This window comes from Choloepus didactylus, chromosome 8, assembly GCF_015220235.1.
Source record: "Choloepus didactylus isolate mChoDid1 chromosome 8, mChoDid1.pri, whole genome shotgun sequence".
NCBI classification, from domain to species: Eukaryota; Metazoa; Chordata; class Mammalia; order Pilosa; family Megalonychidae; genus Choloepus; species Choloepus didactylus.
Window position 1 is genome coordinate 77,448,913 of NC_051314.1, and position 72,089 is coordinate 77,521,001.

A 72,089-nucleotide genomic window follows, 5' to 3' on the forward strand; every position below is an offset into this window, starting at 1 on the left:
GCTGTGACACTCTGCTCAGACCCTTTCCCCTATGGCTTCTATACAACAAAACTAAATCTTCAAGGAAGGACCACAAAAATGTAGTAGAGGGCAGCTGTTCTGGGAAATGAATGGCAGCTACCTATGAAACTATGCCCAGACCCATCTCCCTTATCTCTATTATGCAACAAAAGCCTCAGGCTTAAGGGAGAAGAACTACAAAATTATAACCTAAGGCTCCTGGCAGAAATCCACGCAGCTGTGGGAGAGGAATAAGGGGGAGAAGAAACTGTACCCTAGAGTAGTGCTGGGAACACTTGTGAAGGCCACAAGCCAGAGACCCAAGTTCAAATTACCTGCCTAAGACCAGCTTCATTAGAAGATCAGAAAACACCTCTTTCTCCTCTCCCCACCCCTCAAAACCATGCTCACAAGTGTGGAGTAAACATAATGGTGGAATACGCTATGCAGAGCTTCAAAAGACAGATTCTCTCTGGGACCAGTGCAAACACGAGGGGCAAAGACAAGCAGGAAGATTCAAGCCATGGGGTGGGGTGTTCGGAAAAACCCTCTGGCTAATAAGCCCACAAAATAAAAACAAGGATCACTAAAGAAATCTGAAATCCTTGATGACTGAGGGTAACCAGGTAACCACAGAAGCAACAAACTTTAAATATAGTCCGACACCTGGCTAGATTACTGCGAATGTCCACACCGCAGGTCCACCACAGCAAGGGTGTGTTCAACCACGAGCACAATAAAAACTATATCACCTCAGTTTCAATTGTCTTAAACAATATGAAATTCTTTCAACAAAAAGGAATGAGACATACTAGAAGTGGAGATATACTAGTCCACATAAAGCAAGAAATCATCAGAACTGGAATCTCAGATGACAGAGATATTGAAAGTAGCACACAGTGAAAATAGAATTGAAATCGTGATTAAAATATAAAAGACTAATGGAAGAGGTAGATAGCATACATTGTTTTATAATTATAATTTCAGCAGAAAGAGGAAAACTATAATAAAGAATAAAATGGAAATGTTAGAAGTAAAAAAGACAAAAACTCACAGTAACAGTGATGAAGAGTGACATCCACAGGGCATGTTAATAAACTGACACAACCAAGGAAGAACCAGTGAGCTCGAAACTAGGTCAATAGATGTCTCCAACTCTAATCCAGTAGCACCTAGTTCATTAGAGCTTTCTCCATTTTTTAATCTCTAACCTCCAACTCTAGCAGTGAGAAATCAGGCTCCCACCATACAACAAGCATTTTTTTTAATTTTTTCAACTCCATTGTAGGGTGGTTTTAGAATTGCTACTCTATAACCCTTTGTGAATCAACTTTGCCACGTAGAGTATAGTACTTAGATAATGTTCTTTTTAACCTTATTCTTACAATCTATAATTATCTCCAGAATTACTTAGGTCAGTGACTTTTTACCCCCCCTTTCCAATTAGGTTATACCATAGAACGGTATTATATTTAGATTATTTTGTAACAGTATGAATTCCATTCTGATGTCCCCATGTCTTAGAAATGATTTTCAGAATTTGCAGATATTAAAGTTCATTCTTTGTATTGTAACATTCTATGAATTTTGGCAAATACATAATGTCATGTATCCACCACTACAGCATCACAAAATAGTTTCACCAACCAAAACCCCATTTTTTCCTATACAATTATTCCTCCTCTCCAAACTACTGACAACCACTAATATGTTTAATGTCTTTATAATTTCGCCCTTTTCAGGATTTCAGTGTATGTAGACTTTTCAGTCATCCTTCTTTTACTTAGAAATACGCATATAATATTCCTCCACATTATTGATGAATTGAGAGCTCTTTTTTCTTTTATCAGTGAACAGTATTCCATTGATGCCCTACAGTTGTTTGTTTGTTTGAATCCATTCAACTATTGAAGGGTGCTATAGTTTCTTTCAGTTTTTCATGATTGTAAATAAAGCTGATATAGAAAATTACATGCAGGTTTTAGTTGGACAGAAAAAAATATGACCTTATAATTTAAAATTTCAGCAAAATTATCTATAATGACTAGGGTCATTTTATGAAATATAAACTTGATATTGTTGATACCTTGTATTCACTCCTGTCTGTGAACAAAGTATTTTTTTATTGAAAAAAGGTACCTGGTAAGTTCAGGGGAAATTGGAGGATATTTCAGTATTTCAACTCTATTTATTTTCTACTGAAATTTGTATATAATTTAATACAATAAGTAATAACTTTTGTAGAAGGCCCTAATGATTATTCATCAGCCTTTATCTGTGATGTTCGTATGCCACACAACAAATGGTAAATGTCAACAAATATTTTTGTCAACATATATATGTCAACATTATTTGCAAGTTATTCATTCACCATAAACTTTCATTAGAATTGGAGACCCATTGTTTAAATTAAATATGTGATTTACTTTTGCTCATTGTAAAATTTTATATCCTTCAACCTATTTTTGTATCAAGATTTTACATCAAAAACGCATTCTCTTAATTTTATTAATTTTCTAAATTTAGATGCCACAAAATTACAAGACTTTAAATTTTATTCCATTTTGATAAAGAATGTCAATTTATATAATTAAACTAAATTCTTCATCAAATTATTCTGTTAACTGATTTTCTTTTGATACATCTGATGACTGATGCTAAGCTAACATCACTAAAAATTCTTCTGCTAATGGGTAAAATACTTTAACAATTATTCCTTCACAGTTGCTTTCATACATACACAGATCAACTTGAAATTAAGAGCCAGGAGAACTTGTTTAGACATACAAGTATTTGACCTCAGTGAAAAGTCATGCTTTACAGAGCGATATGTGAATACATCTTCAGCAGGCTTTCACGATTAAATCTTAATCTTCACGGTGATTCTTTTGAAAATAACCAGTAATTCCGGAAAAGATACTATGGACTACTCAGCAGTTTTGCATCTTCAAGTGATCAATGTTATCAATAATTCTTGTGATCAATGATTTTGCTATGTCCCCACATGAAAGATGATAAATGTCTTTAAAAATTGGGCAAGTTACACATTGCCATGAATTTTTGTGCAAAATAAAAATTCATTGCTTGATTTTTCATTAAACATGAACTTTCTTTTCATTCATTGCTGCTCTAAAGCTTACTTCAAAATAATAAGTAATATATCAAAACACTATAGATGATATTGGGGATTGAATGATGTCCCCCACAAAAGTATTGTTCAGGTTCCAACCCCTGGTCCTGTGGGTGTGAACCCATTTGTCATAGGATCTTTGAAGATGTTATTAGATAAGGTGTGTCCACACTGAATGCGGATGGGCTTTAATCCAATATTGTTGAAGTCCTTATAGGCAAAGTAAATTGGATACGGAAAGAGGAAGCCATGGGAAGCTGCCAGAATATGGAAGACAATGGAACCTGAAGGAGAAAGGAAAAGTTGTCACCATGTGCATTGCATGTGTTCCAGTTTGCTAATGCTGCCCTTTTGCAAATACCCAGAAATGGATTGGCTTTTATAAAGGGGGCTTATTTGTTTACAAAGTTATAGTCTTAAGGCCATAAAGTGTCCAAGGTAAGGGGGTACCTTCCATCCAGAAAACCTCTGTTAGCTGTGAAGGCACGTGGCTGACATCTGCTCCTGAGTTCTGGTTTCAAAATGGCTTTATCCCAGGATGTTCCTCTCTAGGCTTCAGCCCCTCAAAAATGTCACTCTTAGTTGCTCTTGGGGCATTTGTCCTCTCTTAGATTCTCCAGAGTAAAAGTCTGTGTCAAAGGCCATCTCCAAAGTGACTCTAGGCTACAGCTCCTCTCGCAGCTTCTGTGCGTTCTTCAAAGTGACTCTCTTGGCAGTAGCAAGCTTGCTCCTTCTGTCTGAGCTTATATAGTGCTCTAGTAAACCAATCAAGGCCCATGCTGAATGGGTGGGGCCACACCTCCATGGAAATTATCTAATCAGAGTTATCACCTACATTTCGTTGGGTCGCATCTCCATGGAAACACTCAATCAAAGAATTACAATCTAATCAACACTAATATGTCTGCCCACACAAGATTGCATCAAAGATAATTGTGTTTTGGGGGACATAATACATTCAAACACCATGTGACAGAAAAACCAAGGAATCCCAATGATTGCCGGTCAACAGGAAGATGCTGATGCTGGGAGGAAGCAAGTCTTCTAGCCTCTGAAATCATGAACTGATAATTCTTGTTTTTAAGCCAACCCATAGTATGGTATTTATTTAGCCAGTCATCATACATGCATATAATAAATGGCAAAATGGAAAAAAAATCAACCACACTGTACCAAGAACATTTAGACTACTCTCACCCTGTATTTCCTGAACTGTTAACACTTACAACCAACTTCTAATTTCAGAGTTTTCCACTGACCCAGCCATTAGTCCAGCTGGAGATTTAATGTATTTTGCAGGCCATTGCAGGGGATGGCAGAACTGACTGGTACATAATATGACCAGTGGCTGGCACATCGTCTGATACTTCTCCTACTGGTATCAGACTTCCAAGTCTGAAAGAAGTTAGTGCTTTCAAGTCACTTCTGTCATCATGCAATTACATCTGAAAAGAAGCAGGAGAATAGTGATTGCTGTTGATTGTCTTTCAGATATAACCACGTGTTTAATTGATAATAATAGTCATTATATATGGATCACACATATTTCTGGACAATATCATGACAGAAGCTGGAAGTAAAATAGAAAGTGTTGGACTACCAAACCAGGGCCTAGTAAGTTTAAAACATAATATTTTTAAATTAAAAATGAAGGAAATTCTAAACTTCAGGATTTGCCAAGGGAACAGGTGTAAACATAAATTATAAAAGAAAAACAGTACTTAATGGCCACTATGATTTATATATCAATGTGTGAATGAAAATAATAATTCCATTTGGAAAGGTAGAATAGAGATTATGGAAACCAAATTAATGTGATAAGAAAAAATCCAGGAAAATAAGTCAAAAGACAAAGCAGGTACAACTTTTTTCTGGTTCTGAAGCTTAATATTGAAATAAATAACTTAGTTGTGGAAAGTGGATTCATAAAATTTTCATGACTGTCTTGATAATTCTCAAATGTAGGCTTGATTTAAAACAATAGCTAAGGGATCCTGTTTTTTGAACTTTCTCTTTATTATTTTAATTATGCAAACCACCATAGTCTCAAATCAAATGGACAAGGCATGGTTTTACTACGGTTGTTCTTGAAAACTAAATTCTTAAAAAGCTTCTTAGGTTACCGTGTGTATGAAAAATGTGACCAGTTGTTATCCAGATGTCTTTAAAAGATGATGTACAGATTGGGAAAAAATGTGGGATAATCAACAAGAACTTTGCTGGACTAATAATTCATAAATAATATATAATCTCTCAGTCTAAGAGACATTTGATCAGATCCTCCTTTATTTACCTTAAAATGCTAACATCTAACAATGATTAGGATTGAGGTACTCAAAGGTAGTTGTTTACCACTTGGTATAGAAATATTACAGTAAATAAAAAGGGACCCAGTGCATTGGCCATAGTAGAGTGCTTATTTCACATTTATGTTACACATTCAGAATGTGGAACTTCAGTCATGTAGAAAATATTCTATCAGTATGGTTAACTGATTGAATGTTGAATGCATTAATAACAAACGTGCAAGTACAAATTTATAATCTAATGTGACTACCATAATTTCAGTAACTTTATTAGTATATCACAGAATACTGGCTTAACTTCTGTCTGCTGGGCTGTAATGCTTAAAGAGTGTCTGAGATTTCACCTGTGTTTACAATTAAGATTGCAACCTAGTTAAAGAGGCAAAATACGCATATGTTTGGTGACTCATCAATTTTGTTGCTACTCAGACTGCTGTATATAAAGTGTGAAAGCAATATGCAATGAAGGAGTTAAGTGGCAATCATGAAGTTTGAGTAAGAGTGCTTTACCTAATCTGTAATCCCTATAGATTAAGAAAAAAATTAATTAGAACAGGAAAAGAGATTAAAGTTAATCTATTCCAATTTTCACAGAACTTGATTTTATGGAATACCCAAGAGATTGTCATCCATTTTCTTCTTAAACATTACCAGCCTACAACTAAAGAATGATTACTTAATTCAGTCCATTTTCATTTTATGAGTTCTGATTCTCATATGTTTTCTTCATACTTGGAGTTCTAGTAACCTACTATTTGTCCATAGACTATGAAGACAGACTCTCCACATTCAAATCCTGATAAGAACACTCACTGATTGTTTGACATTGAAAAAGTTATTTAAATGCCATGTGTTTAGGTTTTCCATTTTTTTAAAGAAGAGCTGGATAAATAATTTTATGTAACACAAAGAGCTGAGAGGATTTTTAATAGTAAAATTGCATTGATTTTTTATATAATGGATAAATCTTATTGCTCATTGGAAGTATTTTCATGTATATCACACAAATGAAATGTAATTTATTTTTCATGAGATTCAAGTATTTAAAGGAAGTTGTTGTTTCCAATCCTCCCCTCAACATGAATGTATCACTTTTAGGCTATACAGTATTCTTTCTTCATATGCCTTTATATGCCTTCTAGACACATTTCTGTGAGCACATCAATACTACTTAGCCTATATTTTGTAATTATTTTGAAGGTGAAGATCATCAATGTGAAGCTGAAAAGTATCCTTCATGAAAGGAAATATTTTTCCCTTATGTGCTTTATTTCTATCCCTGCAGTGAATGATAGCAATTACCAGCATGTTAGTCACATACTGTAGCTGCATCATATTTAGTCAGTAGACAATTAAAATAACATGAGATTTGAAAGTTATGCACACTATAATTAGGCAGCAAACAGTAAGTAATGGAATACAAAGTTACAGAATATTTTTAGCAATGTTATAAATTACACAGTCAGGGGTAAACGGGTATGTGTTTTTTTTTTAATGGAAATACTTTAGGGCAATAGACTAGCCAGCCTAAAAGGTAGGTTGGAAAATAGTGGGGAAAAAAATGAACTGATTCTAGATTTAAGAGAATTTGAAAACCTGGTAGAGAATTTTAATGAAAAAGTCAGGGGTTACCGCATTTTAAAAAGAACATAATATGTCACATGAGAAGAGTGGAATTCTGGAAATATTTGTGAGGGAGATGGTTTCAAGTAGAGGGAAACTAAAAGCAAAAGGGTAATTTGAAGTGCAGCTATAACTATATTAATCTCATGGGAAGAAGAAATGTATTGGAGTTGTTAATATCAAATAGAAGACAGTACATTAGGACTTTGTCACAGAATTTTACCCTGTCAGTCTTGCCTAATATCTGGGTTCATGGCATTTAAAATCTGAGGATCCAAGTTTGTTTTGCAAACTGTGAAATCGTGGACAAGTTAACTTTGGAATCTCAATTTGGACATACGTAAAATAAAAATGTTAAATTTACTTTTTGGTTTGTTGTGAGTTCCAAATGTGGTGTGAAAAGTAGTGAATTCTGAAAGTTTATAGTGATTTTATTATATTTTCTTTTTTGTTTCCTAGTCTTAGGAATAAGTTTTTGGAATTCTAACAGAATGGCAAAAAGCTGTCACCCCAGAAAAGCAACTGACTTCAACTCTATTGTGCATTATGGAGACCTTTACAGGTGTGTACTTTAGGTTCCACCCAGAAAAAGAAAAATATTCATGGATTACAGGAGACTATTGCCCATTTGAAGGCAAAATCAGTGCTTACTGATGAAGAGTTGTGGGCTCATTTATCAATTGAACCTAAGATCTATAATTGGTGATTCTCTACATCTAGTTTAAAATAAATTTCACAGAATCCCAGAACAATTATCACCTTTTTCAGCATATAGCTTATTTTATCTGTGTCTAGGAAAGAAAGATATCTTATCCTGTGTATGTATGTTTGTTCCTTGATGTCTTTACCTAAAGGCCAAATACCTTATTTGTGATGTTTCAGTAGCAGACCAGCAATCACAAATAAACCATTACCACAGTAGTCCAAGAAATTTGGAAAGAGGCAGCAACCCAGAAAATTCAGAAGCTGCAAAGTCCCTTGTTTATGAAAAAAGAAATGTGCCATGAAAAACATCAAGCAGTTTCATAGTCTGTCTCCTGCTCTCCTTTCCCAATTCAATGAAATAAACATACAAAGGGAATTATAAGATACCATAGACTCACAAAAAGGTCTTAATATTCTAAATATTGAATATACTGACTTAATTCAATAAGAACTTTTTGGATATCCTTTTGCATTTGTATCCAAGCTCATGGCTCAAGATAAACAAAGTGACATCAAGATGAAACAACTGTAGATTAATATTGAAAAATCTCTGCTAAGATAGTATGGACCATTTTTACTGACAAAATGTAAATGTATCATACAGGAGTCAATGTTACATCTAATAGCAGAAAGCTGCAAGACTAAGCATATGCTCTGGAATCCAATTATATTTATAGGAGTAAAGGTTTTACCTCACTGCTTGTGTGACTTTGGATGCATTTCTTAATTCTCTCTCAACCTTGGCTACCTCAACTATAAAATGGAGTAGATAAAAGAATCTACTCTATGGGAAATTTATGATGGTTAAAGGAGAAACTCTATTGTGAAATGCTAAATTCCATGAAGTCAATTCACATTAATTAAGAATATACTGAATATTCTATTTATTGGGGTGAAGTAGAAGGATAAGAAGAAATTCTAGATAATTAATTTTATTTTTCTAAATTAGGAAGACATGCCCAAAATAGAGACATTTACATTTTTTTGAAATTTTGAAAAGGAAGATTAATTATAGACTGGAAATTATGAGGAGACAGAAGATGGCTCAATCAAGGGAATTCTAGGTCTACAAGAACCTCCTGAAAGGTTAGACTTCAGGAGTATGTTATGCAAAAATTGGTAATAGCCTTAGTCACCCCTGGGTAGACAGAATAAAATAAGAAGTAAAATTAAGATGATTTGGGTATTATAGATAAATGTATCTGTTCAACTTTTCTTTCATTTTTTTTTTTTCAGACAGAATTTACTTGGGAAGAAAGAAAACATCTTTCTTACATTGTCTCTGAAGGCTTGTTTGACTTGCTTGTTTCTCAGAGTGTAAATGAAAGGGTTTAAGAGGGGGGCAACTGAAGTATTGAGCACGGCTACACCTTTATTTAAAGCCACCCTTTCTTGTGCATTAGGCTTAATGTACATGAAGATACAGCTTCCATACGAAATGCAGAGGACAATCATGTGAGAAGAACAGGTGGAAAATGCCTTTTTTCTTTTCTGTGCAGATGGAATCTTTAAAATTGTCCTTATGATAAGTGTGTAGGAGATAATCACTAGCATTAAGGTGACAAGAAGTGTCACTATGGATAAAGTAAAACAGAAGATTTCTAAGTAACTGGTATCTGTGCAAGAGAGCTGAAGGACAGGGCCGTAGTCACATAGAAAATGATCAATGATGATTTCAGCACAGAAGTCCAGCTGGAGACCCATCATGAGACCCGGGAAGACTTCTAGAAAGGCAGCCAACCAAGAACTAAAGACCAGCTTGGTGCAGATGGTGTTGCTCATGATGGTTGTATAATGCAGGGGTTTGCAGATGGCCACATAGCGGTCATAGGACATGGCTGCTAGTAAGAAGAACTCTGATGCTCCAAATAAAATGACCAGAAATAACTGGATTGCACAAGCATTATAGGTAATTGTTTTGTCTTTTGATGCTAGGCTGACCAAGAATTTAGGAATACAAGTTGACGTCATTGAAATTTCTAAAAGGGAAAAGTTCCTTAGAAAAAAATACATGGGTGTTTTAAGGTGGGAATCAAGGAGAGTTAGGGTGATGATTGTCAGGTTTCCTAAGATACTAAAAATATAGGTTATAAATAGAAAAAGAAATAACATGATTTGCCAGTTTGAACTATCCGTCAACCCCAGCAGAATGAACACTGTTGGCTTTGTATGGTTTATCATGGCATTCACCTAATTTTTGCAAGGTCTAAAAAGAAAATATAAAGAAAAGTCACCCCAAACCAGAAGTTTCTAAAAGGCTATTTTGAAAGTGTTTTGAAGGACCAAATGAGCCAGTAGAAAATTGCTTTAAAATAATATTCATAGTGTAAAAAGTGTACTAGGTTTATCACTATACATCTTTTCTCTTTATTTTCAATCCACATGTTCATTTACTACATTCTTGAAACTATAATTCTCAGCAGTTATTATATAGAAAGTTGAATCCTTTTAGATATCCATTTATCTCATATTTTCCAGGAGTCTCAATTTGAAATATTCTGAAGTATTGTCTCACAATGTTTGCATTGGATGGTCCAAAACCACTGTTGATTCAGAAAAATGTGTTCTATTTTTATTCCTGTTTCTCCACATTCGATGTTGTTTTTAGCATACTGTTAGCCTGGAACAAAGCAAAAATCACCTACACTTAATTTGGATACAGTTGTGCAATAGGTTTAAGGGTGATATCAATTTGAAAATGTATTTATCAAACATATAGGATTTTTGCTAAGCTTTTGTTAAACTCTATTTAAAAGCATACACTATATCTTATGTTGTAAACAGAAGTCCTAATACACACATTTCTTTTATATTATCAGCATACAGCTATTGCCTCTTATTCTGCAAATGAAAATTACTTTTGAGAGGTAATACATATTCTAGTTTTCACTGGTACTCAATTAAGTTAATATATTATTTCTTTAGTGGAAAAATCATTTTCAACTGACTTTTTAGATTTTATGCAATTGCTCTTCAGTATTTTACTTCACCCTTTTCCAGCTCATGGAAAATGATGAGTACATTTTGATGGATTCTTAATTTACTTTGGTCTCTTGTGATTTTGGCAAATGTGCTAGTTCAAAGAATTATACATATTCACATCAAAGCAACAGATAAAACTGTCTAACTATTTTAAGAACTAAATTAATGCTAAAATATTTTCAGTCTATAAGAAAAAATGTTAGGTGTTTCATTTATGACTATGCTCCACTATTAGGCAAATATGAATTGTATTATTAAAATTTGTACTCAAGATTTACTTGCCACAATTCTGTAATAATTGCCTGTTAATGAACTTGAAAAATATGGCTAAAATTATAAATCATACAGACAGATGATCCACCCATACATTATTTTTATTGTTTCATTGATTTTGATTTAAAAAAAAATCCATTAACAGAGTGAATCATATACATACTTACTTTTATATTTAATGCAAATCATAAAAATTTATGGAAGATTAAATTACCATTTCTCCTTGGTGTGCTTCATGAGAAAAGCTTGGCGATTTCTTTGCTTTTATTATTATGGATGCCTCTTTGACCTAAATTTATTTATACTCCAAGTTCTTATTTATATACTTGCTATCAGAAATGTCCTTGCTTTAGAGATTTCAAATCATGCCTGGTTTTCTGCCTCCATGGTCCTTCATTCATTGCCACTGATAGTGTGAATCTTCCATAGGAAATCAATATTCCTAAGCTTTAAAGGCACTCACACTTGAAATCCAGAAATCTTATTTCACATAAAGTGAACAAATGTATGCTATATATGAAAGAATGGTATCTAAAAATCTTATTTACCCCTAAGTCAAATCAATCTCACCAGAGAGAAATATGCCTTTGCTAATACTACAAAAATTATAGACTTTATTTTTTTCCATATCCAAGAGCTGTGCTGATATATGTTTGAAGAGTAATGAAAAAGATCTTTGGGGAATACCTCACAGAATGGTGCTAATTAAATATTGTTGTACAGGGTGTAGTCTAGGAGAATCAGCCTATTTATATGTTTACTAATACAAAGAGTAAAACACACAAAATAAAACACTGATAAATCATAATACCCAATGAGCAACCAGACACAAAGATAAATTCTATTAAAAATGTATTTTCTTACTCTATAATTTTCTACAAATGTTACTTGTTTAAAACATTGGGATTTTATGCTACTTAAAGTAATGGACCCTGCTTTTTTAGTTCCCATTATATCATAAGCATTTTCATGCTATTATATAAACATTAAAACTATTGATTATTACATTGTATTCCATTTCATAATTATTTCCATCTTTCCTCACCATTGGGCATTTGGATTGTTTAGTAACATCAGTGCCAGGTAGTGGTCAAATATTATCAGATCTGAAGCATACCTTCCTGCACAGAATCTAAGATCTATCTTTCCTTAGCTGTGTGACCTTGATCAACTTTTTAATCTTCCTGGGATTTACTTTTTTTCTTCATAATAGGAATAAAATCATGCTCCATTTGGTTAATATGAGCAGTAAATAAGTCATACAAAACACTTATCCATGTGCTCAGAATTTAAGACATGCTTGCAAATATTGATTTTAATTGTTATAAACAATATAAAACAGATTTTACTTTCGTTGTAAACAAAATAAGCATTTCTGTGAATGTTTCTCTGCATCTCTTATTTTTTATTAATTAAACCAAATGAAATTGAATATATGTGTTGAATTTACAAAACTACATATGAGTTTACAGATGTCAAACTTTGATCTTTTGCCTCCAATTTACAATAATATCATATGGTTGTTTTGAGGATTAAAACATTTAATAAAATGTAAAGAACATACATGAACAACTTGTATGGATTAAAGCATCAGTAAAAATTCACTATTATCTTTATCAGTAGTGGTAGTCTTATCACTTTATAATTGTTCCCTCCTGTTACAAATTTGCTATTAATTTTACCATAAATTGTTATTGTATTTCATCACATCCTGTTATTTAAATGTATTGTAATTCTGTCACAGATATTCTCCTTAAGACTTTTAATGTGGGAATGGCATTTTTAATTTTTAAAATCATATTGCATCTTTACATTGTGGAGATATTATTTACTTGGGAATGGTTAGGTCTAAAAATGTCTATATAGTGCCAATTTTCATTAGGAAATCATTTAATCATTTTGTATGTTATAAAAGATACAATAGATTCATAAAGTGAGCTTGAAATTTTTTATATTTTACAAAAATGTTTACAAGACAAAAAGTTTGATGTTGTTGTTGTGTTGTTCTTTGAAGTTGTAGCAAAATTGTCCCTAAATTAATCTAACCATGGTGATATTTTGTGTTTATATTTATAGCTGCATAATTACATAAATAATTATATTTATTCTCTTTACTCTGTGTTTATTTGGAGCAATTATACTTTCTTAGAAAATCTTAATTTAATTTGAATTTTCAAACATATTAACAAAAAATTGTTTCAAGTAATATTCTAATATTTTAATTCTTCCTTAGTGCTTTGCCTACATTTTTAAAATGTAATTCCTTTACTATGTTCCTCCTTCATGATCTATATTGACAGAATTTCCTCTATTGTCTTAGTCTTTTCAAAGCATTAGTTCTTATTCATATTAAATTTCTCTGTTTTAATTATGGATTTAGATTTTATGCATTGACTTTATACTATGTTTGATGTGGATTTGATTTATTATTATTACCCCAAACTTATTTTACCCCCTTGCCTCTAGAGATACATCATTATTCCTAATTATTCCTAACTCCCTTAACTGTTAAGCTAAGTGTAATTAACATAACAGTTTTGGTTATGTTATGTTTCATTCATATGTTTGTTTCATTCATATTTTAATATATTTCCTTGTTTATATATTGGTTTTGTTTCTTTCATAAAAAATAAAACCCATAAGGGAAGGAACATTCCTTTTTACTGATTTATTTGGAGTGACTAGAATGGTACCTAAATTAGGAAGTCCATTAGAAAGAACCCAATAAATTATTTCTACATAAGCCAATAAATAATTAAATAATGATAGAAAGGGAAAATGAAAACATTCAATCCAAAGTATAGTGAAACTAACATGTCCTTTTAATATGCAGTCAATGGAGTGGAAAAAGCAGAATCATTTCATTTTCCCTTAAAACGCACAACATCCTAAAGTTAGGAATGAAGGATAAAAAGTGAAAAAAAAGAAAAATTACAGAATACTGCCTGGCTCTGTAGTGAAAATCATTTATATTACCATAATAAGGTAATACAAAATTATAAGATAGCAATCTTATACCGTTACTTTTCAAGATAAGGATATTAATGTATATGCTTTATACTAATACCTGCCCTCTCTTCTTCTTTTCCCCTATTTCACACAGTGAGATACAAAAACTTGCATTGTCAAGGCTGTTACAATACACATTCTAGCTTAAATCATATTTCAGACTCCCATATGACGTACCAATAAATCATTTTTACATTATCAGAACAAAATATGTATTTTTCACTTTTTTAATTTCTCAATATTATAACAGTTTAAATCTAATGATGTGGAAATTGATTCTTTCCTATGCATGTAAAGAGAAAGACAGAAAGAAAGAGAGAGTGAAAGAGGAGAGAGAGGAAGAGAGAGAGAGAGATAGCAGTTTATTAAATATTTGTAATTTAAATTCTTTGCTGTTTTGTTATGATTATTACCCTTTCTCCCCAAATCTTTATTTTGTTTTTCTGTTGGTAAATACTTTAGAGTGAAATTCCTGGCATGTAACATATAAATATCTTCAGTAGATATGTTCAAATTGTTTCACAACGTTTTTGTAGCAATTTACAATTCATTCAGCAGTATGTGAGATATCTCTTTATTTCATGTTCATTCAAATACTTAGTTATTGTCACAGTGTTAAAATACTAGTCATTCTTGTGGATTTGAGGAAAGAAAAGGAATAATTAATTAGTAAAGGAATATATAAATTTAAAATCTTGTGTAAAAATTAGATCATGTTGTCATGGAAGTTATTTTCATCTCTAACATGGTGATTAAGGACCTGACAGATGTTTAGCATATCTATATTTTTCTCTATTGTTATTAAGAGAGGCCATTGTTCAGTAGAATTTAGGTTCCATTTGAATTGTGGTTATAAGGACACATGATACAAGAGGACGAGTGTGTTGCTTTGCATATATTATGTCCCTCCAAAAACCATGTTTCTTAATGCTATCTTGCGGAGGCATTTATTAATATGTTGATTAGGGTGGAAATGTTTCATTAACTTATTTCCATGGAGATATGGATCCTGCCCTTACAGGGTGGGTCTTCATTGCATCCCTGGAGTCCTGTAAGAGAGCCCACAGACAGAAGGAGCTCAGAGCAGCTGAGAGAGACTTTTAGAAGATGCTTGGGACCTGACAGAGAAGCTCACAGATGCTTGGAGTTGCAGGCAGAAGGATGTTTGGAGATGCTAAGCTAAGGATGCACAGGAGCTGAGAGAGGAGCTGAAATGCAACTCGGAACAAACAATGCCAGCCATGTGCCTTCCCAGCTGACAGAAGTGTTCTGGACACCAGGGGCCTTTCTTCATTGAAGGTATCCTCTTGTTGAGGCTTTAGTTTGGACACTTTTATGGCCATAGAACTGTAAATTTGTAGCCAATAGATCCCCTTTATAAAATCCAATCCATTTCTGGTATTTTGCATAATGGCGGCATTAGCAAACCAGAACAATGAGTAAACTCCAAACTGAATGAACCCAAAGAAATCCATGCCAAGACAATAATATTTAAACTTGAAAACTAAGGACAAAGAAAAAATGTTGAAAGTTGCAATTTTTCTATAAGGGAATATCAATTTGAATAACAGTAGATTTCTCCTCTGAAAACAGAGTCCAGATTAAATTGCATAACACTTTTCAAGTGCTTAAAGACAACACTGTCAGCCACAAATTTTTTATCTGGCAAAGATATCCTTCATTAAACAAGAAGAAATAAAGACAATATCAGATAAAGGAAAAACAATTCATCACTTTGTTGTCATATTCTTAATGATTGATTAATCAAAGACTTCAAACACAAAATAAAATGATAAAAGGACTCTTTGAGAATCAGGTCAGTGGAAGAATAACAAAATGTGCAGAAAGATGGGTAGATGCAATACAGTATTCTCATGAATTTTATGACATCTTTGATAAATGAAACAAAAATTAGTACAAAATCTTAAATTGAAGACAACAATATTAAAAGGGGAGAAAGTAAATGGCTTTAAATGAAAGTGAGGTTTCCACACCCCTTCGAAGTGTTAAAAGGTTGATACCAGTACACTGTTATAAGTCATATATGTATGTTGTAATATCCAAAGCAAATACTATAAAAAGTATACTGAAAAACTGCACAAATCTATACATGTATTCAGAAAGTATCCTAAAAAAATATTCAAGTACCCCACAGTGTGGCCAGAAAGAGAAACAGAGGAACAAAGAAGAAACAAACAGAAAAATATAAAGGTGTCAATTTGATTGCTAACATATCAATAATTGCCTTAAATATAAATGGCATAAATATGCAAATAAACAGGCAGAGACTGTCCTAGTGGATAAATACACAACCTAACTATTTATTGCTTTATCAGAAACTCACTTTTATTTAATAGCATAGTTAGGTTGAAAATCAAAGGATGGGAAAATTATATACACCATGCAGATATTTATTAATACAGAGTGGTTATATTAATATCTGACATGGTAGACATCAGAGCAAAAATAATGACTAGTGAGAAAGAGGGACACAATGATAGAAGAATAGAAGGACCATTCTGGGAGATATAATGATCCTAAGTGAGTGTACATCAAACAACAGAGCCCCAAAGTACATGAAGCAAAACTGAGAGTGCTGAAGGGAAAAATAGACAAAACAATTACAAATGGGCATATCAGCAACTGAAAAACTACTAGGTAAACTCAGCAAGGATATGGAAGAGTTTCACAATCAATCAACAGGATCTTATTGAGGTAAGTAAAATACTGTACTCAACAGTTTTTTTTCCTAAATATGCTTTTTTTTTTGCCAAAATTCTCATGAAACAGTCACCATGATAGACCATATTCCTATTCCTGTGAATGAAACACACCATATCAAATTTAAAAGAATGGATATCCTAAAGAGTGAATATTTGACAATAGAATAAAACTAGAAAATAAAACATAAATATAATAGTAAAATAAAATAGTAAAATATAACAGTAAAATAGTTAAATAAAATAAATATTTACTTTTATATTGTAAAAATATAATAGTAAAATAAATAAGTCATGGGTCAAATTTGAAATGTCAAATGAAATTAAATAATACTTGGAACTAAACGGAAATGAAAATATGGCATTTCAAAATGTGTGGTATGCAATTAAAGTAAGGCTGAGAGGGAAACTTATAACAGCAATAAATGTTTAGTATGAGGAATGTTCTCAAATAAAAAATCTAAGTTCCTCCCTAATAAAGTAGGAAAAAGAGAGCACAATAAAAATAAACACTAGCAGGAAGAAAATAATAAAGATTTGTCTTACCTTATTCTAAGGCACACAATAGAGAAAATAAAAGAAATAAAATCTAGTGATAAAAATCAGTAAGATTGATAACTTTCTAACAATATTGACACTTTATTTAAAGTGGAGGGAAGTCAAATTTATCATATCCATTGGGAACTCATTCAACATTAGTTCCATAGATTTATGCTTAAAGTGAGATTTTAAGGAAATAGCTGATGGTAGAAGCCACTAAATGCCAAGTAATCTTCGAGGAGACAGTTGTTGATGTTTTCTCTCTAGGATATTTGTACTCTCAGGGTCACATGATTTTGAGATAAATTTTTGGGATAGAAATTACCTAATTAAGCCATAATTAATTAGATATTGTCTATTTACCTTATACAAATGCTGATAGAAAGAAGGAATTTGACAAAAAGAAAAACACCATTTCAGAAGACTGTACCTTCTCCAATCACTTACATTATTTGAATCAAATGCATTGATTATCTCATTAGAAGATATTGGACTATTTCCCCCCAAGTACACTTATTTTGACAGCATGGTATAGTGAGGTGGGCCCTGCAGAGGAGGTAGGGGTCAGGGACTGAAATTCAAGAAGGGACTAATAAATTGGGGATGTGAGTGAGGCAGTGAGGAGGAAAGTAAATCAGTCTGCTGATGACCATTTTTGGAGATTTCACTGGTACTTCTCGAGCTCTGACTTTGTTCTCTTCAGTCCATATGCTTATCATGGCCATTGGGAATGAGAGAGGAAGAGAATCTGGCCTCTCCATCCTCACTTATGCCTTTCTTATCCCAAGCATTCCTTCACTGACTTCAGTTATTCAACTCATCAGTTTCTCATTTTCACATATTCCTGAAAGCACTTATTTTCTCCTCTAACATCACTTACATCATCTTAGTAAAATGCCTCACTCATGAAATTCAAATTGTTCTCCTCTCTTTTCCATGTGGCTTCCCTGCATTGGCCAGGAAATTTGAAGATGTCCTCTTCAGAATATTGTCTAAATCACTAGCCCAGTTGCGTACTTATAATTGACATAGCCATTCAAGTGCACCTACCCAGTGCCAGTATATATAGGATATTAAAATGAATTGAACACTTCCAAAGCCCAAAATAAATTCATGATAACATTTTCAGCAAATTATGAATAGGTTGAAAATTCCTAATCCTGATAAAGAGCGTCTACAAAAAGCCTACAGCTAAAATCACTTTTATGGTGGAAGACTAAGTGCTTCCCCCTAAAATTGGAAAAGAACAAGGATGTCTATTCCCACTACTCCTCTGTGTTATCATACTTTAAGTCCTATCTTGTTTGATAAGGCATTAAAATTAAATAAATATATATAAATTGGAAAAGAATAAAGTTTCCTATTTGTAGACAGGATGAATTTTTACTTACAAAGTTACGGAAATCTGCCAAAAATCCTTCCTAAAACTAATAATTCAGTTTACAAATTCATAAAATAAAAGATCAACATGTGTGCCTGAGCTCATTCCTCCTCCCCTTGCATGTCTGTAAACTCCCAATCCAACAGTGAGAAACCTGATTCCCTTAGCTTCCTAGATCTGCATTTCATACAGTAGCGGTTTGAATATGCTATGCCTATATTTATGTATTTTGATATTTATCTTGTTTGGTGTTGGCTGTCCTTCCTACATCTAGATTTTCATTTCTGTCATTAATTTAGGGACGTCCTCACCCATTGTTGATTCAACTATTTCTTCTGAGCCTTTGTCTCCTTCTTCTCCTTCTGATATTCCCATTGCATATACATTACACTTTTGGGAATTTTCTCTCAGTTCTTAGATATTCTGTTGTGTTTGTCTGTCATTCTTTTTTCTCTTTGCATTTCTTCTTTTGGAGTTTCTGTTGCCATATTTGCAAACTCACTAACTCTTTCCTTGGCCACATCTAGTTTACTAATGAGTCCATCAAATAGATTCTTCATTTCAGTGTACTATTATCAGTGTCTGACTTTTACTTTTGATTGTTGCTTGAGTTTTACTTCTCGGCTTATATTATCCATCTGTTCTTGCATGTTGCCTCCTTTTGCACTAGAGACTTAATTTATAATTCATATTTATGTTAAATTCCATGTCTAATATTTATAACATGTTGTCATATCTGTATCTGGTTTATGTGCTTTTTTTGACACTTCAGACCATGTTTTCCTTGCCTGCCCTTGTGCATGCTTTGCACTTTTTTATTGAAAGTCAGAATTGATTTACTGAGTAAGAAGAAATTATGCAAATATACCTTTAGTGTGACAATTCGTCATACTCTGGACAGGAGTTGGGTTGTGTTTACTGTTTCCTATAGCGTAGTATAGGTGCTAGAAGCTTCAAATTACTCTAGTGTCCTTACTTTTACCATGCCTCTTAACTTTGGGCATTCATAGTAACTAACTCCTCCTCAGAGAGAGTCTTTTCTTGCAATACTTTCAACTGTGATCCTACGATATTATACAGTAGACTGTTGTTGAAACGGTATATTGAGTTCAAGAGGTAACAAGCCAAAATTTTATGACTAAATCTCAGTCTTTTTGTGGGCTTGTGTTCCTGAGCATTCGTAAGTGTTTAAATTTCCCCAGCTACCCTTAGGTGAGAGAGGAAGTCAGATAGAGGAGCATGTGAGTAATGCACTTCTTCCAGTGCATTAAAACTCTGGAATAATCCTTTCCTTCAGGGTGTAGGCATTGTTATGGAGACTCTCCTGGGCATATTTCAGAATAGTTATTCTCCCCTCACTCCTGCCAGAACCAGGAGGAGATCGTTCTGGGCTTTTCATTCTGAGAAACTCGTTAGTTTCCTGCAAGTACAAGGTGTGAGTGAGCTTGGGAACACCATTGGTTGTGACACTCAGGAGTCTTTTACTCTCATAATAGTCCACACTCAGCCACCAGCAATTCATCAAATTGTCATTGAATTTTTCCAACAAATGTGTAGGAAAAATGTAGATAAGCACATCTCAGCTGTCTCTGAAGATTTCAGGGTGCTCTTTTGCTCTGTGAATTTGCTTCTCTTTTGGGTCCAAGAAAATCATTGACTTTTCACCGTCTTGTAATGCAGGAGTGTTGTTGTACAAGCTCTTTAGGTGTTGGAGCTGAAACCAATTCATACCATTTTCTCTGTAGGTATTTATGTTGTCTGTGAATAAAATCAGTTTTACTTCTTCCTTTCCAGTTCAATGTATTTTATTTCTTTTTCTTGCCTTAATGTACAGGTTAGAACCCACAGTAAAATGTTAAATAGAAGGAGCAAGAGTAGAAATCCTTTCCTTATGTTTTTCTTAAGGTGGAAATATCCAGGCTTTCACCATGACAGAAGATTTTGGCTGTCATTCCTTACTTTTCTTTATCCATGTTTTTTGCCTTTTTGGTATTTTGCATTTATCAGATCTACTTTGCTCAGGATACTTTTTTCAGGTATGCATGTTGAACTCGTTCAATCACTTTTGCTGAATCTATTAAGATAAATTCCACTGGACTATGCTCCATGAAATTTATGTGTGTGTGTGTGTATAAAATAATGGATCTATTTATGGGTCCCTATATTTTGTCTTCCAACAATGTCATTTACTTTGTTTGGTCTCAGATAATCCTGTCTTTATAGGATGAGTTGAGCAATATTCATTACTCTAATAATTTCTAAAATGGTTCATGCACAATTGGCATTATTGTATCCTTAAATATTTTGTAGAGTTCACCCATGAGCTCTGACTTTTCTTTGTAGAAACTTTATTATCTATCAGGTCAATTTCTACAGTAGGTATGGGGATATTCTATATCTAGTTTTCTTGAGTGAGTTTTTGTAGTTTGCATCTTTCATTTTCCATGTCTATTATGTTATTGAATTAACTGACAAGGTTCTTTAAAAAATCTCTTGGTATCTTTTTATTTTAATTCAGTTTTATCTTGGTATCCTTTTAACATCTGATGAATATCAGTGATATCACCTTCCTCATTCCTGATATTGGTAGTTTGTATCTTCTTTCTATTTTTCCTTATCGACATAGAACTGGCTAGAATTTTATCAATTTTAATAATCTCAAAGAACCACATTTTAATTTCCTTGATATTTTCTCATTTTTTCTGCATTCTGTTTTATTCATTTATGCATTATATATATATATATTTCATCTAATTACTCTGAGTTGAATTTGTTCTACTTTTCTAGTTTACTGAAGTGGAATCTGGGTTTACTGATATAAGACCTTTTGTAGCACAATTTTGCATGTTTAAATTTCTAAGTACCACTTTTATTGAATTGCAGACATTTTTATATGCTTTGATTTTACTTTTTAGATCAACTTGCATTTTAATAACTCTAACTTATTCTTTGATCCGTAGGTCATATAGAGGTATGTAATTAAGTTTCCATATATTTACAAATTTTCCAGATATCTTTATGAATTTGATTTGTAAATTGATTGTGTCTTGTTCAAAGAACATACTATATGTGACTTGCTTCCTTAAAATTTATTGAGTTTGTGTGAGTGTGTGTGTGTGTGTGTGTGTGGTCCAAAATACAGTCTGTCTTGACAATAATTTATGTCACATGGAAAGAATACATATTCTGCTAATATTGGGTAGAGTCTTCTAAAATTTTCAATTGGGTCATCTTGTTGGTAGGGTTGTTTAAGTCTCCCATTACTTACTAATTAAAAAAAAACTATTTCTATAACTTATTGAGAGAGGATGTTGAAGCTCCTGAGTATAATTGTGGATTTCACTATTTCTCCTTGCTGTTCTGTTTTTGTTTCATGTATTTTTTATTTCTACTATTACATGCATAAACAACCAGGATTGTTATATCCTCTTCATTAATTTATTCCTTTATCATTGTGAAATATGTCAATTTTTCTTTTTTTATGGTTCTATTTTATATCCTTTGTGTCTTATTAGTGATAATTATTTTATTTTAGAGCTTGTTTTAGCATTTTAATATAAATTTTTACGTTATGTTTTTACTTTATTACAGTTTATCCTGAATTGCTTTTTTGGTGCCAATTATCTAAACTGCTTACTTAGATTGGTTAACTCTATAACAGAAGCTTGGTAGATGCCAAGAAATGTAGCAGAAGCAGCAGAACTCTTGGTGCCTGCTCCCCAGCAGATAAGAGAGCCAAGTAGCTATCCAGAGGAAGAGGAACAAACACAAAAACAAAAACAAAAGAAAACAAAAACCTTTTGTGGTTGTCATCAACTAGATCATCTTGCTCACAGTGACAACTGCTGTAGTTGCTTCCTCAAAGAAGCAGGATGGATGGATAACTGAGAAAAATTTGGTCAGAAGTCAAGACTGATGATACCACACACATACACACCAAGAAGACCTCAAAATACTCCTTATTCATGAAGGTTCCTTGTAGTTTTTACAGTGATTGGGGTCTTAGTTTGCCAGGGCTGCTATGACAAATATCACACAATGGGCTGATTTAAGGAACAGAAATTTATTGTCTTGGAATGAGGACATTGGGATAAATAAATGTATGGTTTTGGAAGCTATAAGTCCAGTATAAAGTATTTGGCAGGGCTTGCTTTCTCCCAGAGCCTGTAGCATTCCAGCAAGCCTCTGTCATATGTTGATCTCTCTCTCCTTGTGTCTGCTCTTATGATTTCCACTGATTTTAGCTTCTACTTCCACATCCAATTTTCTTTGCTTACAAGGACTATATGAGCCAAGATCCTCCAGAGAAACAAAACCAGTAATATGTAAACATTAAGAGATTTATTATAGGAATAGGCTTACACAACCAAGTGGATTGAAAAACATATTGAGAAATATGTATATGTTAATGTATTTGTTGTAAAAATAGGGTTATGCAGACTGAGCCTGATTGTGGGGGAGGGAAAACTGGCAAAAGGGGATTATTCAAAGTACTGAAAACCTCCTCCCCGTATCAACCACAGGGGCATCCCAGGCCTGGGGAACCTCTGGTGGGGCAGAAGATTATTGAATTACTCAGATATGAAGCTCATCTTCTAGGTTTTGTTAAAGGCCCTGGATGGTTGAAATAGCAATTTTGGAATTATAATGATTTTGCACAATTTTACCCCAGAAGTTTATTAAAATAGGCAAAGATCATCTATGAAGTGAACCAATAATAGTAAATAATCCAACAAGCTGCTTATAAAACAAACTCAGGCATTTCTTCAGTATTTTGACTCAAATGGATTATAAAACTTGTTAAAGTATTTCAGCTGGCGGAATTTTTCAACCTTCCCCCCCACTCTCTCTCCACTGTTGTTGTTCTTCACCCAAAGCTGTAAGATATGTTTGATCTGTATATTGAATAGTTTTAGCAGTTTCAAATTACTATTTAAACATTGCAGAAGGTTCATGACAGTTTTTTTTCCTTTTACATTTACTAAAAGTTTTGGAAATTTTGATCTCAACCCTTTGCATATCACAATGGGACAGCTTTTCTAAATTAAGACATTGAAAGAGTACAGAGTTATTTTTTTTTCCCTTTTATCTTTTGTTTATGTGGAAATTTAAGACGCAATTTCACAGCAGCATGGTAGTGTTGAGATAGCTATGTGTCTTCCCTGTATTTGCTGATGTATAGGAGAGCTTTTCAGATGTGAAATTTTCTTTTTATTTTGCTTTTGGGCTTAATTTGATATCTCATGTGGAGTGGATAGGTACAACAGTGACAAGTGCATGGAATAATAAAGAAGGCATGCATTAGAAGACATAAATCTTAAATTCAAGGAACTTGGTTAATTCTGGAGATCACCATATGAAAACTTTAAAACAGAAGTATGGGTAGCTGACTTGAAGTAACTCTATGTCAAATAGTGTTAGGTTAAGCATCTTCAAAGAACTTGGATATTATTTCAAAGGATACAAAAAAAAAACCAAACAAACCTGGAACACATAAAGATTACAGGAAAAGAACTTACACTTCCCTGTGCAGTCCTGTTGGGATTTGAACTTGCCAAGAGGTGTTGAAGCCTTGTTTCACTGAGTTGGAGAGACTGGACCTAAGTGGCACAGCATGACTTTGCTCCAGACATTCTTAATTTTCTTCCTCCACCATCATCAACAAAGTCACCACTGAATTTTGAAAAGCACTCTGAAAAATTTTCATGGACTGAATATCATTATGATGTGAATCATTGACACCACAACTCTTCAGATGGCTTTGATTCTGATATTGTACATTCTAATGGAGGTAACTTTGGAAGGAAAGAAAAAACTGGATGGTGTACACATGGAAGAAATGGTACTGAAAGCATAAATCATCAAAGGTGATACCACGGTGAAAGTTCCTGTTCTCAGAGCAGTATTTTCCATTTTGGAAAAAGCCAAGGACTGCAAGAAAACAGCATGCCTGACAATGAAACTGGGATGAAAGAAGACAAGAGAGAACACAAACAGTTTGAAGCTGGGAATTTTCCATCTTTAAGGCCTGAATATGAGAGAGAACCAAATCAAAATAAATTTTTAGCTGCCAGTGCTTGGGAATATCATCCAAATTCTAAATCTAGAGCTGCAAGAATGCTGGTCATTAAGAAACATAATAAAAAAGACTTACAGATATCTGGTTTCCCAATAGTAGGAAATCTTCAGTCAAAGCTAGTTGAGAACTGAGCTGAATCAAGTATTTATAAAGGGTTACTCCCTAAACCTGCTACTCTACCTATAGTACCTACATAATAGAAAGGACAAACTAAAGAAAATAAAGTTGGTACTTCTTTCCCTTATGAGTCAACATATGGTGTTGGCAACTTTAATGTTTTCAAATCAACTGCCAAGAATTTTAGTTCATCAATATATTCAGTGGAGAGTGTAACCATAACTGCTAAAATTCCTCTTCACCTGTTGACAAACTTAATGGCAGCCTGATCTACCCAAACTTACATGAATGTGCATAGATAAGAAGAGTGAACTTTTTCAAAGTACTGAAAAGGAACAGAGTAGAAGAACAAGAAGATGAAAGCCATGCTGGCTCAGAGAAGGATGATGACTCAATTAATTTGCATAACAGCAATTTGTACTATTTATATCGAGAGAGATATAAACTGAAACTTTGATGAACGTGAAATTCCACAAGAGACTGGCAATGCTTCAGTGATTTCCCCGGGATCATTTGGTCATCAACCTTTCCACAAACTGATGTTCTTTCCAAGTTCACTTGGGACAGAACACAGGTTGTTAAAGGACGTGGGCTGGCAGGAAGACAGTGAAAAGGATGAAACACGTTGTTCTGGTTTACTAATGCTGCTGTTATGCAAAATACCGGAAGTGGATTGGCCTTTAAAAAGGGGGTTTCTTTGGCTATGGCCATGAACGTATCCAAGCTAAGGCATCAAGAAGAGGACATCTGCACTGAAGAAGTGCCTATGGCATCTGAAACATCTCAGTCAGCTGGGAAGGCACATGGCTGGCATCAGCTGGTCCTTTGTTCCCAGGTTGTGTTTCTAAATGGCTTTCTCCAAAATGTCTCTCTAAACTTCTGTCTTTCAGCTATTGTTTGTCCTTGGTTCTCTCTTCCAGGATGTTTCTTTCTAAGCATCTGGGGGTCTTCTCTTTGTTTCTGTGGGGCAAACTTCGAGTCTCATCTCTTAGCTTAGCACCTCCAAACATCCATCTCTCTGCATCTCCAGGATCTCCAAGAGTCAGAAGCTGTGTTGGCTCTTAGCATCTGTCTAAAAGTCTCTCTCAGCTGCTCTTGGGGCATTTGGTCCTCTCTTAGCTTCTACAGAACAAACTCTGTGCTAGCATCTCAGTGTCAGCAAGTGTCTGGGCCTGTGTTGGCTCTTTATAAAGGAATCCAGTAAACCAATCAAGACCCACCCTGAATGGGCAGGGCCACAGCTCCATGGAAATTATCTAATTGAAAGTAACACCTACTTTTGGTTGGGTGAGTCACAATTCCATGGAAAGAACCTAATCCAAACATCCCACAAGATTGGATTAAAATATGGCTTTTTGGGAGACATAATATGTCCAAACTGGCACACATGTTCTCCCTTAACTAAGGATGAAATGAGAGAATTCCAAGTTATTATTGAACAGTTACAGAAGAATTTTTTTACTGAGAAAAAATGGTATTTTGAAAAATGGCCTGATCTGTGACTTTAGGTTTGGACCCTGGAAAAATAGCACTTTCAAACCCACTTTTGAGAATGATGCCACAGAGCAAGTAGCAGTGACACATCAGAGGATGATGATGTATAAGGTATTTCCTAACAGATTTAGATTATTTACTATAATACATCTCTCATATAGTTTGAGGTTGAAGAATTATAATTAATGTAGTAAAATATCCCATTAGAAGATGATTATTTGGTAGAGGGGGGTGGGGTGGGATTCAACATGAAGAAAAACAAGAATGTTGTGTTGGGCTGTGTTGAACATCATTTCTTTGTAAATGAATGTTGTAGAAATGAGGACTTTGGTTGATCCAATATTGACTTTCTTCATCCTGCATCATTTCTCTGACTAGCAATGTGACAATGTAACAAATGAGATTTTCTCATTTAACAATAAAAAATTGTGTAATGTTTTGCAATGGTTTGTCTTAAAATGTTCTGGCCTTAAGAAATAAGGCAGCTTGCACTCTTTTGCTTGCAGAGTCATATCTTTTTCATACAGTGGAATCCTCAAGTCCACTTTCTGCAACCTCCCCCACCCCCAAAAAGGACAATGTAGCATGTTGGCTAAAACTGGAGTACAGTGAAGTAAAACATTAATTTCCTGATCTTAACTGTTGTACTAGTCACCTTTAAAACATAAGTTGTTCTTTAGCCATTTGTAGTGTGGTAATGTTACAGAAAAGACTTGCCACACTTTCTTCCAAATTAAAGAGCTGACTTTCAAGAGGTTTTTTTGGTATGTTGTCACACCAGGGTTTTCAGAGCTGATGAGAAAGAGTCTTGTGGGAAAACTTATTTTGATAAATTACACCTGAAGAAAAACTGATCACACTGCCTGGATCTGTTGACAACATGGAAATAAACTGGATTTTCAGAATATTGTCTTTCTTTGTAGTGTTTAAGGTATTGGTCTTTAAACCCAAACTGCTTTTCTCACTGATTAAAACAGAGTATATTTTCTTCATTAAAGATGCTGATTACTTTCTGGGTTTTGAAAAAGAAAGCTATGGAAAACAGTCTTTTCCTTATTAATGGCTTAACAAGCATATTTATTGAATGGGTGCTGAACAGCCACTTTATTTTGATTTGCACATTACTTCTAGAATTGTTTCTGTTTTTCCATTAAAGAGTATTTTTGGTCTTGTGCATTTGTATTTTTATATTTCTAGCTTTGTTTCCCCCATTTGCTTTTAGATTCTCCCATCCTATCCCCATGTTTAAATATATTCTAATCGTAAATTACAAAGTTAATCTAAAAGCAAAAATGCTTTTAGGTTTTCATGTCAGGTTGTTCTAATGTTAAAAGTTTTTGTATTTTTTTAAATTGTTTTCTCTGAATGCTTCAGTGTTTTTGCTGTTTCCAATTCCCAAGCTTTCACCAGAAAACAGAATTTTTTGTTCCTATTGAGACTGGCAGTGGCAAGGAAACTAAAACAAAAACAGCACCCTTCCACCATTCCCACAACTTTTGAGGATGAGTTACTGTTAGCAGGAAGTATTAAATGCATCTTGTTGATTATCTTTTTAAATAGGCTTTTTATTACATGACATGCCACAATTCGGTCTAATCATCTTAAGTTAAATGTAGCCAAGAGAGAACCTAAAATACCATTCTTTGATTAAGCTCTGCCTGTAACACTTAATTTGAATGTCTTTAGGACTCTTATATTACACTTTTGGTTGATAGGTTAATGAAGTCTATCACCTGCAAACTATTTGCTACAGCAAACTAGAAAGGACCTAAGGAATGTGATTTCTTTCCACAGGTTTACATTTAAAGTTTTTTAGTTTGTTTTCAGAAGAGATTCTTTATTCTCTGTCATCTTCCTCATATTCAGATGATTCTTTCTACATATAGCCACATTTAATTAATGTTTATTTTGCTTTCATATACTGTGATGTGGGACTAGTTAGTAGTCTGAGCACTTTTAAAGCTAATTAAACATAATTTTAATTGGCTGTCCAAATCATGGACAGCTAGTGAAGAGTCTGCACCCCACTGTTTCAAAGGCAGTCCACACCCAGTTCAGAAATTAGTGTGCAATTGCTGAACTCAGAATCAGTCTCCTGAGATTGCACATCTGAAAAAGAAATATAGTTTTGGCTGATTCAAACTCAGTTTCTCTGCAAGTTTTTTTTTAAACCACTTTATTGAGGTATGAGTTGACTTACAATATATTCACATTTAAAACTGCACATTTGAAGTATGTAATTTGATGTTTTTACTTGCATACCCATGAAGCCATCACCAGAAACCAAGAGTGAACATATCGATCACCCCAAAAGTTTCCTGGTGTCCCTTTGTTTACCTCCCCCTCTGTACGTCCCCATTTTGTAGCAATTTTTTGTTTGTATAAAATGTAACTAATGAGCAAAGTCCTTAACAGTAATGGATTTAAAATAGCACTGGAAAACTTGTATCATATTTGTTTGATTTTAAGATAAGGATTAGGATAATTTTCATTTCCGTAACTATATTTCTATTAAAGTAGAAATAAATATAGAAGTGTTAACCTAAAAAAAAGGAATAGGCTTATGCAATCAAGTGGTTTGGCAAGCCTAAATCCTATAGGAGAGGTCATAAGATGGGAACTGATGGTGACATTACATTTCTGCAGGAGAAGCCACAAAGTTTGAACTCCAAAGGAGGTGACAATGAATTTCACAGGAGAAGCTGACTGGTTGAAGAAAAGAAATGCTTCTTTCTGATTGCTGAAACCCTCTGTTCTCCTTTTAAGGACCCCAACTAATTGGATGAGGGGATTCCCCTCATTGCTGATAGTAATATCCTTTGTTGATTGTAGATATAATTAGCCTTAGATGCAATCAACTTGCTAATGGTTTAGATCCATGAAATACCCTCACAATCAGGTTAGAGCTTACTTGACCTAAACAACTGAACACCAGTACTTAGCCAATATGATAGGTCAAATTAAAGATCACAAGGACTTCAGCTATAATGCTTGTCTTCCTTAAGTTTGGCCACACCCTAATTAATTATAACAACTTCAAAAGTCCTATTTGCAAATGGGTTCACACCCATCAGAGCTCACATTAATAACTGAACATGTCTTTTGTGAGAGACACGATTCAATCCCCAACTGGGAATTGTGCTGTGTTTAGGGTTTCTGTGCAAGGTTTGCACTCTTGCTAGTGCCGAAAGAAAGAGTATCCAGGATTTTCATATTAACTTGTCCAGATGTAGGTCAGAATGGAACAGGGAAGGTAAGACTTAAATGTTATCCAAAAACATCAAAAATTGGAAGTAGACCCCCCACACTTTTTTCCCAGAAATCATGTCAGAAAACCCCCTTTATCTTAATATTTTCCATATAATTATTTTAAAATATGATACACAAAATGAGAAAGATATATGATGTCTGTAATGATGTTATACTTTTTTCTGTTCTACTAATTTGGACAATAATCAATGTGGTCCTAATTAGTGGTAATGAAGCAAAAAAGAAGAGAAGAAAATCTTTAAAAAAAAAAAAAAAAAAAAAAATTCCAGGAAAACAGACATGAAAAGAAATATTTGTTTACATGGGAATTTTAGTCTTGATACTTCACATTAGGGAAATTTATATTTAATAAAATCTGCCTTTTAAAACTTGACTTCTTGGGATTAGGACTTTAACTGTTGACTCCAAAGATAGCTATAAATTTGTAGTTGTGGAGAATGCATAAATTCTAGTAAGTGATGAGAGTTCTCTTTCTGTAATGGCAGACTAAGGACCTCAGTGAATTTGCTCTCCCACAACAGTAAAATACTGTGGCCAAAACAACTAAAATCAACCATTTTGGGACAGTGGAAATTAGCCAAAGCTATATAAAAAGTGAAAACCATCCATCTAAGACCAAATACTAGACCTCAGTAACACAGTGGGGTCTGTGGTATATTAAATTAGGGCTATTCCCATCCCCCCACCTCCAGCTTAGTAGTGTAGCATCTTTGGAAAGCCAGCAGCCTTGTAGCCAAGAGAGAAGATGGGTCTCCTCTGGAGCTCCATTGAAGTTCCCATCCCAGAGCACAGACACTATTTTATCTGAACTACCAGTTCCCTGGAGAATCTCTTTTCTCTGAGTGTTGTGACTAATTGACTTGATTGAAAACTCAGCTAAGTAGGGAAAAAAAAATAACCTCAGGGCTTTACTGAAAACAATAATAATCTGCTGCTAACATCAGAGCTGAATAAGGCTGTTTTCAAGTGATGCAAACAGGAGTCAGGCTGAAAATTCAAAGAAAAACCTCGAGAATCAGAAAACCGTAGGGGATATTGATGAGCTATAGCATATTCATGGGGAACTAGAGTGTAAGGGATGTGTGCAAGCCCAGGAAAGACCTGGGAAAAGAGACTTCCCAGGCACTCACTGACTGACAGAAGGCATGAAGTAAGAAGAAAGTGAATGCTGAGGCTTTCCTGTAACCTGCCTGGAGTTTGGAGGCATGCTTTTTCACACAGACCTGTTGGGTAGAATATATGTGGGTAACACATTTAAGAAATGTCATGGGTCATTGGATGACTCCTAAACTACACTTTCCCCAAGGCCTCTGCAGATTCACAATGTACAGAATCCTGAAACTACTGCATTAGTTCACTATAGTCACTAAGCAAATAGGCAGCAACAAGAGAAACTGTGATCACAGCAAACCCTGGGGGAGATCTGATACAGAGTGGGTACAGTATATTAACTAAATGACCATTTTCAACAAAAATTATAAATAAAGTAACTGGCTGTTAACATTTACCCTACATAATTTCTCTCTACCTATAGTATTGAGGGATCTGGACTTCACTGACCACCCCAGAGCTTGAGTCATATCCACATCAGTAACCAGGAAGCAAATACTCAGAGGGATATGGAATCTCTACAGCAGCAAATGGAAAAATTAAAAGCCTTTTAAGGCAAAGAGAGACCAAAATAAGAACCCTGGAATAGCTGGAAAATTCAGATCTATGAAGCCTAGGAAGAGAGTCCAGTATACTCCCCAAATCTAACTGAAGTCATTAACAAACTTAGCCAAACACTTTTAAGACATAGTAGTTTTAAATCTTTTTACTGAGACAAATATCATAAAGATGCTTTAGAAACTCAAACTCATACACAGAACTTGATAATTTTCACCTATATGATTATGTTTAACCCTGTTTCTATAAACCCTTGGTAGACAAACTCAGTTTTTAAACAGAAGGAGATGACTATCAACACTGAGAATGTTAATGAATATTAAGGAAAAGTACACAGATGATAAATTAAATGATTTTGTGTACACATGCAGTTCTTGTGGATGAAGTTGATATGGCAAAACCAAATGGATAAAACCCGAACAAAGTTTTATTCCTAAAAATGTAGAGTTGACTACTAAAAATCTCTTATAAAATAGTTCTAAGTCCTGCTGTGGCGGAGCACACATGCTTAGTCCACACCTTCTTACATAACACAAAAACTCCAAAGGGGATTTTTTTTTTTTAAAGACTGTATCCATTAAAACACTGGAAGACAATTTAGTTATAATAAATACACCAATAATTTTGGAAACTACTCAAAATATGGAAAACCTATGGTTTTGAAAATCCAGAAAAACCAAGAGAGGAAATTGGATGTCAGGATATCAAAGGAAAATCAGATTCTTTCCAAAAGCATTTCAGATGTGCTCCAGGTTTGTCATCAACAAATCAAAGGGAACAATGGGCTATGAAAAAAAAAAAATTTTAATTTTTAAAGATGTTTTCTGCTGATCATATTGAGGCCTGGGAGAAAAATCAAAGCCATACTTAATTGAACTTCAGACATTGGGTCAAAGAGACTTAAGCAAAATAATATATAATATTAAATGGTGCAATGCACAATGAAGATATAACACCTGTGCTCCAGGTGGCATAGTGTCCATGTTCAAAAGCAAAAGCTACAGGAGGAATAGGAACAACATATTAGTAGAGTAGAGCTATTTTAGTAGTCTTGGTTTATGCACTAAGAGAAGTAATTTTTCAGAATAGCTTTATGACAGCTTCCATTTATCTTCTGATGGGTGTTCCGAAGGAGAGCTCTTGATTGATTTTTTAAGAATAAATTCTGGCATTCTGGCTAAATGCCATTCATGTCCAAGTGACTTCATAACAGTCATGCCCAGAACACTTTCAGGACATGTAAATATAAAACTAATAGTGAATCAAGTGAGGTCAAAATTGGTTAATGAAAACAAAACCTGAAGGAAAAGAAAGGTGAATGTAGAAGTGAATGGAGAAATAAAAATTAATATTGTGTTAAACATAGGATTTATTTTAATTTTCAGGTTGTGAATTGTCACATCAAAAGTGGTCTATATTTTGGGCAAATCTATGCTAGAAAAACATGGAGATGTTGGATTTTCAAAATTTACTCCTAGTGGAATAGCTTGAAGTTGAACAGAATCAGAGAATTATCCTGAAAATTAAGCGATTCCAGCATTAAATAAGGGAACTTCAGATACAGATACTATTACTGAAAGGCTGCCTCTGGGTGTGTCAGTGACTATCATGAAGTAAAAATAAAAAAGGTATGTGTTTAAACTGTTGATACATGCTACAATAGTCAATGAACTGTAGATTTATGCTTTTATAAAAGGCCAAGCTGTGATTTTAAGGCAATAAAGGCCATTTTTTAAATATATTCTTCAGGGCTTGCTTCACTTGTTTATTTCTTAGAGTATATATAAAAGGATTTAAGACAGGTGCAACTGAAGTGATGAGTACTGACACCCACTTGTTTAAAGACACCCTTTCCTCTGCAGAAGGTTTAATATACATAAAAATGCAGCTGCCATAAGAGATAGAAACAACAATCATGTGGGAGGAACAGGTAGAAAAAGCCTTTTTCTTCTCCCGGGAAGTTGGGATCTTTAGAATTGTTCTTATGATATTTGCATAGGAGAATATCACCAGGGCCAATGTAACCAGGAGTGTGACAATGGCTAAAATAAAACTTAACAATTCTATGACCCGTGTATCTGTGCAGGAGAGCTTCAGGACAGGAGAATAGTCACAGCCAAAGTGGTCAATAATATTGGCATCACAGAATTCCAAACCCAGGCCCATGATAAGTCCTGGAGAGATTGTTAACAACCCACTCATCCAAGAGCTAAGGACCAGCTGGGTGCAGACCCTGCTACTCATAATGGTTGCATAATGAAGGGGTTTGCAGATGGCCACATAGCGGTCATAGGACATGGCAGCCAACAGGAAAAACTCTGATGCACCCAAGAAGATGATAAAAAATAATTGTGTTAAACAAGCCTTATAGGAAATTGTTTTATCCCTAGTCACAATGCTGACCAGGAATCTAGGGATGCAGGCAGATGTCAATGAGATTTCTAAGAAGGAGAAATTCCGAAGGAAGAAATACATGGGTGTTTTGAGGTGGGAATCCACCAGGGTGAGCAGGATGATTGTCAGATTTACAGTAACACTCAATAAATATGTTAGAAATAGGGAAAGGAAAATTGCAATTTGCCAGTTGGGGTCATCTGTGAGTCCTAGAAGAATGAATGTTGTCACCATTGTGTGGTTCCTCATGGTTAAATACCTTCTGAATTACAACAGATCTAGGAAAAAGTAGAGGATTATTTTTTATTTTAAAAGGCTTCACTGAGTAACAATTTGAAAGTGATAAGAAAGAGCAAGTAATTCAAAAGAATACTTAACCTTTTTATAACATTACTTGGTTATCTATGGTGTTTCTCCATCACTAAGAAGTACAAAATTGCAAGACATATTTGGGGATTAACTGTTTACCTTCAGTCATCGGTTGTACTCATTTCAACATACATTTCAGATCCCAGTCCATTCAAAGTGGGTTGTAATTAAATTTTGTCACCTTCTCTGGCTAATCACTTTCTAAATTCTAAAAAATTTATGATTTTTTTTTACACATTTCACATGGCATTCAGAAGCAAAGGCTTAATCCTGCTTATTTCATAACCTTCTCTGGCTACTCATTTTATAAATTCTCTTTTCAGATCATCTTTGCAACAGAATGGATTTAATATTTCCTTATGTAAGTATCTGTAAGTTTCTCTGATTTAAAGGTTTTTTTTAAAGATGCAAGTTAATTCTTGTAATATTACTGAATCCATAAGAAAGCCTTTTTAAATTAGCTTGGTTTATGCCTCTATTATTAAGAAGAACTCCTGCTCAATCTGTCAACAGGGTGTACATTTCCTGTGTTCTTGCATACCTAAAGCAGCAAATCTTGCATGAATTATTCATATTTAGATTGTTTAAAGTTGGTTATATTCTGATGACAATAATCCTGGTTGGTCTTTCTGTTCCATGTCAATTAAAACTACTTTCAATGGAAAGAACTTATATGAATTTTGGCACAATGTGACTCAGAATTAATATGTGACATAAACTGAAATTTTTCATGAAACTTGGAATGACTTACTCACTAGTTCAATCAGTTTCAGTGCTATTATATCAGTGTAAGAAGTACTAGTTAATATTTGTAATATTTAAGCACCCAAGTCTCTCCTAAGTATAAAAGAATGTGAACCAGTCAGATTTTTTTTTTTTTGCATAAACATTATTGGGAATTATTGTTAATGGTGCAATTCTAATAGAGAAATTCCGACAGCCTTCTAAATGTGGGTACTAAATGTTAATCATGAATTACACAAATATTTTTGTTGTTTTTAATTCTGAATTTAATTAGTATAACATCAGGATCACACATTGACAATAGAAAGGATTTTACTGTAATTACTTTGTACAAAAACAACAAAATATTCAAAGTACTTACTTTGCAGGAAATCCACATTGTGAATTTTTTCCTTTGTATCATTAAACAACAATGAATTAGGAATTACTTTTCCAGTAAAATATTTCTTTCTAGCCCATGATTATTCTTTGCTTCCAATCCTCAACAACTTGTTCACATTAAAAACCAGGGATGTTTAATAAAAAATGCAATCCCCAAGGAATTTTTCTCTCTAAACAGCATATAGTGCACTTTCAAACACATTTAAAAAAAAAATTTCCTACACATAAATATAATAATGTCTCAGTTCAGTCTACTTAAATCTAGAAATTTATCTAGAATCAAAAAGGAGATTGCTCTTTTAAGAATTGTGGCTACTCAAGTGAGGTTTTAATTCTCTTTATGAAGCAAAGTGTTTTTGTTTCTACATAACCATAGATTTATCTTGATCTTTAATACAAAGAGAGTATTTACCAAGAATTGGTGTAGGGCCTTGGGAATTCTTACAGACAAGATACTAATTGGGTATCGTCATCATTAACTCATAAAAAAAGTTGATGCTCATCACAGCATCTATAGGGAAATCTGAAATGTTGATGTTAAGATGGAGTCTATTTCCAAGAGAGGAGATTAAAATTTCATATAAACAACATTAGGTTTTTCAAAGTATGTCAACTTAGGCAAATATCTCTTTCCTTAAAGAGAAGAAACTGGAGCTCTCATTTTCTTTTCCAAAAAGAAAATAAAAAAATAATGTTGATCTCTGACTTGTGACAGCATTGTCTGTAACCTCTGGTTCACTGAATTTTCACTAGGTGGCTCATAAAATACTTTAAGTTCAAACATACTTACATCTTACCCTCTCTGCACAATCTCTTAGTGTGAACCATGTTTTACATACTAAAAGGCAAGCCAGGAAAACTATGGCATACCTGACTTTAGAAAGTACCTTATCATAGAACTGCAATTAACTAAAAGCCACTAAAAAAATGATTCTAGATTTCTATCTACTTGTCTTCTAAACCATGGATGTGAATTTATGATTTTTTCTTTCATTTAATATAATGCAAAATTACAGGAAATGAAGAAAAAATAAATTCTTTATATTTACTCCTTATTAAGGAAATTCAGTTGGAATGAATAAAAGATGATTAAAAAACAACTTGAATTGGTTACAAAAGAAGCTAAACTGTTTGGCTATAGAGAAGGATACATGTAATTGATTAAAGTATGTCTGTAGGTAAGAGACTCTCTTTGGGGAAGAATAAATATATTTTAGAAAATATGTAAAATTTAAATAGTAAACTAACAAGCAAACTGTTTCATGTTTTTGTATTAATACGTCCTCCTAACATTGGCTTTGAAAATAATGGAGAAGACTGGCAGTTTGATAAGAAAAGCAAAACTACTACAAGAGATATGGAATAAAATAATCTTTAGAGAAAATAGATCTATTAAGCCATATGCAACTGTGGAAACAATGAAGACATACATGCAAGATTGTTGTTCCTGTTTCTGGTTGTTATCCTGAAGTTACTGAAGGAAGCAGGCCAGGCTGTTTGGAAGAAAGATGATGTGAATCAAGAGGTGATACCATTACTATAGGTATTTTCACTGAGATCATTTGTTATATGTGACCTTTGGTCAAAAATGAGATTTAGGTCTTGGACCCAGTTGATGGTTGCTTCTGGAGGTCAAAGAAATCAAGAAAAATACTAGCAATTCAGCAAGCACAGTTGGAATACAAACTGGAAAAATTATGGACTTCAAACAAATGGACAATTTTATCCCTAAAGACCACTGCCAATTTCTAAAGTTGGATAAGAGGTGAGGCTAAAGATTTAAGCAGATCAAGCAGTCTACCAGTATTTTGGAAAAAAATTATTAACAGTGGAAGGGACCCCCACTGAGAATACAAACTACAGCTAGTTAAAATCACACTAAGGAGCATTGAATTGGCACTGATGATTTTCAAAGCCCAGGGCTTTTATGCATCTACAAGACAAACTGGGTCCATGGCAGAGGGCTTCCATGGGAGGACTGATAAACTACCTAAGATTTTGGCAGCTGCCTAAGCGTTAAGTGACAAAATTGTAGGTGATGGAGGGTCTCAAATCTGGAGTTGGCTGCTTGCCAAACTTCAAAGAAGAATTGGGCAGGAGTCTTAAAAGACTACAGAGATGCCTGAAGAATCTCAGTACAAAGCAGCCGAATCCCAGAGTATCAGTTAGAATCTTTGGAGAGCCAAAAATTAGAAAACGGAATGAACAACCTAAAATGAACACATTTTAGGTTGAGTCTAGCTAAATATAATCCAGCTTCACTTCAACACAGTTCAAGTTTGGATTTGGTTGATCAGCCTCACCTTTACTTGCATATCAGAGAAAATGTTAACTTATCAGAGGCATATAGCAATTTATAAAATGAAATATGATGCAGTGAAGGAGGATTTGGGAAACCTAACAGAGTAGGAGTCTCCAGGAATCAATCTATTTACATAAACAGCCACTGAACTGGCAGGAACTGTGTGAATCAACTATTTTGAAACTCCAGAGTGTAGAGGAACACTGTGCAGCATAGAAGTAAGAGCTGAAGGAAGAGGCTAGTAAAATGTGGTAAATATGAGCAATACTCACCCTCTCTGTATCAGTTACTATCCCCCACAAAATAGGCTCATGGCAGACAGTAGAGTGATATGATTCCAGCCTCCTGGCTTGCTGGCTGACGCTAGTTTGGGACCTAAAGACCTAGTCCTCAAAAATATGGGGTGTGTGTTCTGAGTACTGACCATTGCTTTTGGTCAGCTCCTTCAGATCTCAGGGGGGCAGCCATGAGGGCAGCCATTGGTCCTACGCCCCTCAAACAAAAATGGAAGAGGAGTCTGAAAGACAGTAACCATCCTCAAAGCTATGGAAAACAGTTAAAGGTTTGCAGTAACTAAGCAAGTCGCAAATTAAGAAAACACAGCCCCCAAAGAGAAACTCCCTGTGCACTCACTGGTCTCTTCCCCACCCCTCTCAGCATGACGGAGAGCCAGCCTCTGTTCCCATTATTGGTACCTGGCCCTGTTCTGACATGGGCAGAATAACTCCTGTGGGAAAACTGGGGTGCTGGTGTGTCAATGCCAATCATTTGTAAAGTTGTTTGAATATTCACCTAGGAAACACATCTTACACTCACCCTCCCAGAATTTTCCCCCCAGCATAGCAACTAGGGACAGCTAAAGCAGTGTAAGGAGCAATTAAGTCAAAGCAGCTTGGGGGAAAGGCTTACCTGCTTTAAGTCATAAAATGGAGTACCCAGGAGAGGGAGAAAATCTATTTCATAGGGAGTACAAGGGGCATTTGAATTCCCATAATGTGGATTCCTAAGGTCACAAGCAAACAGAAGCTCAGGATAAGACCTAGTCTCCGAAAAAGACTTAGGTTGATCTTTTTGATAGGACGGCTCAACTCTGAAAAAAAGACCTGGAATATCAATAGACAATTGCAAAGACTGTGAAAGGTGTTTTTGCTTTGCTTTATTTGGTTATATTAGCTCCTGATATGCAAAGAAATCTGTCATGACATGAACTTGAAACAAACTCATGGTGCAGACAGTTCAGGGAAGAAATCCCAGGTTTACCCCTTAAAATATTAAAATGCCCAATGTGCAAGGAAAGATTACAAGTCAAACAAAATTATAGGAAATGATGGCCCATCTGAAAGATCTGGATCAAAAATGCAGCAAATATGAATTAAGGAGATAAGAGTGAAAATCCCAAAAAAAGACTTTTAAGAAGTGATAATTAGTATGCTGAAAGAGACAAAGAGAAATACAGAAAAATAATTAAATGATATTGGGAAAACAATGAGTAACTTGTAGAGGAATTTCAATAATGTGAAATTTTAAAAAGTTCCAAACAGTAATACTGGGGTTGAACACCACAGTTGCTATAATTAAAAATGCCTTAGATGGTTTCAAAAGCACTTTAGAGCTTTCATTCTTTCATGAATGAATGAAAGAATGAGAGAGAGATTGAGAATGAATGAGAGATGCTGAGATGCAGGAAAAAAAAACTATTTCAAAATCAAAATAGTTTATGATAATATTACAGGATCCCAGAAAGAGAAGAGAGAAAGGGGCAGAAGGAATAGTCAAAGACACAATGGTTGAAAACTTCCCAAATATAGCAGAAAGCATCAGTTTGCTCATCCAAGAAGCCCAATGAACTCCAGACAGGGTAAAATTAAAAAAAACAAAAAAAAAACAGAAAAAAACCCAGACACATAGTAGTCAAACTATCAAATGCAAATGATAAGGAGAGAGTTATGAAAGCTGCAAGGAAAACATGTTACATGCAAAAAGTCCCAATAATATTAAGTGTTGATTTCACATCTGAGACCATAGAAGCCAAAAGGCAGTAGGATGAAATATTTTAAAACTGATAACAGAAAGACAGACATTCAAAAAATATGGGAGCAATAAGATATTCCATGAAAAAAAAATCTGGGGGAGTTTGTAACTACTAGACCTGCCCTAAAGTGAGTTCTTCAGATTTTAAAGAAAGGACACTAGACAGTGGGTAATAGCTACAGAAAACAATAAAGCCTTCTGCTAAAGGTAACCATATAGATGACTATCAATGCTAGTAATAAGTGCTGTAATTCTTGGTATATAACCCTACTTCATATTTCCTACAGGTTTGAAAATGCAAATGTGTAAAGAGTAATGATAACTCTGTGGCTTAGGAAATACCAATTTAAAGGTGTAATTTGTAATAAGCACAACAAATAGCTAGGGACATCAGGGAACAAGAATAGTGTAAGTGTATACTCTTGAAATTAAATAGGTATTAGATCAAATGTGAATGCTATACAAATTTGCATATGGTAACCACAAAGAAAATAAATGAAAATATATAGAGAAAGAAATGAGACAGTGTATAAAATAATACTGTATAAAACATAAATATACCAAATAAATATGCAAATAGGAATTATTGGAAGGATTGAGGGACAAAACTGGTATAAGACTTACAAAGACTATACACCAAAATGATAGAAGAAAGCACTGCATTATCGGTAGTTACTTTAACTGTCAATGGATGAACCTCTCTGTTCAAAAGTCAAAGATTGGCAGAAAGGATAAAAGCAAACATGACCCAACCACATGTTCCTTATAAGAGACTCACTTTAAATTCAGACACAAGCAGGCTGAATTTGAAAGGATGGAAAAAATTTGCCATGCAAATAGTAATCAAGACAGAATTTGGGTAGCTACGCTTATATCAGATAAAATGGATTTTAAGTCAAAAATAGTTGTGAAGAAAAAAGAAGGTCAGAATATACTAAAAGTGGGGACAATTCAATAAGAAGACATAACTTTTATAAATATATATGCGACTAAGGGCAGAGCCCCAAAATATAGGCAGCACATATTGACATATTTGAAGGAAGAAGTAGATAATTCACCATTATTAGTAAGTACTTAAATATACAAATTTCCATAATGTAGAGAGCATTTAGACTGAAGATGAAAAAAAGAAATAGAAACTTTGAACAAATCTATAAACCAAGGAGACCAATACAATGTCCATCAGCAGCTTCTCTAGTGCCCTTGGATCATGCTCCAGGATGGGCCACTTGTTATGTAATAAAATAATTCTCAATGACTTCTGAAGTATTGAAATCATAAAATCTATTTACTCTGACAAAAATGGAATGAAGCTAGAAATCAATAACAGAGAGAGAAATGGAATAACAAATATATGGAATTAAACAATGCATGATTAAATGACCAATGGATGATAGAAGAAATCATGGGAAATTAAGATATATCTTGATGGGAATGAAAATGAAAACAAAGCATATCAAAACTTACAGAATGAAGCAAATCTCATGCTGAGAGGGATATTCACAACTTTACATGTTTACTTTAAAAAAGAAGAAAGATCTCAAATCAGAAAACTTATAACTAGAAGATCTAGAAAAATAAGAGCAAATTAAACCCAAGGATAGTAAAAGGAAAGAAACCACAAAGATTAGTACAGAGATAAATGCATTAGACAATAAAAGTTATCAATAGAGAGAATCAATAAAAACAAAAGTTTGTTCTTTGAAAATAAAATCAACAAACCCTTAGCTAGACTGACAAATTAAAAAGAGGGAAGACACATATCACTCAAAACAGAAACAAAAGGGGAGCATTACTACTAGCCCAAAGAAATAAAAAGAGTAAGAGGATACTATGAACAACTGTATACCAAGAAATTGTATAATCTATATGAAATGGATAAATTCCTAGAAACTACTTTTTCTGATTCAAGAAGAAATAGAACATATTAACAACCAATAATATGCAAATACATGGAATTAGTAATGAAAAACTTTCCAACAAAGAAAATTCCAGGACTAGATGGCTTCACTAGTGAATTTTACCAAATATTATAAGATGGATTAACACTAATCCTGCTCAAACACTTCCAAAATATTGAAGAGGAAGGAACACTCTCAGCTCATTCTATGAGGCCAACATCACCCTCAAAGAAACCAGAATCTGATGGTTTGGAAAATTCTGAGCCCATCTATATAGTGTGCTCTGAGACTACGTCCAGAAGCAGCTCTATCAGGAACTTCCCTAAGGTTCTGGAACGTGAGTCCCTGGAGAGTAAGATTCCATGTGAGGGTTTACCTGAACACGGATCCAGTCAGCCATTTCAGTGGAAGTCAAGACTGGAAATACAGTCATGCCAAAGGATATGGGGAAAGTCCTTCTGTCTGATGGTTTGGATTACTGTGAACTGCCTGCAAAGTGGACAAGGTTTTACAAAATTTATATGAGCAGAACCACTGCCAGCTTGTATCAAAATGGACAGAGAAGAGACAAATGAAGGAAGAATGACACCAAGGGCAGAACCAGGTTAAAATAAAAATAATACTGTGCCAGTTTGGATATATATCATGTCCCCCAGAAAATCCATATACTTTAATGAAATTTTGTGGGGGCAGAGTGACTAATCTGTTGGTGAGGGTGGAAACATTTGCTTAAATTATTTCCATGGAGATGAGGACCCAGCCCATTCAGGGTGGGTCTTAATTAAATCCCTGGAGTCCTATAAAAGAGCTCACAGACAGAAGGAGCTCAGAGCAGCTGAGAGAGGTTTTTGTAGAGATGCTTGCTGACACTTGGACATGCTTGGAGATGCCTTGAGATGAAGCTCAGAGTTTGCCCTGGAGAAGCTGAGAGAGGACTGCAGACACTTAGAGAGAAAGCCACTGGAATCAGAAGCAAAAAGACAACCCGGGAGTGAAGGACACCAGCCACATGCCTTCCGAGATAACAGAGGTATTCCGGACACCACTGGCCTTTCTTCAGTGAAGGTATCCTCTTGTTTGATGCCTTCCTTAGTTGGACACTTTTATCACCTTAGAACTATAAATTTGTGACCTAATAAATTCCTTTTATAAAAGCCAAACCATTTCTGGTATTTTGCATAATGGCAGCATTAGCAAACCAGAACAAATACTTACAGTATAAAAGTCAAAATATTTCTAAGACTGTTATCCCCTCACTGCTGTTGCTTACATTATATACCTCTCTGAAGTGTAATGGCCAAAAAATGAGTTCCTTAGACACCAATTAAAATTTTTCAACTTAACTCCATTGTACACTCATTCAGTACCATCTCTCTCCAGAGACATTTTAATTATTTTCCTATAACAATTCCATGGAGTAGTTTGTGAAAAAAATGATTAAAAGTCTGTTTATGTTGGAAAGATCATTTAGAAAATACTTATCTCTCTCTGGACTGGGAAGAAATTAAGATTTCACACCTCATCTTTCTTTCTCAAGAATTATTTTGTGACAAGGAAGATATTCTATTAATTGGGTATTCTCAGCTAATAGGATGTGAAAACTCTTTTTATTTTCATGGAATTTTTTGGAAGCAGATGTTAAATGCCTGACCTTGGATGGAGCAACCTGAGAGAGTCCCTTACATTTCAAATGTTTTCTGACTCAATGACTGTCATACTTATGCCATACAGCTCACCTCTTTCTCATAGCTATTAATTCTTAATTCTCACTCATGGATTGAGGACTATACCTCTTATGAAGTTAAGGCTTTGCTTAATTAATCAGCAAAATATATAATTTTATCATTTCAATTTGCCTGTTTCACTGTAACGATAGCCCTAAATCTGCAAACAAGGGTCCCATTTTTTTCATTTCTTTTTTATTTATAATTATTTTTTCTTTTTTTCCTCTCTCTCTCTTTTTTTTTTTTAGGATACTAACATTTCAGGAATGCTTTATCTCTGGTTTTGAATCCTTATCCTTTATCAATTTCCAACCCATAATGAGGGCTCATTTTACTTCAATCCCCTCCCATTCCCAGAGCCTCCAGCTTTATTTCTGAGCAACATTTTAGTACCGAAGACACTGACTCAATGAAAGACTCTGCAATACTACCTGAACCTCAGACTTTCATTTTACACAGATTGACTGCTGGTTAGGTCTGCTCACAGAGCTGTTACCATTGATGAGGTCACTCATGATTCTCATCATGTTTACAAATCTTTCATGGATCACAATTTTCAGGACCCCCTGGATTCTTTGTTTCTAGATTGGACACAACTTCTTCCAGCAATCGGGGATATGTCACTATATACTAATGCTGCCAGAATGCAAAATACCACAGATGGATTGGCTTCTATAAAGGGGGTTTATTTGGTTACAAAGTTATAGTCTTAAGGCCATAAAATGTCCAAGGTAAAGCATCAACACAGGGTACCTTCACTGAAGGATGGCTGATGGTGTCTGAAAACCTCTGTTAGCTGGGAAGGCACGTGGCTGGCATCTGCTTGCTCCCAGGTTGTGTTTCAAAATGGTGTTCTCCAAAATGTCAGTGTCAGCTTCCAACGTCCATCTTCAAAATGTGTCTCTCAGCTGCAGCTAGACTGTCATCTCCTGTGCCTCCTTCAAAGTGTCCTTCTTGGCTGTGTCAAACTCGCTCCTTCTGTCTGAGCTTATATAGTGTTCCAGTAAACTAATCAAAGCCCACACTGAATGGGCATGGCCACACATCCATGGAAATTATCCAGTCAGAGTTATCGCCTGTTGTGTGGGTCACATCTCCATGGAAACATTCAATCAAAGAATTACAATCTAATCAACATCAATATGTCTGCCCACACAGGATTGCATTAAAGAATATGGCTTTTTCTGGCGGTCATGATATATATACAAACTGGTATAGTCACCTTTCCAACAGGGCTTCCTCCTTTTTTAAGAATAGGGTTTCTATTAGACTCATTCCCATATTACCGTCTCACTAAGAAGATTATCTTGACAAAGTTAAGCTACACACCATATAAGTGGGTCATGTTGTAATAAAACCAAAGGCAGAAGCAAGATGGGAATTCTATTAAGTTCTCCAGAAGTAAAGAATCAAATACTGACTTTCAGTTAAAGTATAGAAACTAAATATTTGGATTTGAGCACTCAAACTGCTTCCACATGGCACAATATAATTGTAAGTATATTTTCCACTTCTGAATTGATTTAATTTTTCCATTTTATATCTAATTCATAATTCAGTCAGCTGACAACTTTGGTCATCAGAATCTCTTTTTAAAGGAAGATACATTATTGTTGAATTCAAAAAGGAAAATCTTTGATTTCTGAGTCTGTTTATAATTACTTAAATATTAGTTTTCTTGGTCCTTATGTTTACTTAAGTTACTAATTATTGTATAGGCAAGACTTTCATTAAACATCTTCACTAAAGAAAAGAATTCTCTAAACAAAACAAACTTCAAGTTTTTCTTTAGAAAATCATTAGAACACAACATCTTTGGTATAGTAGTTTATCAATAATTAAAGCAATATATTATATTTTATATATTATCCCACATTGGTGGTTCACTCATGATTAAATCTCATTTGATGTATAGAAATAATTGAAGTAATTAAACCCATTTGATAAGTTTTTTTTTTTTATTTTTCATATACCCATGTGTTAGTCATATCAATATTATGACACACAATATTACATGGTCAGTGACCTAAAAGCCAGATACCAGTATAGACTTGCTTTACTTGTTCACACATGTTTTAAGAATTCAGAGAAACTCATTGCTTAACATATTGTCTCAATATAAATCTTATATGTTTCTTAAACCAGCAGATGAAATGAAAAAAAGTAACCCTCATATCATTGAATTATTGTTTTTTTTGGTCTTTACAGATCTGTCAGAAATCAACAATAAGAAATGAAAAATCAGACATCTGTGAAAGAGTTCACCCTTCTGGGATTTACAGTTGATCCAGAGCTAAATGTTTTGATTTTTCTATTCCTATTTGTCACATATATACTCAGTATAAGGGGAAACCTGACAATCATCACCCTCACTCTGATAGACCCCCATCTCAAAACTCCCATGTATATTTTCCTTAGAAATTTCTCTTTCCTAGAAATCTCATTCACAACAGTTTGCATTCCTAGATTCTCACATTGTGTATAATATTTTAAAATTTCATGTGGAAATCATTAAGGTAAATGTGGTTTCCACAGATTATTTCTTTAATTCAATATAGCTGAATTCTTTGGGATAGTTAATTTCATGCACCAGTGTGGCTAAGTAATGGTGTCCAGTTGTTTGGTCAAGCAAGCACTGGCCTGATTGTTAGTGTAAGTATATTTAAAGAATGTAGATCATAAGTCAGTTGACTGAATTTTTGACTGATTATATATATAATCAAGAAGGATACTGCTTTCAGCAATGAAAGGAATCTCCTCAACAAATCAGTTGGTTTCCTTAAAAAGAGAACTGAGTATTTCAGCAATCAGAAAGGAGCATTTCTATCCTTACTTCAGGCAATCACCTTCATTGTAGTTCCAAATTTGTGGCTTCTCCTGCAGAATGTCACATCGCCATCAAGTTCCCAGCTTATGGCCTGCTGTATAGAATTTGTACATGTCAATCCCTTTGGTTGCATAAGCCATTTCCTGTATTAAATCACTTAATTTTTACATGTTGCTGGTTCTATTTCTCTGGAGAATCCTGACTGATACAGTTCTTATAAACAAAGAAAATTGGATGCAGAAGTAGAAGCTAAATGTTAGTGTAAATCAGAACAAGGAGAAAAAGATCAACATATGTCAGAGGTTTGCTGGAATTCTTCAGTCTCAAGGAGAAAGCAAGCCCTGCCAAATCCTTTATGTTGGACTTAAAGCATCCAAAACCATAAATTTATTTATTGCAATGGCTTCATTCCAAGACAGTAAATTTCTACTGTTTAGGTAAACACACTGTGTGGTTTATCATAGCAACCCTGTAAATTAAGACAAACCAAAATCACCATTAAAAACTACAAGAAAGCTTCATTACATGAGTAAGGAGCATTTTCCTGTCCTCTTGGTGTGTGTGCAGCATCATCAGTCTTGACATCTGATCCATATTTTCTCAGGCATCCACATCCTGCTTCTTTCAAGTACCTACAACAGTTGTCACTGTGAGCAAGGTTGTCAAGTTGTTGACCATCACCAGGGGTTTATCCTTTTGGCTTTGGATTGCTAATTGGCTCTTTTATCCTCTGGGGAGCAGACACTTTGAGCTGTGCTGCTTTGTGCTGCATTTACTGACTTCTACCAAGCCTCTGTTATAGAGTTTACCAATCTAAGTCAGAAATTTAGGTAATTGGCATTTAGGGGCAGGTGTATGGAATTAAGGTCCTCCTTAAATTGTCCCTCAGTTATGTTTCTCATCCCAGTTATATCTGTATGTCTTAGAATAAAAAAATGGGTCTTGATTCTAGCACAAATTATGACTAATGCAAAGCACAGGGGAATGACTCTTACCTCATTAGTGTTGATTGTGTGTCTCAACCAGGCATTGTCCCTGGTCCCACGAGTCTTAGGGAAAGACTTATACCTTCTGAGATATATTTGCTCATTCAGTGGTTTCTCATGAAAGTAAGGTCATTAGAGAGTGTAAAGATCATCAGTAGAGAAGAAAAAAAAGTCTTTATGTGGCCTGGTAAGCTCTGCACTCCTAAGAAAAGATGGCTCAAAAAGACCCTACAAAATGCTTTTTTGCTGCAAATGATTTGAATGACTCTCCTGCTATAAAGCACTTAATCTTCAGAATTCTAGGGGAAAATACCAATAATATCTCTCAGGCACATCCATCTGGCTGGAGAGAGGCCACTAATACTGAGGATATTGATTTGAGGCTCTTTGGAGGAAGAAATTTATAAATATGAGCAGGGTAGAGAGAACCTCTTCCTCAGAGTATATCAATAAATAAAGAGAGAAAGGAAGGAAAGAAGGAAGGAAGGAAAGGAAGGAAGGAAGGAAGAGGGAGGGAGGGAAATCAGGATATAGAGGAAGGAAACAAAACTAAAACAGAGATGCCAATTTGATACTATAGAAATCCAAAATTTATTAAAACAATTTATACAACAGAAAAAGATAAAACAATGTGGATTGACTATTGGACTTCCACAACATTTGTTCTGAATTAAGCATAGTAGTTGTTGAAACATATCAAATTGTCTTAATCAATGTTGTCTTTTAAATTATATAGATACCTTGAGATTTCATGATATGTACTTCCTATAATCTTAGGGGAGTGAATGAACATAAAATAGAGGACAAAGAACTTTGCCTCATATCAACATAGGAACTATTTCCTTGACTAAATTCTCCAAGGCCATAACACCCATTGCCCTAAATAATCCTTAATGGACATGAGTGCTCCAACCCAGTGAGTAAAGAAATTAAAATTAAATTAAGTCATTACCACTTGATCAAGTGGGATGGACCATCACACCATTTAAAATAATTAATGCTCTCGTCCGGGAGCGCCCCCTAGGGCCGGAGCGTGCGAGGCGCGCTGCGCGGCAGGCAGGCGGAGGACAGTGGCGGCGGCTGCGCGGGGGCGGACGTAGCAAGCACACGCGCTTCCCGGCGCCCGCCGGCGGCCGGGCCTTCGGGGCGGCTCGCATGGGCTCCGCCAGGCTCTCTCCTTGCCGCGACCTTGAGGTCTCCGGTAAGGCCCGGCGTTCGTCTTTCTAGCGCGGCTTTCAGGCTCTGCCCTTAATCCCAAAGCCCGGGGCAGGGGCCGCGGCCCTGGTCTCCCTCACCTCCCTCCGGCTGCGGCCCCTGCCTAGACCCAGAACTTCAGGTCACTAAAGGACCTCCCTCAAGTCTGCTTTTTGGTCCGACTCTGCCGCCACCTCAACTTGCCACTTCCCCGAATGATTCCCCAGTAATCCCCTCCGCCCCTGGGGAGCCCCCGACTTCCTGGTCGGGCTCTGGGATCTCAGGCCGTACCTGCAGCAGCAGCTTGACCCGCTCAATGGGCGCTACCGCGGTCTTGGAGATGGCCGCGGCTACCCCACCTGCCAGGAAGTCCTTGACGAAGGACACAGCGGCATCTGTCATATTGAGAGGAATGAGGAGCTCTCCTAGTTGCCTGTTATCATGTTCATTTGAAGGAGTCAGAAGTTCTCAAAAGTGTCAAGGTCAAGAAAGACAAAGAAAGACGGAGGAGCTGTTGCTGATTAAAGAGACCAAGGAGACATAGAACGTACTGTAATGTGTGACCCTGGACTGGATCTTGGACCAGAAAAAGTACATTGGTGGTACAATTGGTGAAATTTGAATAAGATTGATAGATTAGTTAATAGTATTATACCAATACTATTTTTAGTTACTGTGGTTATGTAAGATGGTAGGTAACATTTGGAGTAGCTGAGTGAAGGATATATGGTAATTCTTTGTACTGCTTATTGCAACTTTTTTATTAGTCTGAAAGTTAAAAAATAATAATAATAAAATAAAGGACACCAGGAACAAGAGCCCAGGAAAATATAGGATAATGTTGATAATGATGATGATGATGATGCCTTGTCAGCTCATTAAAAACAAATTCCTCCAGTAAGGCATAGTGGGGGCTCTGTGTTATGTTAGTACCTATAATGTTTCTGGAAGCTATATAGAATACAAGTGTAATAAAGAAAGAGAAACTAAAGCTAAGGCAGTGCCTAGTAATTCTCAAGAAAAAACAAAGAGGGTCAGCAATGATACTTAAGGTCTCGAATACCTAGGCACCAACACCCAGAATATGGGTAATAATGTGAATGTAAGCTGTTAATGCAAGGCAGAAAACACAGTTTTATAGGTATCATTCAGACTTGGTAGGATGGGACTTCTGATTGGCAGCTGGAAAAGGAGGGGTGAACCTGGTTCAGAGGGATACCGTGTAGAAGAAGAAAAATAGTAATATATCAAGAAGGTGTAACTAGTAATTCATTGGCCAGTGAGTGGAAAGCATTCCATGAGAATGAAAGGGAGAAATGAAAGTGACTGTAGTTGTGAAGGTATATAAGAAACTGCCCATAAAGATAAAAGATATGAATAGGATTTCATAAAGCTAGGCGAGAAATGACGATCAGAGACATAACTATCTAAATATCTCCTGGTAGTTTCATTATTCTAACAGCAACACATCAGATAAATTCTTGACTGTCTTGCTGATAATTATAACTCTCATAAGTCTGAAGAAGCAGTGGGGGAAATCCTCACTTATTTAATCCTGACAATAAATAAGGAAAATCTGGTTAGCAAAGTGAAAGTGGCAAGAATTTTGGGGAACGTGACCGTGCCATCTGGATTTGTTAAGCAAAAGAATGCTGGGCATGGCAGATAGGTTAATTAAGCTTTTTTTTGCAGCAGCAGCTGGGGTGGGCACAGGGATTGTAGACTTCAAAAGGATCAGAGAAAAGATAAGTATGATCTCCTGGCCAAACATCAAAAGAGAAAGATAGCTCAAGAAGGAGAGGGATTTCAAGAATAAAGTTTAGAACTGTAAAAAAAAATTGTAAAAATTCCAGTGAGAAATTAAAAAGGGAGAGAGTTAGCAAACTAAAGTGGCCTCGTAGATTATTCTCTGATGGGCTCAGATTTGAAAAGGATATGTCGTATTGACAATGAAAGGAGGGCTAGGCTTCCATAGACAAAGACCAAAGAGTATCACAAACCTCTAGGAATTGAGTCATAAAGGCTAAAGTCCAGAACAGACCCAGGGTTATAAAATGGGAAGGACCACAATAAAAGTTTCTAATGCTCCTTTTAATGCAAAACCTTTAAGGACAAGGCGGTAGAACTTAATGGTAGTACATGTGAAAAAGAACTGAGGGTTTTAGTTGACAATGTCAAAAATGCTAACGAGTCTTGAGTTTGGACTAAGAATGCTAGTGAATGGATCGGGGTAGTTTCAGTCCCATCTGGGTCTCTGCTGGCCAGCCCATCGAGTTTTATGTTCCATTCTAGATGCCATGTTTAAGAGGACATTAACAAGCTGGAACATATTTTAAAAAGGCAATAAGGAAAGTGAAGTGTCTCTAAACCATATCATATAAGAAATGGCTGAATGAATGAGCTCTGGGAAAGAGCTTTGGGTGAAGAGGGAACATTATAACTGCCTTCATCATTAAAGGACTGTCAGGTAGAAGAGAACTAGACATTCTGTGTGGAATTAACAGGACCTGGTAGAAGTTTCAGGATGATAGACTTCAGCTCAGCGAGAAATTACTCTCTAAAATATGAGCTACTTAAGGTGGAATGGGTTACTTTATGATGTGGTGTACTTGTTGCCGGAAATGTTAGAAGTTGAGATGGAATAGCCACTTGTTAGGGACACTTTAGAGGAGATTGCTGTGTTGGCTGGGAAGAGAGGGTTCTACAGCCCCTTCCAATTCTAAGATTCTATGGCTCTAATATTTTTGTGTCTATAATAGTAAATGGATTTGAGCATCTGGGTTTGGAAGTCTGGGACAAAATAGGAAGATAGAAGTAGTTTAGCCCAGTGGTTAAGAGGGTGAGCTCTGGAGTCAGACTGCTCGAGTTAAAATACTGGCTCTGCCACTTGCTAGCTGTCAGGCCTTGATAGGTTGCTAAACCTCTCCAAACTTTCATTTCTTCAGGTGTAAAACCAAAACAGTAAATAGTACCTATACCTCAAGGGGCTGCAGAGACAATTAAGTGAGATAGTATATGCATAGTACAGAATCTGATACAAAGTAAGCATTCCATAAATGTTAGATGTTATTAATATTAAGAGAAATACTGACTTTGGCTGACTAACTCTGAGTTTTAATGAACAATTCACTTCAACCCTGTTTAAGTTGGGTGGTAAGCCAGTTCTCCATCCCAGGTAATGGCCCTACCTATAATTTGGTAACATCAGGTCCACATAAACAAGATTTGAGGCTCTAAGAGGTACCCAGAGAAAGCACTCTCCATTTTCAGTCCTGGTTTACATTTCTGGGATGGAAGACTGAAACATCACAGTTGTGTTTGCAGTATAATTACTGAGAAAACAAGGCGCATCGTTTGTGGGCCAGTCTTCCTGTCTCTAGTCTCTTGCTCCTTGAGCTTCCGTAACAATCTTGCCCACATCCAGTTTTCATCAGCTCACTATGTTGCTTAAGAAACTAGTGACTCCTCTTTGTTTATTCGATCAAACCTAAACTAAAGCTTAGCATTTGAACCCTTTCTCTTTTCTCCCTCAATGCTTAGGAGAATTTTTGTTTCTGGCTGCTCCTCTGCCAGGCTTAGAAAGCATTTCCTGGGTCCCAGCCCTGGGATAGCTGTTTTTTTTTTTTTTTTTTTTAAAGAAAACAAACCAACCCAAAACAACAGTCTTATTGAAGTAAAATTGACGTTCAATAAACTGTACATATTTAAAATGTACAATTTGGTAACTTTTGACATGTATACATCTGTGAAACCATTACCACAATCAAGATAGTGAATATATCCATTGCCCTCCCCCCCAAATTTTCTCATGCTCCTTGGTAATCCCTCCCTTTCTGTCTCTTTACCCCTCCATCACTGAACAATCACTGACCTGCTTTCTGTCACTATGGCTTAGTTTGAATTTCCTAGAATTTTGTATAAATGGAATCACATAATATGTACTTTTTTTGGTCTGATTTCTCTCTTGGCATAATTATTTTGAGATTCATCCATGTTGTTAATTCCTTTTTATTGCTAAGTACTATTCCATTGTATGGCTCTACCACAATATGTATATCCACTCATCAGTTAATGGACATTTGGGCCATTTCCAATTTTTGCTTATTATGAATACTGCTGCTATAAACATTCATGTTCAAAAAAAAAAAATAATTAATGCAGCCTAATGTACATTAAAACAGGGTATTCAAGGATTGAAACTATTATACAAAACCTATTTGGAGAAGGGATGGTTATCTCCACTTCTTCTCTATTTAAGAGTGAAATTTGGCCTGTTCTTAAACTTGGAAATAATTACTTTTCTCAAGGTGGGGTACTACAGATTTGATGCCACTGTCCTACCTATAAAGCTATACCAAATATTATTGAAATTACTGAATTCATCAAATGAGTAACTTATAATTATACTTGTATTAGAGATTTGCTTTCACTTCTGAAGGGGCACAATATACCCTTAACTGGTGTGATGGATTGAATTATGTACCCCCAAAAAAGACATGTCATTAATCTTGATCTGTATTCCTGTGGGTATGGACCCTTTGTCAATAGGAACTTCTGAAGATGTTATCTTTAATTAAGGTGCGACCCACCTGAATCATGGTGAGCCTTAATCTATGTTACTGGATTCCATTATAGGCAGAAGAAATACGGATGCAAAGAATTGGAGAAGGCCTCACAGGAGGAACCTGGAAGTCAGAGGAAATCAGAAAAGCAGATCCAAAGAGAGATTTTCCTGCGACAGGAGGCAGAAATACAAGCCACGGAACCTGGAGGTGTGTGGCAAGCCAGCACTGAGCACTACAAATTTGGGGAAAAAGCATAGTCTTGCGGATGGCTCAATTTTGTACTTCTAGCCTCCAAAACCATGAGCCAAAATTCCTGTTGGTTAAGGCAAACTACTATATAGTATTTGTCATAGAACCTGACAAACTAAGACATTTGGATACCCATTTAGTATCTCAACAGCCATGGATGGCCTACAGGTGTCTGATGTAAAAAAATTGCCCACCTTGGTGTCATCTGTTTGTCATTACAGTGGCAATTGCTGGCCACATACTGGAAACAGAGGCATTCACAGGCCCAGGGCCTGTGACCCTCTCTTTCCAGCTTCTGAGAAGCAGCATCTTGTAAGTTTAGCACAGCCACTGAAGCCTTGTTGCTACAACACTGAGCCAAGCTTGGGCTTTATGACTTACTGCACCTGCAGGAGGTGGTGTCCTGCCCTGTCCTCAGTCTCTTGCAAGATGCTATGGTGTTTGAGGAGGTCACCCTTCTCCGAGACCTCTTCAGAACCTGGGGACTCCTTTGGGATCAACTGAGTAAACAGCAAAAGTATTTGGAAACTTTATGGATGATATTGCCACCATCAGATGTCATGGAGCCCAATGGATATTTGTTACTTTTCATCCTTTGAACAGGATGTCCCTGATAAATAAAAGGAACCCAAAATCAGTACAATTGGCTACTCTTCAAGGTAGTCAATTTAGCACTTAATGCTTTGGCCAACATTCACTCCTGTCTCACATTTTTACAGGATGTCATACCACTGGTAATTTTCTGGCCATCCAGTCTGGTGAATAGCACCAACGACAATTCCTTTCCTCAGGTTTCTCCTTTAGGGTAAAAAATTCTCACAATCACTTGCTCCCCAGATATCCAAAATATAGATCAACATTATACATATATTTGTACACTTACTAGAGCCACAGTACAAGGCTTCACATGACACTCCTTATCCTTTGTAGAGTTTCTGACATCATTGATTCTGACCAAGAAGTACATTTCACTTCTCAGAATACACAAGGCTTGAATCTTGAACAAGGCATTCAAGAGAAAGTTCAAATCCTCTACTGGCCTCAGGCTGTGGGCTTCACAGAGTGTAATAAGACTTAAATTCAGTTAAATTAAGCATGGTAAACTCCAGTCATCCTTCATACATAAGGGATGAATTTTATTAAATTGTCTTAACCCATTCTTTGATGTTTCACTGCTAATAGTTTTTAAACTTCCTCTCATGGTACCCATTCCTCTATTTTTTCCCTCTCTCTCTCAAGCCATTATCAGATTTTCATGGGAACCACTGTATTTTGCCCCAAAAGCCTCATTATGAGAATAATAAACTCTTGCAACCCTTTTATTGTATGTGTGTGTGTGTGGTGTTATTAGTCTTGACAACCAAAACAAACTTCGGACAGGGTTACCCTGTATTGGTGTGGTGGTCACAAAAATTGCTTTATGCTCTAAGGGTTAAGTTTCTCTTCACATAAGAGAATAAATAGTGGGAAAAATGATACATATTTGTTATTTAATAAAAGTGATAGCCTAAATACTGTGCATGGCATAAAACAGATATTTCACTTACGATATAAAATAAGCTCTTAAAAGTGACAAAAAAGAAATGCAAACTTGTCCATCTGCTAAGCATGGTGAACAAGTTTGGCAGGGTTACTCAATCTTTGGATCATCTCTGTTTTCATCATGAACCATTGCAATTTTGAAGCACATTGATACACAAGAAAGTGATAACATAAGAGTGTTGCTATTATTATTAACACAAGGGAATGAGAAATATTAATTGGCTAAGCCATCTTGTATTTTCCCAAGTGGTACAAAGTAATATTATCGTGGAAGTCATGTAGAAGAATTGTAAGTTGGTAGGATAATGAGAAAAATAATAGAAAGAAAAGAAGATATAGCCTTGGAAATTAAAATATAATTGGAGAAATGCAGAAACAATGGGGAATTGCAAGAACAAAGGTGGGAGAGAGAACGTTAAAAAATACAGAGGACATTAGAAGTTGCTCAACATCATTAACCAGTAAGGATATGCAAACTAAACTCCAATCAAATACAATGCCTTACCCAGTATGTATGATGTAATTAAAAATATAAACAATCACTGTTAGTGAGGGTGTGGAGAAATTGGAAACCTCACACATTGCTGGTATGAGTGTAAAATTTTCAGCCATTTTCCAAAATTGTCTGACAATTCCTAAAAATGTTAAACATCAATGTCATATCAAAAAGATGGAAGATTAAGAATTTCCAAATACATGCCTCCCCACAGAAACATTGAAAAAACTTTAAGTACCAACTATTTGAGAACTCTGGAAAACAGTCAACTGTATAAAGCAGCCAAGTGAATGTTGAGTAAAAGAAACAACAACCTAAAAACAGTAGGAAAGTTGCATTAACTTTTACTTGCTCTGGACCCCCACAGCCTTTGAAATGGCAACACTTGCTCTCAGTGGAGAGCCCTGGTATCCGGTTATAGAGTGAGCAATGCACACCTAATGTGTAAATTTACCATATAGGTTAAACTGGGTGGCTCCCTGAAAGACTGATTTACCTCACTAGTCTTTTTCACTAAATCTGGAACTTATCTTGGAGCACAGAAATGGTGTGGTGAAGTGGCATGGATGTGAGGAAAGTGCAGCCACCAGAGGTGAAAGATTGCAGTTGACCCATAAAAGAGAGCACCTGGGACCCAGGAAAAAAGGCTGGGGAGAGAGTTTTGGGGAGAAATTATGACATTTAGGATACTTCTGTATAAGGGGAAGTGTGAAAGTCACTGTGCATGCCCAGGGAAAGATGCATGATCAGAAAAGCCTGACAAGAACCTAAGCATTTGACCTGGATGGATCTAGAGGCTCTGCAGAAGTTATATTCAATATTGAAGGAGCACCTGCATATAGAGTCAATTGCAAAGATTGGGAGAGATTTGTTTCATTGGTTGATGTCATTGTTGTTTCTGAGTTCCTGGAATTCAAGTAAATCTCTTTTGAAATACTAGCTGAATACAAGCTAAAGAAACAAAGATTTCAGTAATTATATATGATAATGAATACAGACTTTGCAAAAATAGTTTGGCAAAATCACCAACAAATATACTACTGTGGCCTTAGACAGTTTTAAAAATCATCAAATTCTAGAGAATGGGGAGAATCTGATTGGAAGAGTTAACACATTATAATATTCAAATGTCCAGGATTCAACAAAAAAATCACAAGGCATAAAAAGAAACTGAAAGGATGGGTCATTCATAGGAACAAAATAAACCTATAAAAACCATTCCTGAGTAAGCTCATACATTGGAATTACTAATCAAAGGTGTTAAATCAAACTTCCCTAAATAAGACAAGGATCTAAAGGAATACATGGGCAAAGAACTAAAAGAAATCAGTAAAATGATACATGAACCAAAGAGGAAATTTGGTAAAGAGTTATAAATCTAAAAGAAGAACCAAACAGAAATTCTGGTGTGCTTAAATGTATAACTCAAATTTTAAAAATCACTAGAGAAGTTCAATAGCAGATCTGAACAGTCAGAAAAACTATCAGTGAACTTGACGATAGGACAAATGAAATTATTCAGTCTCAGGAGAAGAAAGAAAAATGAATTTGAAAACATGAACAGAGTTTAAGGATATGTAGGATACCATAAATCATATGAACATAAAACATTATGGGAGCTCCAGGAGGAAAAGCAAATATCAAAGGAGCAGAAACAATATTTTGAAGGAATAATGGCTAAAAACTTTCCAAATTTGAAGGAAAGGCAATTTTCAGAATGAAAGAAAACAGATACAAGTCATATATCTGATGAAGATTTAATTCCGGAATGTATAAAGAACACCCACAACTCAACAACAAAAAGACAAATAAACCAAATAGAAAGCAGTCAAATGGATTGAATAGATAATTATTCAAGGAAGATTAACAAATGGCCAATGAGCACATGAATATATGCTGAACATCATTAATCATAGTTAATATCAAATCAAAATCACAATGAGATGCCAGTTTATTACCATTAGTAATATTATTATTTACAAAAACATAAAGGAAAATAATAAGTAATGGAAAGAATGTAAGGAAATTGGAATACTTGCACATTGTTGGTGGGAATATAAAATGATGCAGCCACTATGGGAAACTGCATGGTTGTTTCTCAAAAAGTCACACATGGAACTGCTATATGATGTGGCAATCTCACTCTTAAGCACAGGCCCTAAATAATTAAAAACAGGAACTCTAAGAGATGCTTGTACACCAATAATCATAGCAGCTTATTCACCATAGCCCAAAGGCAGAAACCACCAAAATGTCCATCAAACATATATAAAGAAAAACACAATGGTATAGAAACAAATGGAATATTAAAAGGCTGTAATTGGGAATGACATTCTGATACATGGCATAACATGGATAAATCTTGGAATCAGTATGTTGAGTTAGAGAAGCAAGACACAAAGAGACATATATTGCATGATTCTACTTTTATTAAATATTCATAATAAGCAAATTCATAGAGCTAGAAAGTGGATTATAGATGACCAGTGGCAATGGGAGGGGGAAATAGGGAATTATTGCTGAATGGATACAGATTTTTTGTTTGGGGTAAAGAAAAAATTTGGGCAATGGACAGGGGTGATGGTAGCACAAAATTTTGAATGTAACTATGAACACTGAATTTTACACTTAAAAAATGGTTAAAATAGGAAAATTTGTGTTATATATATATGTTACCACAATAAAATGTTTTTTAAAAATTATACACAGAGTTATCATATGATCTAATTATTCCACATCTATGAGTATACCCAAGAATAATCAAATCATTTCTCCATGCAGAAAACAGTACACAAATATTCAAATATTCAGAGCAGCATTATTCATAAGAGCCAAAGGTGAAATCAGCCCAAGTGTCCATAAATGGATGAATGGATAAATAAAAGTTGGGATATCTAAACAATAGACTGTTGTTTGGCAATTAAAATGAGTGCAGTCCTGATACATGCTACAAAATGAATGAAACTTGAGAACATGCTAAGTGAAAGAAGTCACAAAACATCACATATTGAAGATGAAACTGTTGATGGCAGCATAGAGAGGAGTAGAAGCTAAGTGGTCCCCCTGGAACAATTACAAAAAACCAGAAACAACTAGTAAATAATCCAGAATAACTGCAGGGGGACAAACAAGACCATCCACTAATCATACACCAACCTGAATTGGGAGGAATGCCCGAGAACACAGCATAAAATCTGTAAGTAAAACCTGGGGATCCAAGTCGCGAGACCCCCTCCCCCATAGCCCAAGCTGCAAAGCCTCGTGGTGCCAGAGAGAAGCTGTCTCCCAGCAAGCAAATATAGCTCAGCTGAGCTCCAGCTGGGGTTTTAAGTAGCGAGTGTGAACTGCTCACTACAGGTACGCATCCCCGAAAAACAGACAGAGGCTTTGGGTGACGACTGACCTTGGAGAGCCAGAGGATTGCCTTGGACTGGGTCTGAAGGGGACTATCTGTTTCTTTTTTGGCTCAGTGGAGAAAGCCCCAGTCATATTCAGTTTCCAGGGCTGTGACTCCGGGAAGGGTGGAGACAGCATGAGCAGAGAGAGAAAGACCATTGAAATGCTAATAACCTCCACCTGGGGGGTCTGTCTTCTCTAGGAGGAAAGGGGTGGGGCCCTTTCAATTCAGAACCAGACCCCAGAGCTTGGGGGAACAGGGCCAAACCTCCTCACACCAGTCAAGAATTATAGGCTAACAGGCATCACCTGCTGGGCAGAAAAGCACAGTGACCTGAGGCATCAAAGGGTGGAGCAATTTTCTAAGACACACCCTCAGAGAAACCAGATACTGAATATTTCTTCCCTCTGGGACCTGAGCCTGTTCTGGTCTGGGAAAACTTGATTTGGATAACCAAGGAAACCATGCCTAGACAACAGAAAATTACAACCTACACTAAGAAAAACAGAGTTATGGCTCAGTCAAAGGAACAAACATACACTTCAACTGAGATACAGGAATTTAAACAACTAATGCTAAATCAATTCAAAAAGTTTAGAGAAGATATTGCAAAAGAGATAGAGGCTGTAAAGGAAACACTGGGCATATATACGGCAGAAATCAAAAGTTCAAAAAAACAACTAGTAGAATCTGTGGAAATGAAATGCACAACACAAGAGGTGAAAGACACAATGGAAACATACAACAGCAGATCTCAAGAGGCAGAAGAAAACACTCAGGAACTGGAGAACAAAACACCTGGAAGCCTACACACAAAGAAGCAGATGGAGAAAAGAATGAAAAAATATGAGCAACATCTCCGGGAACTCAAGGATGAAACAAAGTACAATAATGTACGTATTATTGGTGTCCCAGAAGGAGAAGAGAAGGGAAAGGGGGCAGAAGCAATAATAGAGGAAATAATTAATGAAAACTTCCCATCTCTTATGAAAGACATAAAATTACAGATCCAAGAAGCACAGTGTAATCCAAACAGAAGAGATATGAATAGGCCTATGCCAAGACACTTAATAATCAGATTATCAAATGTCAAGGACAAAGAGAGAATCCTGAAAGCAGCAAGGGAAAAGTGATCCATTACATACAAAGGAAGCTTAATAAGACTATGTGTGGATCTCTCAGCAGAAACCATGGAGGCAAGAAGGAAGTGGTGTGATATATTTAAGATACTGAAAGAGAAAAACCACCAACCAAGAATCCTGTATCCAGCAAAGCTGTCCTTCAAATATGAGGGAGAGCTCAAAATATTTTCTGACAAACAGACAATGAGAGACTTTGTGAACAAGACACCTGCCCTACAGGAAATACTAAAGGGAGCACTACAGGGTGATAGAAGATAGGAGTGCATGGTTTGGAACACAGTTTTTGGAGATGGTAGCACAACAATGTAAGTACACTGAACAAAGGTAACTATGAATACGGTTGAGAGAGGAAGCTGGGGAGCATGTGAGACACCACAAGAAAGGAGGAAAGATAAAGACTGGGACTGTGTAACTTGGTGAAATCTAGAGTATTCAACAATTGTGATAAAATGTACAAATATGTTCTTTTATGAGGGAGTACAAGCAAATGTCAACCTTGAAAGGTGTTAAAAATGGGGAGGCATTGGGGGAGGGATACAATCAGCATAAACTAGAGACTGTAACTAATAGAATCATTGTATCATGCTTCCTTTAATGTAACAAAGGTGATATACCAAGGTAAATGCAGATAAGAGGGGGGGATAGGGGAGGCATGTTAGACACTTGACATTGGTGGTATTGTCTGATTCTTTATTCTACTTTGATTTAAGGTTATTTTTCCTTTTGCTGCTTCCTAGCTATCATTTTTTTTTCCTCTTTCTTTCGCCTCTCTACCTTCTTTGACTCTCCCTCCTGCCTTGTAGAAGAAATGTAGATGCCCTTATATAGATAGTGGTGAAGGTGGTGAACACATAAATGTATGACCATGCAGAGAACCATCGATTATTTACTTGGGATGGAATGTATGGTGAGTGAACAAAACCGTATTAAAAAAAAAAGGATTGATGACAAAACCTCAAGGGCAATATACTGAGTGAAATAAGCCAGACACATAAGGACAATTATTGCAAGGTCTCACTGATAGGAATTAATTATAATATGTAAACTCATAGACATGAAATATAAGGTACCAAGATATAGGATGAGGCTTAAGAATGGGGAGTGGTTGCTTAGTATGAGCAGAATGTTTAATTAGGATGAACTTTAATGTTTGGAAATGAACAGGGGTGTTGGTAGCAAGATGTGAGAAAAACTAATAGCGCCGAATGGCATGTGAATGAGGTGGAAAGGGGAAGGTCAGAGTCATATATGTCACCAGAAGGAAAGTTGGAGGTCAAAAGACGGGAATGCATAAAACTGAATCCTGTGGTGGGCAATGTCCATGATCAACTGTACAAATACTAGAAATTGCTTCCATGAACCAGAACAAATGTATGACAATACAATTAGAAGATAATAATAGAGGGGCATATAGGGAAGAACTATATACCTATTACAAACTATATACTACAGTTAGTAGTATTTCAACATTTTTTCGTAAACAGCAACAAATGTACTATATCAATACTACGAGTCAACAATTGAGGGGGGTTCGTTAGGGATAGGGGAGGATTAGAGTTTCCTTTTCTTTTTTTCTTTTTTCATCTTTCACTTTATTTCTTGTCTGGAGAAATGAAAAGTTTCTAAAAATTGAACAAAAATTAAGTGTGATGGATGCACAGCTGTATGAGGGTACCCAGGGGCAAGTGATTTTACACTTTGGATCTTTGGATAATTGTATGGTATCTGAACAATCTCAATAAAAATGGAAAAAAAAATCACATATTATATGATTCTGTTTATATGAAATGTCCAGAATAAACAAATCTATAGAGATAGAATGTAGATTAGTAATTGCCTTGGGCTGGATGAGGGTGGGGATGGACAGTAAATGCAAATGGATATGGAGTTTCTTTTTGAGGTGAGAAAATGTTCTATATGTGACAGCGCTGATGCTTCCTCAGCTCTGTGAATATTCTGCAAACTGATTGTGCACTTTAAATGTTCAAATTGTAAGGTATGTGAATTATAGCCTCAAGAAAGCTGTAAAAAAACACTGCAGAGATCCTAGAAAAAGCAATCTTTGGAAGCAAGATAATACATACATGATTGTTGTGTTTTTCTAACCTCCAAACCATGAAATAGCATCTTTTTTTCTCTCTAACTTAATGCAATAATCTTTTCAGCAACCTTATTGCCCACTTCCTCCATCCACTATATAAAAGCTTCTTAAGCTCCTGTTCTTCTCAATTCCAATAATTATTTCCCTTTCCTTCCCATTCATTACTATTCAAATGATATATTCTGAATACCATTCCATCCATGTTCTTCTATGAACACCCCCTGTCCCCTTATTTTTTAGCTATTACTTAATCCGGTGTCTTTACCCAAACTATCATTTTATACCTACAGGAAACTTAATTTTCAGAGTCAACCACTATTTTCCCTTTTTCAAAAAATGTCTATTCAAGAGTCTTTATTGTGCTAGGTAGTATTGTTTTCATTTTTACTTTTTTATTTTACATTCACTTGGTTGGTTCAGTTCTGTGTGATTTAACATATTCATCAGTTCTTGTAACAACCACCATAAACAGGATACAAATTCCATAACCCCAAAGATTTCCTTCATGATAACCATTTGTAGTCAGCTGCACCCTCCACCCTGTGCCCATGATAACTACTGATCTATTTTTGTCCCTTAAGTTTTACCTTTTTAAGTACACCACATTAAAAAATCATACTGTCCGAAATCTTTTTTTTATTTTGAAATAAATTCAAAGTTACATGAATAGTTGCAAAAACAATACTAGCCCCATACACAGAATTCCATCATACCCTGACCCCCCTCCCCCGATAGCTCAATCCACCAACTTTAACATGCTGTAACATCACTATTTCTTTCCCTCCCTCCCTATCATCCATCATATATTTCTCTGTCTTCTGAACATATGAGAGTTAGCTGCACTCATCCTTGAACATACACTATAATTCACGTATGTACTTCCCATGAACAAGAACATTCTTTAATGTAATTCCATTAAGCAAAGCTAAGAAGTATAAGAGATTCAACAATGATACAATGCTTACATTCTATATTTCCTTTTCCTTATGTCTCAACTGTGTTCCTTTGAGCCACCTGTCCTCCACCCTCCAATCCCATCCAAGTTCATCCTTAGCATTCAATTGTCGTCTAGTTAGACTATTTTTTTTTTCTTTTTTCAATTGTGGAAACATATATACAGCCTAAATCTTCCCATTCCACCCCCTCCCTAGCCTTCCATTAGTGGGATTAATCACCTTTAGAATGATGTTATGCTCTTTCCAACCATCCATTATTAGAAATTTCCCTTCACCTCAAACAGCAACCCTACACTCCTTTCTTAACTCCCCATTGCCCCTTCCCCCATTTCTCTTAACCCAAACTCTACTTTTCATCTCTATGGTTATATTCTCTGAAAATTTCTTTGTGTTTCTGTGGGGCTTAAAATTAACCTCTTAAATCCCTATCAGTCTTGTTTTTCTTTGATACCACCTTCACTTCAATAGGGCACATAAACTATGTTCCTATACTCCTTCATTCCCCCACCTTTATATAGTTGTCTAAAATTACATATTTTACATTGAGTTCAAAACCACTGATTTGTCCTTAGAGTTTGTGTATTTTTTATCATGTAGGAAGTAAATACTGGAGTTATAGTTAAAAAATTATTGACTTCTATTTGTATTCCATTGTGTTTGGAGAATGTTCTTTGAGTGAATTCATTTTTTTTTTTTTTTTTAATTTCTTGAGGCTTGTTTTATGTCCCAACTTATGGTCCCTTCTGGAGAAAGATCTGTGATCACTAGAGAAAAATGAGTGTCCTGGTGATTTGGGATGTAAGGTACTATATATGTCTGTTAAAATTCTCCATATCTCTTTCTCCTTTCTTTGTCTCTCTGTTGGTAGGGTTTCCTTTAGAATCTGAAGTAGGGCAGGTCTGTTATTGGCAAAGTCTCTCAGCATTTGTTTGTCTGTGAAAAATTTAAGCTCTCCCTCAAATTTGAAGGAGAGTTTTGCTGGATAAAGTATTCTTGGCTGGAAATTTTTCTCTCTCAGAATTTTAAATATGTCATGCCACTGCCTTTGCACCTCCATAGTGGCCACTGAGTAGTCACTACTTAGTCTTATATTGTTTCCTTTGTATGTGGTGAATTGCTTTTTTCTTGCTGCTTTCAGAACTTGCTCCTTCTCTACAGTATTTGAGAGTCTGATCAGAATATGACTTGGGGTGGCTTTATTTGGATTTACTCTATTTGGAGTTTGCTGGGCATTTATGCTTTGTGTGTTTATATTGTGTAGAAGGTTTGGGAAGTTTTCCCCAACAATTTCTTTGAATACTCTTTCTAGACCTTTCCCTTTCTCTTCCCCTTCTGGGACACCAATGAGTCTTAAGTTTGGGCGTTTTATTTTATCTATCGTATCCCTGAGATCCATTGCGATTTTTTTCAATTTTTTTCTCCATTCTTTCTTTTGTTCTTTCATTTTCTGTTCTGTGGATTTCTAGGACACTGAGATGTTGTTCAGCTTCCTCTAGTCTTGTATTGTGAATATCCAGAGTCTTTTTAATTTGGCCAACAGTTTCTTTTATTTCCATAAGATCTTCTGTTTTTTAATTTACTCTTGCAATGTCTTCTTTATGCTCTTCTAGGTTCTTCTTTATGGCACTTATATCCTGGGCCATGGTCCTCTTGATGTCCTTTAAATCCTTTGCCATGTTTTTGTTCTTTGATTGTAGTTCTTTAATTAATTTTGCGAGGTATAACGTTTCCTCCGAAATCTTGATTTGTGTGTTTGGAGCTGGATTCTCCATATTGTCTTGTTTTATCATATGCATTAAGATTTTCTGTTGTTTTTGGCCTCTAGGCACTTGTTTTACTTGATAGGTTTCTTTCAAGTTGTATCCAAAAAAAAAGGATATTGATCTAATTTTTCAGAGACACAGTTTGGTGACATACACTTTCTCTAACTAACCAGCAGACAGCATCTGTGACTCACCTATATCCCTCAAGTCAGTTCTGAACCTTTTTTCCACGGAGTGTGGGGAAACGATTCCCGTATGTTTAGTTGGAGAACTCAGCCTGGGTGTGCTGCTGGAGCCATCTGCCCTGGATGTGGGGTGCGTGCACGGGTGGCCAGGGAGGAAGGGCAGTTTTCTCCTGGTGTCCCACAAACCACCGGATTTGGCACAGTGCCCCCAGGCTCTCTGAGTGGATCCCGCCTCCAGGTTGCTATCCTCCCTCAGCCTAGAGAAAATGTCGTGCTACGTCATCAGTGTGCGCCATCCCCCAAGGGAAGCCCCGGGCCGCCGGGCCGCACTGCGGGACTCTCAGCTCGTTTCAGAATGCAGAATGTATGAGGCTGTCTTTACTGCAATGCCTTGTGGGCTGAGAACAGCTGAGGTTTTCTCCATAGAGAGAGAGCAAGAGACAGAAAAGCTCCCAGGTTCTCCCATCAGCCAGATATAGCACCCGATCCTCTGGGCTCCCTATCCTGCGATTCTCCCAAGGTCAGTTGTCACCAAAAGCCTCTGTCTGCTTGTTGAGGATTCGCTGTCTGTAGTGAGCAGTTAATACTAAAAATCTCACTTGGAGCTGGGCTGAGGAAGTGCATGGTGCGGCTTCCATGAGGGAGGGGCTCTCGGCTCTAGGTTCTTGGCTCTCAGCACGGGTCCGCAGTTTTACTTACAGATTTTATGGTGTGATCTTGGGCATTCCTCCCAATTCATGTCGGTGGATGTTGAGTGTACAGTCACGTTTGTCTCCCCAATGTTATTCCAGGTTATTTACTGGTTTTTTGTTTATTTATGAATTGTTCTGGGGGAGACTAAGTCTTCCACTTCTTTCTATGCCTCCATCTTCCTAGAAACTGTCTGCAATCTTTTGAAACTGGCTTCATTTGTATCACATAATGTCTTTGAGATTGTCAAAATTTTTCTTTATAATAACAGTGTATTTCTTTCAGTTTGTTGAGGACAATTTGTTCTATGGGTGTGTTAAGTTTGTTTATTAATTCATCCATTGAAAGAAATTTGGTTTGCTTTTTATTATGAATAACACTATAAATGATCAAGTACAGGGTTTTGTGTCAGCATAAGTTCTCATTTCTCTATGACAAATTCCTAGAAGTGGGATTGTTTGGACTTATGGTAATTGTATGTTTAACTCTGAAAGAAATACCAAACTGCATTGCAGAGGGACTGTATCATTTTGTTGTTCTGCAAGCAAAGAGAGTTCAAGCTTCCCCAAATCCTTGTCAGCCTTTGGTATTTTCAGAATTGTTTTCATCATTCTAGTAGGTGGCAAAAATTTGCATTTTCCTATTGCCTGGGATATTTAGCATATTGAAAGGTGCTTATTTGCTATCCATAAATAGTCTTTGGTGAAGTGTCTTTAACTATTTATTGCAATTATGTATTTAGTCATGTGTTTTTGTATTGTTGAGGTTTGAAAGTTGTTTGTATATGTTAAATGTGATTCCATGTAATAGATATGATTACAAATATTTTTTTTCACATTCTGTTGTTGCTTTTAATCTTTTTAAATATGTCTTTTGCATAGCATATTTTCTTTTTTTTTGATTCAATACTTTTATTTCTTTAAAGGGACTCTAAAGCAGGAGTTTAAAACTAGAGAGAACACTCTCTTTGCCTGTGCTGGTATTAAACATGCATTGTACAGGTATTGCTTCTTTTTTTAAATTCAGCTTTATTGAGATATATTCATATACCACACAATCACCTATGATGTACAATCAGCTGTTCAGAGTACCATCATATAGATGTGCATTCACCACCGCAACCAATTTTTGAGCATTTTCCTTACACCAAAAAGAATAAAAATAAGAATAAAAAAAATGTAAAAATGAACACCCAGATCATTCCATCCCCCCATTCCACCCTATTTGTCATTTAGTTTTTGTCCCCATTTTTCTACTCATTCATTCATACACTGGATAAAGGGACTGCAATCCACAAGGTTTTCACAATCACACTGTTATAACATGTAAACTACATAGTTATACAATTGTCTTCAAGAACCAAGGCTACTGGGTTGCAGTTCAACAGATTCAGGTATATCCTTCCAGCTATTCCAATACACTAAAACCTAAAAAGGGATAACTATATAGTGTATAAGAATGCCCTCTAGAGTGACCTCTCAACTCCATTTGAAATCTCTCAGCCCCTGAAACTTTATTTTGTTTCATTTTGCTTCCCCCTTTTGGTCAAGAATATTTTCTCAATCCCATGATGCCAGGTCCAGGCTTATCCCCAGGAGTCATATCCTGTGTTGTCAGGGAGATTTACACCCCTGAGAGTCAGATCCCATGTAGGGGGAGGGCAGTGAGTTCACCTGCCCAGTTGGCTTAGCTAGAGATATAGGGCCACATTTGAGCAACAAAGAAGTTCTCTGGGGGAGACTCTTAGGCAAAATTATAAGTAGTCTTAGCTTCTCCTTTGCAGTAACAAGCCTCATAAGGGCAAGCCACAAGATCGAGGGTCTGGCATACCAAATTGCCAGTCCTGAATGTTTGTGAGAATATCAGCAATAACCCAGGTGGGGACGTCCAACATATCCACATTTTTGCCCAGCTCCTCAGGGGGGCCCTACAAATATATTTTTATTCCCTGCCCAAATTACTTTGGGATATATTGCTATTTCACACTAATCTGAACAAACCTACCAGATCTCACTTCCTATTCAAAGTTCCATGTAAATATGGTGTTTGAATAAACTGACCATACAAATAAATTTAGTATGCTATAGAAGATGTATATCCTGCACCAAATAAACATCTCTTCCCTTGGTCTCACACAGAAGTTGAAGTTTTAAAACACAGTCAAAATTGTCCTTTACCCTTTGGCCTGATTTGCCTTAGTCCTAACCAGATCTGCTTCATTCATGTCTGTAATTGAAGTCTGAACTCTTTTTCAGCTTTTTTAACAGTTACTGTGTGTGCTAATACTGATATTCATAGCTGCTGAGTTCTAACTCTGAGTTTCAGGTGTTACAGAGATACCTGAAGTTTCAGAGACTGACCAGGTTATACACAAATAGATCAGCATCTTAGAATTTGGAGACAGCCATTACAATTCAGGAATAGATGTGACTGTTGTAAAAGGTTGCAATCTAGGGACCATTACAGTAAGCATTCCCCTGATAAGCTGTGCTCTAAGATTCAATTCTCAGAGTTTACACATTGTAGTTGTCCATATTGGTGAGGCCTTATAATAATTGTCTTTTCATTTCTTGCATGCTTCACTTAAAGTGCTGTCTACAGGATCCACTCACCTCTTTATGTGTCTCACAGCTTCACTCGTTCTTGTAGTTGCTCAATATTCCATTGTGTAATTCATCATTCTGTTCATCAGTGGATGCAATCTCAGGCCACTTCCACCCATTGCAGATCATGAATACTGCCTCCATAAACACCAGTGAGCAAATGTTCATTCATGTCCCTGCTCTCAGATCCTCCAAGTATATACCCCATAATGAGGTTTCAGGACCCTATGGCACCCACATACTTAGCTTCTTGTGGAACCACCACACTGTCCTCCAGATAGGCTATACCATTCTACTCCCTGCCAACAGTAAATAGCTACATCCCTCTCTCTATATTTTCTCCAGCACTTTTATTGCTATTTATATTTTCCTTACAATTTTATAGAGATATATTCACAGACCATAAAATCATCCATATGTACAATCAATTATTCACAGTATCATCATATAGTTGTGCATTCCTCACCAGTCAGCACTTGAACATATTCATTACTATGAAAAAAATTGTTAAAGGTTAATAGAAAGGTAACAACAAACACAAAAAAAACCCATACAATATAATATAATAGTAAGGTCAGACAATACCACCACTACCTAGAATCCCACATCCCTCCCTTATATCCCCCTCTTAGAAACATTTAGCTTTGGTATCTTGCCTTTGTTACATTTAATGGAAGCATATTACAGTGTTACTGTTAACCATAGACTCCAAATTGGTTTGTTTATATTTTTAGCCCAATACCATCCTTTTTCAACACTTTGCAAGGGTGACATTTATTTGTTCTCCCACATGTAGAAACATTTTTATACTTGTACATTTAGTCCTAATCACTGACCACTCTAGTTTCCACTACATTACACATCCCAGTCTTTATCATCTATCTTTACTTTAGGTGTTGGCAGAGTATAATTTTTTAATCTTGATGATGTTCAATTTAACATTTTTTAAAATTTATGGATCATGCATGAAACAGTGAGCATGAAATAAGGGACAGACATGCTCTTTCAAAGTGGCTGTTTCCCAGAGATTCCATTATTCACCCCTCCTTTTGTGGGATTCTTAATAAAAAGAAAGAATGAAAGAAAGAAAGAAAAGGATATTTTTTAAAAACCAGTTGAATATTATTGGGGATATGAAAGGTCAGCATAAGAGTAAAATAATCTCTTCAGGTAGACTCACACTATTAGTTCTGATCTTGTCTTCCCCACCGCTTGAGTACTGTGAGAGCACTGTTAACCATAATCATCACTTCTAGCCCCACAAATGCTCTCTATTATGAAAAGTAACAGACACTGCTTCAGCTTTTATTATCATGGTAGATCATGGAACACATGGCCAGACATTCCTTGCCCATGTATAATATACTTCATAATATATAAAATATACTTTATATCAAAGCCTGGAATCAAGTATGTTAGTGATCCAAATCAGATTTCATCCTAAAATTATCCAATACTGAATCTCACATTTTATCTGTTTTCTCTAAATCTAAGGATGCCAGTTATTTATTTTAAGACAGCTGTAATACTTTGCTGTATCACTCCACTAAAAATTGATGACCTTTCCAAAGGAGAACCTCAACACTACTTAGGAAACTACTCGTTCATCCTTGTAGCACTATGGAAGCACCTAGGTTGGATTTTTATCCAGGTATTTATTAATTTCTGACCTCTTAGTTCATGTTTTTCAAGGAAATACAACAGACAGGCAATTTAAAATTAAATGAAAAGGATAATTTGTAAGCAGATCATTATTTCATCAGTTTTTCCCTTTGCTTCCAGGAAAGTCTAGTAGTATAGGAAGAATTCTATATTTTTCCAGCATTCTGCTAATGGCTCCTAAGGGAACCCAATTAAAAAGTATTGCCAAAATTAATTACATGGTAGATTTATTAGTTTTAGGTCTCCAGAGATTTTTTTTTATGTTACCTTAAAAAATAAACTTCGTCTAGCATATTCAAAAACATGTAGAATGTGTCTCTTTCTTCTGGGGAAATGGTTTGGGAAAACATACACCATTGTGCAATATTAGAAAAATCATGCACAAATGTCATTTGAATTCCAGAAAAAAATACTTTTGGAAGAATACTGATTAGCTTTTCCCATCTATGTATCTGGGATTTAGATTGAGAAATAGATGGGTTTTGATGAGGAATAATCAAATATGAGCTATACTAAGCCATAAAATATGACAAAGAAAATCCTACAACATTCTAACTTTTCTTTCTTTCTTTTTTTTAAAAAAATTGCCATGTGTGTACTTGTAAGAATTAGAGACTACAATATCTGAAATTTCACCAATCCTGAAAAATCTATGCATGGGTTTCCTTAGGGCTGGGTAAGTGTTTTCTCTATATCCTAAAATCTGTTTGGTTAGTGTTCATCACTTTTTCTAAGTGGTCTGTGTTGAACCTACCTGTTTCCTAGAAAGTGTCACCTTGAAATACATGGTTTTTATGATCACTATTTTTTTTAAAATATTTCTTACTATCATATTTCTCATTTGTAAATTAGGTATAACGATACTGCTTAGAGGGTCAAAATTTTCATACCACAAATTGGTTGTGCAAAAAATGTAGATTCTTTGTTTCCCAAATCCAATTTCATCTTGCTCTGGATCCTTCAATCCCATTGCTGTCAAAAAAAAAAAAAAAAAAAAATGGAATTAAGAATAAATTCATATTTTCCAGACTACAACCATCTATTTTGAGTTAATTCATTCTCCTTGGGTAAGTATTCAGTCAATTCAATCCCTTAGAAATATGTATCCCTCTTCTCTTGAGTTTTTTCTCCTAAAATCTTCTTTCCAAGGTGGCCTCTGGATGGCAGGGGGCACCTGTGATTCCTATGGCATTGGTTGGGTGTAAGGATCTGCATGTCCTGCTTCTCTGCTGGCACCTGCTGACCTCCTGCTAGGGCACAGCTCTTTGTCCTCACTGCCTTTGGAAATGAAGTATCCATAGTGGGGTCTCATCCCTCTACCTACATTGATATTTTATCTTTCAGATCATAGAACTCTAACAATTGCTTTTTTTGCTTTCTTGCAATTCAACCTGAGGCATTTTATCAATTCATGTATTATTTTCTCTGCCTATATCTTCCAAAATTTGTGAGAGCTGAGCTCAGAAATTGATCACACCTGCCTCAGGAGGGAGTCAGGTAGACTTTTCTTAGCCAAACACCATCTGGTAAGATAGTACGGTTTTTCCAGACACAGGATGTATATCCCATTCCATTATCATCTGCACTCTGCCTAACAGCTCACACTTTGTTAATTAAACAGACTACCCTCATGGTTCACTGAAAGATCACCAAGAGAAAGATCTCTTCCTAGATCTTGTAGCAGTAGACCAGGTTGAGCTTCTCAGGTATTATCTTTCAGGAAATTCATGTTTCCTAGACTTTTCATTTTATTGACAGACCCCACTGTTGGTATCTATATCAGTCAGGAGCAACTAATTCAGAATAACTGGTAGATAAAGATAGAAGCTAAGCCCATGCATCTAAAACAAACTGTTGAATCTTGAGGGCAGTTCTACTCTGGGATAATTTACTCAGTCATTCATTCAGTCTTCTATTCATAAAATGAAATTGAGCTTGAGTCTCTGTTAGGCACTGTAGAAATGGCATAGTGGAAGACAAACACAGATGCTACACTATCTGCTATATCTACATACTGTATATAGCTAAACTGTCTGCCTATTTGAACTTGGGCAAGATATATTAGCACTCTGTACCTCAATTTCCTCACCTATAGAGAGAGTTTATTAATCGTTCATACCCACAGAATTGATGGGCATGGGATAGGTGATATATAGATATTTTGTTGCAGTAATAATAACTTATATGATATATCATTATTGTTATTATTATTTTCATTCTAATATATGTATTTTCCCTGTCCCATCCTTGGAAATTACCCTGTACAAAATAATAACTTTATCAGATTATTATTTTTGAAAGCAGAACTTGAAAAAGGCTGATATACATAAAACTTTCTGAAATAATATATTTACTTTTATTAAAATTCATCTCAGATCATCATTTTTGAGAAGTCCAATTAGAATTTTATCCCTATGGATTTGTTTACTAAGAATGACTGGCATTGTGTTATGCCAAATTTAGGCAGAATAAGAGCTAATAGGTATAATATTGCATAAAGTCAAGAAGGGGTGGATTTCAATTAATTTGCCATATGTAGTGCATTTTTTTCATAATGAATAGAAACCTAGTGTCATTAAGGAAAAAAA

At 35.6% G+C, this 72,089-nt stretch overlaps 2 protein-coding genes and 1 pseudogene across 2 annotated transcripts; 1 reads left to right on the forward strand and 2 right to left on the reverse strand.

Annotated features, from left to right (window-relative positions):
- Positions 1–8,982: 8,982 nt before the first annotated feature.
- On the reverse strand, positions 8,983–9,948 carry LOC119542722 (olfactory receptor 6C74-like). The gene has a single exon (XM_037847402.1). It carries the CDS (start codon positions 9,943–9,945, stop codon positions 8,983–8,985), a length of 963 nt encoding a protein of 320 aa, XP_037703330.1. The 5' UTR covers positions 9,946–9,948.
- A 14,476-nt stretch (positions 9,949–24,424) lies between these two features.
- On the forward strand, positions 24,425–26,469 carry LOC119543175 (annotated as a pseudogene).
- A 6,538-nt stretch (positions 26,470–33,007) lies between these two features.
- LOC119542723 (olfactory receptor 6C74-like) lies at positions 33,008–33,940 on the reverse strand. The gene has a single exon (XM_037847403.1). The coding sequence runs from the start codon at positions 33,938–33,940 to the stop codon at positions 33,008–33,010; it is 933 nt and encodes a 310-aa protein (XP_037703331.1).
- Between the last annotated feature and the right edge of the window lie 38,149 nt (positions 33,941–72,089).

What these genes read in the sequence shown, in the direction of transcription:
- LOC119542723 (XM_037847403.1), bottom strand. Translation starts at nt 33,940, where the DNA reads ATGAGGAACCACACAATGGTGACAACATTCATTCTTCTAGGACTCACA.
- LOC119542722 (XM_037847402.1), bottom strand. Translation starts at nt 9,945, where the DNA reads ATGATAAACCATACAAAGCCAACAGTGTTCATTCTGCTGGGGTTGACG.